General features: G+C 36.1%; 3 protein-coding genes and 1 long non-coding RNA gene across 9 annotated transcripts; 2 read left to right on the top strand and 2 right to left on the bottom strand.

Annotated features, from left to right (window-relative positions):
* Positions 1-45,607: 45,607 nt before the first annotated feature.
* On the top strand, positions 45,608-50,644 carry LOC145129361 (autophagy-related protein 11-like). 4 transcript variants are annotated; one of them, XM_079064058.1, is made up of 6 exons: positions 45,608-45,744; positions 46,306-47,380; positions 47,991-49,425; positions 49,535-49,752; positions 49,840-50,053; positions 50,136-50,644. In XM_079064058.1, exons 2-6 carry the CDS (start codon positions 46,422-46,424, stop codon positions 50,466-50,468), a joined length of 3,159 nt encoding a protein of 1,052 aa, XP_078920184.1. In that variant the 5' UTR covers positions 45,608-45,744; positions 46,306-46,421; the 3' UTR covers positions 50,469-50,644. The 4 variants fall into 4 exon arrangements, with proteins under 4 accessions (XP_078920184.1, XP_078920186.1, XP_078920185.1 ...); XM_079064060.1 differs by lacking the exon at positions 45,608-45,744 and adding an exon at positions 45,831-45,910; XM_079064059.1 differs by lacking the exon at positions 45,608-45,744 and adding an exon at positions 45,917-46,021.
* Positions 50,645-51,000: 356 nt separating this feature from the next.
* LOC145129222 (uncharacterized) lies at positions 51,001-52,943 on the top strand. Of its 2 annotated transcripts, XM_079063938.1 has the most exons (4): positions 51,001-51,125; positions 51,530-51,589; positions 51,885-52,339; positions 52,461-52,943. In XM_079063938.1, exons 3-4 carry the CDS (start codon positions 51,907-51,909, stop codon positions 52,766-52,768), a joined length of 741 nt encoding a protein of 246 aa, XP_078920064.1. In that variant the 5' UTR covers positions 51,001-51,125; positions 51,530-51,589; positions 51,885-51,906; the 3' UTR covers positions 52,769-52,943. The 2 variants fall into 2 exon arrangements, with proteins under 2 accessions (XP_078920064.1, XP_078920063.1); XM_079063937.1 differs by lacking the exon at positions 51,530-51,589.
* A 1,599-nt stretch (positions 52,944-54,542) lies between these two features.
* Positions 54,543-56,570, bottom strand: LOC145134133 (uncharacterized). Of its 2 annotated transcripts, XR_013718939.1 has the most exons (5): positions 56,318-56,570; positions 55,935-56,014; positions 55,580-55,641; positions 54,821-55,211; positions 54,543-54,731 (listed from the first exon to the last, which is right to left on the bottom strand). It is a non-coding gene; the product is annotated as an uncharacterized LOC145134133 (long non-coding RNA). The 2 variants fall into 2 exon arrangements; XR_013718938.1 differs by lacking the exon at positions 55,580-55,641.
* A 1,082-nt stretch (positions 56,571-57,652) lies between these two features.
* Positions 57,653-59,528, bottom strand: LOC145134809 (cytochrome P450 CYP94D108-like). Its single transcript, XM_079069636.1, has one exon. It carries the CDS (start codon positions 59,468-59,470, stop codon positions 57,905-57,907), a length of 1,566 nt encoding a protein of 521 aa, XP_078925762.1. The 5' UTR covers positions 59,471-59,528; the 3' UTR covers positions 57,653-57,904.
* Between the last annotated feature and the right edge of the window lie 12,561 nt (positions 59,529-72,089).

Here is a 72,089-nt window from a genome sequence, read left to right as displayed (position 1 = left end):
CAATCCATCGTCAATCCATTCCGACACATCATTCAGGTATATTCTGTCTTAATTTTATTAATTCCGCCATGTCTTTCGATTTGGTATCAGAGCTAAATAACGTTCTTATTATTCTTATTATTAGTTTGCATATTCAATCTATCGTTAATAAGAATATATGAATATGCAGCATCATAAACATGATAAGCATCATAAAAATGATAATGAATAACCATTGTTTTTAAATATTCATATTTAAAAAAGTTATCAACAATTAAAATATTTATCATAAGAAGATTTAATACCATAAATATGTCTCAAGATATTTTCAATTGTTAAATCACTTTTATTTCTTCATGATAGTATCATTTCGAGTTATTCTAACTATTAATTCTACAAAATTTGAAATTTTTATTAAAATAATACTCGTTCTTAATAATCAAATTAATCAAATTCATGCTTAAAATATATATTTATGTCTAACAAAATTCTGATGAATTGTATTCCTAATAGAAATATTATTTTAAGAATACAGCAAATCCAAGAATCTATAAATAATTCTAAGAAAAATCTCAAGGATTCTTACAAACCTAATAATCAAGGTACGATTTTAAACAATAACCATATTCATGATGTTAGATATTTCATAAGAACTAGTATTAAAATCCGTTACAAACAAATACGTCGTCTAAAAACAAAACTATTTGTATTTTAAAACGTATGTCTTTTAAACATTATTATAATTACCACTACTATTAAATAAATTTTAATCGTAACTTTAAATCCAAAACGAAACTAAACCATTATTATTATAAAGTTATAATCATGAGTTTTTCAAGCCTAGATACAAATAAACAAGAATTAAAAATTTTTCGTAAAACATTGAAACAATCTAAAAAATTCCTTTTAGACTTAAAAAGAGATTCTGACATATCAATGATAAATTGTATATCTAATATTGAAGCAATACATATAATAAATAATAGTATAAATTGGAAACAAGAACAAATAAAAAACCTTGAAGATAAAATAACAAAATTAATTTGTTAAATATGATAGAAAAAGCGTTAATAATAACTACTTCACTAGAAAAAAGAAACTAAAAATTTTATTTTAATACACACAATATATATGGAAACTTTACAAGAAAAAGTAGAAACACTAACTAAATTATTTGCAGCATTAGAAATTCCATCTGAAACTCAAGAAAATAATATAGAAATAGAAAATAATTCAGATGATAATGACGCAGAAGTAATATATGATTTTTCTTCAGATGATGAAAACCCTTATTCAAATCCATATAGAGATTCACAAAACAATTTTGGATTAAACGAAAACAATCATATGTTGAAGATGATTATCAAAGTCAATATATTTATGGACCACCTTCATTAGAAGAAAATTTTTTATATAGACAAGGAATGGTTAAAAATAAACAAAACAAATAGGAAAAAATACCTCCTCAATACATACCTAAATTATTTACCTTTCCAACAAATTCAGATATTCTTTTTATTGATTGTGACCAAAATCCTGAAGCAAAAATTCAAGAATGGAGTAATAAAATGGGAGTACAAATTCAGTTAACCGAAGAATTAAGAAACTTACACCCAAAACATTTTCTTAATTATATCATTCATAAAACACAAGGTAATGCATATCGTTTCCTTTCATCTCTTGATGAAACTGAAACAATGATGATAGCCACCACTGACGCTATGGAAACATTTAAAAATGTATTAAGCCGTCTTATTCAGGAATTCATAGGAAAACAAATTGAAGACAAAGTATCAAAAGAAGCTTTTCAATTAGAATCACTATGACATTTAACTAATTTACGAATTTGTAATATGTGTTATGTAGAACCATTTATATGCGAATATTCCGAACATTATTATAATTTAGATCCCATTAGAAAAAAGGCAGCATTAGATATGTTCTATCAAAAATTCCCATCATTAGTAAGCCAAAGTGTAATAAAAGATTTCCAAGAAGCATTACAACAAAATAAAGTTGCAGACAACTTAGGAGCACGAATAAGCATATTAAAAGCATGGATGCAGAAAAAATGTTTAGAACAAAAAACAGCACAAGATGCAAAAATAGATTTATGTTGTGACATCCTTTCTAACAAAGTAAATCAATATGGTTGTAAAGAAAAACAACAAAGTAAAAAGAAAATTTGGAAAAACCAAACTTATAAACCCAAATATAAAGAATATTATAAACAAGGGGAAATAAAATATTTCCGAAATAGAAAACAATATAAACAAAAATATCAATCCAAAACAAATTATTGCCCATCGAATAAAAAAGACTGTAAATGTTGGATATGTCAAGAAGAAGGACATAAAGCTTATGAATGCCCGAAAAAGACTAAAAAAGAAAAAGAAACAAATATATTAAAAATTGCATACGACCTTGGATACGAACCCATAGAAGATTCAGATATAAATTCAGATATAGATATTTATGCATATACAACTGATTCTGATTCAGATGCAGGTACATAATCCTATGGAAAAAGTATTACTAGAATTAGAACTTGAGGGAAACCTCATATCTAATCTATCTGGAATATACATTGCTAAAGCATACAATGGTATGAAAGTACCATCTGAAGTAAACAATAATAAAGTATACAGTGATATGAATATATCACCAAAAGCATACAGTGATATGAATATATCACCAAAAGCATACAGTGATATGAATATATCACCAAAAGCATACATTGATATGAAAATTTTCATATCATCATTTGAAACAAACAAAAATCAGCAATTATTCAGGTACCCAAGAGACGCAAATATTCAAACCACAGATACATTGAAATGGAAGCAATCATGAAGCAAATCAAACACCAGTTCAAACAAAAAGAAGAGCAAGAAGCATCATTAGTCAGACAACTCGAAGCAGTCAGACGAGAAAAAGAACAACTACGACAAACAATACAAATTCTATCATCCCAATCAGTACCAAAAGAAGAAGCAGCTAGCAGTTCAACAACGAAGCAACCAAAAGAAGACATTCAAGAAATTTCATCCGATGATAGTCAGCCACAAACAATGCTCAAGTCAGAAAAACAACCTATAATACAAAATCCAGAAGAATATCCACCACTTCAAGCAGATCAAAATATAAAGAAATGGTACGTAATTTTCAACGGAGAAAACAAAGGAGTATATGACAATTGGGGAATTGCCACTTCATATATTCTTGGAAGAAATATTATTCACAAAAGTTACAAAACAAAAAATGAAGCAGAAGCCGCATACAACGAAGCATACAAAGCAGTAATAAAAGATAACGTAGAATGTTCAAAAACAGTTCTCCTAACACCACAAAAACCTATGACCAGCTTCACACCACAAAAACCTGTATCCATCCCAAGATCCCTTAACCAATTAAATGCAAAAATCGCCCTTGAATCCATTCTATCAACCAAAGAAAAGGAAGCCATGAAAAAACCATCTGCCAAAAAATTCGCCGAATTATGGGATAGCCTCGTTTCCTACACCGAGGTCCATTCTTTAATGGGCTTTTACCCAGTAGCCAGGCGCCCAGGCCCTAAAGCAGTTTTCCTAGCCGATTTATCAGATCCTATGACTTTATGGGATTATTTTATTCATGGATTCATCGACACCATCTATCTAGAAGGCACCAATCTACACTGCATCAGCGAATTCCCTTCTGCTGTGCAAACTATCATCAGAAATTATAAAATACGCTTTGCAAAACAAGAAAGAGGATTATTCATCAAAATGCATTCTAGCTACCCAATTTTTGATGAAGATTCTCAACTAATTGTCCCAAGTATTACTTTTGCAAACATGGGAATAAGCAACGGCTCAAAACCAACAAAAGATGATCTACTCCGTGAATCACCAACACAAGAGCATCTAATCTTTGCACTTGCCGGTGTTTATTTAGCATCATCACGCATTGGCAACGGTAAAGATCAAAGGTCAAGAATCAGAGTAAATTATGCTAGTAAAACTTTCATTATCTACTCTTTAACAGACAATGAAATCACTCCGGAAGCAATGAAAGCAATTGAAACATTCGAACAAAATTTTTATTAAAATAATACTCGCATCTGCCAAAAAATTCGCCGAATTATGGGATAGCCTCGTTTCCTACACTGAGGTCCATTCTTTAATGGGCTTTTACCCAGTAGCCAGGCGCACAGGCCCTAAAGCAGTTTTCCTAGCCGATTTATCAGATCCTATGACTTTATGGGATTATTTTATTCATGGATTCATCGACACCATCTATCTAGAAGGCACCAATCTACACTGCATCAGCGAATTCCCTTCTGCTGTGCAAACTATCATCAGAAATTATAAAATACGCTTTGCAAAACAAGAAAGAGGATTATTCATCAAAATGCATTCTAGCTACCCAATTTTTGATGAAGATTCTCAACTAATTGTCCAAAGTATTACTTTTGCAAACATGGGAATAAGCAACGGCTCAAAACCAACAAAAGATGATCTACTCCGTGAATCACCAACACAAGAGCATCTAATCTTTGCACTTGCCGGTGTTTATTTAGCATCATCACGCATTGGCAACGGTAAAGATCAAAGGTCAAGAATCAGAGTAAATTATGCTAGTAAAACTTTCATTATCTACTCTTTAACAGACAATGAAATTACTCCGGAAGCAATGAAAGCAATTGAAACATTCGAACAACCTTTCGAAAAATTTTCTCATCAACTGGCTGAATTACCCGATGATATCAAGAAACAACTTTGCAAACATATTATGCATGCTCCAAGACACAATTGCAGTCACTGTTCAGAAAACACAGAAGAAACACCATTCATGGAAGATTAACGTCAGCCATGACAAAAGCAAACATCATTCAAAAACATGTCTTTTCGGAGGCGGGAGGAATGACGTAAGCAATGACATAAGAAACCATTATTAAAGAAGACACATTATTGAAGACACGTGGCCTTTCAATATGGAAAGGAATTGTAATTATTTGTCATTTGTCTTTTATAATTATTATTGTCAAAAAGTAGTGTCTAGGATGTAAAATAAAGTGTATAACCCTCAATAGTCTAAGGGGCTATATTGTAAATATGTATGTCGTATTGCAATCAAACGATTGCAGTTCTATTATTGTACTCGGCTCCTTTGAGCCTATAAAAAGGGTCTTTGCCCATATGGAATAAACAAGCTAAGTTTGAGTGTTTAAGATTTGAGTTGATCTCAATCTTCTTCTGTTGAAATAGCTCGTCTATTTCCGAATAGCAGAACCCTATCCAAACATATCCATATATTCATATAAACATATCTAACCCAGACAATCAATCCATCGTCAATACATTCCGACGCATCATTCAGGTATATTCTATCCTAATCATATTAATTCCGCCATGTTTTTCAATTTGGTATCAGAGCTTGTTTTTAAAAAAATAAATTGGTATCAGAGCTACGCACTTACGTTATCAATTTGGTATCAGAGCTACGCACTTACGTTATCAATTTGGTATCAGAGCTAAGTAACGTTCGTATTATTCTTATTATTAGTTTGCATATTCAATCTATCGTTAATAAGAATATATGCAACATCAATTTGGTATCAGAGCTAAGTAACGTTCTTATTATTCTTATTATTAGTTTGCATATTCAATCTATCGTTAATAAGAATATATGCAACATCATAAACATGATAAGCATCATAAACATGAAAATAAATAATCGTTATTTTTAAGTACCCATATTCAAAAAATCATCATTATTAAAACAATTAAAAATTATCGAAAGAAGATTTAATATCATAAATATGTCTCAAGATATTCTATTCAATTGTTATATTATTTCTCCATGATAATCTCATTCCGAGTTATTCTAACTATTAATTCTACAAAATTTAAAATTTTTATTAAAATAATACTCGTTTTTAATAATCAAATTCATGCTTGAAATATATATTTATGTCTAACAAAATTTTGATGAATTGTATTCCTAATAAAAATATTATTTTAAGAATACAACAAATCCAAGAATCTATAAATAATTCTAAGAAAAATCTCAAGGATTCTTACAAACCTAATAATCAAGGTACGATTTTAAACAATAATCATATTCATGATGTTAGATATTTCATAAGAACTAGTATTAAAATCCGTTACAAGCAAATACGACGTCTAAAAACAAAACTATTTGTATTCTAAAACATATGTCTTTTAAACACTATTATAATTAACACTACTATTAAATAAATTTTTAATCGTAACTTTAAATCTAAAACGAAACTAAACTATTATTATTATAAAATTATAATCATGAGTTTTTCAAGTCTAGATATAAATAAACAAGAATTAAATTTTTTTCGTAAAACATTGAAACAATCTAAAAAATTTCTTTTAGACTTAAAAATAGTTTCTGACATATCAATGATAAATTGTATATCTAATATTGAAACAATACATATAATAAATAATAGTATAAATTGGAAACAAGAACAAATAAAAAACCTTGAAGATAAGATAACAAAATTAATTTGTTAAATATGATAGAAAAAACAACTACTTTACTAGAAAAAAGAAACTAAAAATTTTATATATGGAAACTTTACAAGAAAAAGTAGAAACACTAACTAAATTATTTGCAGCACTAGAAATTCCATCTGAAACCCAAGAAAATAATATAGAAATAGAAAATAATTCAGATGATAATGACGCAGAAGTAATATATGATTTTTCTTCAGATGATGAAAACCCTTATTCAAATCCATATAGAGATTCACAAAACAATTTTGGATTAAAACGAAAACAATCATATGTTGAAGATGATTATCAAAGTCAATATATTTATGGACCACCTTCATTAGAAGAAAATTTTTTATATAGACAAGGAATGGTTAAAAATAAACAAAACAAATGGGAAAAAATACCTCCTCAATACATACCTAAATTATTTACATTTCCAACAAATTCAGATATTCTTTTTATTGATTGTGACCAAAATCCTGAAGCAAAAATTCAAGAATGGAGTAATAAAATGGGAGTACAAATTCAGTTAACCGAAGAATTAAGAAATTTACACCCAAAACACTTTCTTAATTATATCATTCATAAAACACAAGGTAACGCATATCGTTTCCTTTCATCTCTTGATGAAACCGAAACAATGATGATAGCCACCACTGATGCTATGGAAACATTTAAAAATGTATTAAGCCGTCTTATTCAGGAATTCATAGGAAAACAAATTGAAGATAAAATATCAAAAGAAGCTTTTCAATTAGAATCACTATGGCATTTAACTAATTTACGAATTTGTAATATGTGTTATCTAGAACCATTTATATGTGAATATTCTGAACATTATTATAATTTAGACTCCATTAGAAAAAAGGCAGCATTAGATATGTTCTATCAAAAATTACCATCATTAGTAAGCCAAAGTGTAATAAAAGATTTCCAAGAAGCATTACAACAAAATAAAGTTGCAGACACCTTAGGAGCACGAATAAGCATACTAAAAGCATGGATGCAGAAAAAATGTTTAGAACAAAAAACAGCACAAGATGCAAAAATTGATTTATGTTGTGATATCCTTTCTAACAAAGTAAATCAATATGGTTGTAAAGAAAAACAACAAAGTAAAAAGAAAATTTGGAAAAAACAAACTTATAAACCCAAATATAAAGAATATTATAAACAAGGGGAAAGAAAATATTTCCGAAATAGAAAACAATATAAACAAAAATATCAATCCAAAACAAATTATTGTCCATCAAATAAAAAAGACTGTAAATGTTGGATATGTCAAGAAGAAGGACACAAAGCCTATGAATGCCCAAAAAAGACTAAAAAAGAAAAAGAAACAAATATATTAAAAATTGCATACGACCTTGGATACGAACCCATAGAAGATTCAGATATAAATTCAGATATAGATATTTATGCATATACAACTGATTCTGATTCAGATGCAGGTACATAATCCTATGGAAAAAGTATTACTAGAATTAGAACTTGAGGGAAACCTCATATCTAATCTATCTGGAATATACATTGCTAAAGCATACAATGGTATGAAAGTACCATCTGAAATAAACAATAATAAAGTATACAGTGATATGAATATATCACCAAAAGCATACAGTGATATGAATATATCACCAAAAGCATACATTGATATGAAAATTTTCATATCATCATTTGAAACAAACAAAAATCAGCAATTATTCAGGTACCCAAGAGACGCAAATATTCAAACCACAGATACATTGAAATGGAAGCAATCATGAAGCAAATCAAACACCAGTTCAAACAAAAAGAAGAGCAAGAAGCATCATTAGTCAGACAACTCGAAGCAGTCAGACGAGAAAAAGAACAACTACGACAAACAATACAAATTCTATCATCCCAATCAGTACCAAAAGAAGAAGCAGCTAGCAGTTCAACAACGAAGCAACCAAAAGAAGACATTCAAGAAATTTCATCTGATGATAGTCAGCCACAAACAATGCTCAAGTCAGAAAAACAACCTATAATACAAAATCCAGAAGAATATCCACCACTTCAAGCAGATCAAAATATAAAGAAATGGTACGTAATTTTCAACGGAGAAAACAAAGGAGTATATGACAATTGGGGAATTGTCAGTTCATATATTATTGGAAGAAATATTATTCACAAAAGTTACAAAACAAAAAATGAAGCAGAAGCCGCATACAACGAAGCATACAAAGCAGTAATAAAAGATAACGTAGAATGTTCAAAAACAGTTCTCCTAACACCACAAAAACCTATGACTAGCTTCACACCACAAAAACGTGTATCCATCCCAAGATCCCTTAACCAATTAAATGCAAAAATTGCCCTTGAATCCATTCTATCAACCAAAGAAAAGGAAGCCATGAAAAAACCATCTGCCAAAAAATTCGCCGAATTATGGGATAGCCTCGTTTCCTACACTGAGGTCCATTCTTTAATGGGCTTTTACCCAGTAGCCAGGCGCCCAGGCCCTAAAGCAGTTTTCCTAGCCGATTTATCAGATCCTATGACTTTATGGGATTATTTTATTCATGGATTCATCGACACCATCTATCTAGAAGGCACCAATCTACACTGCATCAGCGAATTCCCTTCTGCTGTGCAAACTATCATCAGAAATTATAAAATACGCTTTGCAAAACAAGAAAGAGGATTATTCATCAAAATGCATTCTAGCTACCCAATTTTTGATGAAGATTCTCAACTAATTGTCCAAAGTATTACTTTTGCAAACATGGGAATAAGCAACGGCTCAAAACCAACAAAAGATGATCTACTCTGTGAATCACCAACACAAGAGCATCTAATCTTTGCACTTGCCGGTGTTTATTTAGCATCATCACGCATTGGCAACGGTAAAGATCAAAGGTCAAGAATCAGAGTAAATTATGCTAGTAAAACTTTCATTATCTACTCTTTAACAGACAATGAAATCACTCCGGAAGCAATGAAAGCAATTGAAACATTCGAACAACCTTTCGAAAAATTTTCTCATCAACTGGCTGAATTACCCGATGATATCAAGAAACAACTTTGCAAACATATTATGCATGCTCCAAGACACAATTGCAGTCACTGTTCAGAAAACACAGAAGAAACACCATTCATGGAAGATTAACGTCAGCCATGACAAAAGCAAACATCATTCAAAAACATGTCTTTTCGGAGGCGTTTGGATAGGGTTCTGCTATTCAGAAATAGACGAGCTATTTCAACAGAAGAAGATTGAGATCAACTCAAATCTTAAACACTCAAACTTAGCTTGTTTATTCCATATGGGCAAAGGCCCTATTTATAGGCTCAAAGGAGCTGAGTACAATAATTGAGTCGCAATCGTTTGATTGCAATATGACAAACCTATTTACATTATAGCCCCCTAGACTATTGAGGGTTACACACTTTAAATCATATCCTACAAACTAGACATCATATTCGATAGTGACATATAACCTATCGACATATGACACTTAATCTACTGATAATGACAAATACCAATAAATACAAATAATATACAAATTATAAAATATATCCTTCCACAACGAAAGGACACGTGTCTTCAATAATGTCTTCAATAAATAATGGCTTTATACGTCATTGCTTACACCATTCCTCCCGCCTTCGAAAGGACAGATATTTTTTGAAAATGTTTGCTTATGTCATGGCTGATGTTAATCCTCCATGAATGGTGTTCACAATGTTTCTTTCATGAATGGATTTTTTGAACTGTTGTTGTTCTTGCTTCATGATGGCTTCCATTCTCTTGTCAAAGTGTCTGCTATATGATTGTTTGCGCTTTTGATGTATCTGAGATAAGGATGAAATTGATGTAATTGTAATTGCCAACGAATCAATCGTCCACGGCAATAATCTTCTTGTAATTTATAGCGCCAAAATCCAAGTAGATACTTGGAATCTGTTCGTAACTCGAATCTTGTTTGTAGAAGCTCGACCTTCCATTTCTTCAACGTTCTTAGACAAGCTAGTGTTTCTCGTTCATGTGTGCTATAATTTTGCTCCGTTTGGGAAAATGTTCCCGATATATACTTGCATAATTTTTGCTCATATTTATCTGTTTTTAATACTTCAGATGATACATTTGTATCAATGTATGCTTTTGGTGATATTTTCATATAACTGTATACTTTATCATTGTTTACTTCAGATGGTATTTTCATACCAATGTATGCTTTTGGTGATACTTTCATATCACTGTATACTTTTGATGGGTCAGATATGAGGTTTCCCTCGTTATCTAGTCCCAATAATACTTTTCCATGTATAATTGCTTTTAGGCATCCTGCCCAAGTGTCTTGTGATGCATCTGTTTCTACAATTAAGAAATCATCTATTTTTGCATTATATAAAGTAGGGAGAACTTGAATGTTTTGTTTTATATTTTGTACTAAAATAGTATCTGTATTGGTCCAAGACCAAGGTATTTTTTCTGATATTTTCTTTTGTAAAACTTTTCTTTCTTTTGCTAAATTTTTTAAAAATCCTTGTTCTGCAATATAATTTAAACAACCAAGAAATCGTTGTATTTGTTTTCTATTTTCAAGTTTATTAGGAAACATATTTAATTTTTCTCGTATATTGTCTGTTAATGATAATTGACCATTTTCTCCAATTTTTAAACCGAGATATTCAACTGTAGTTTGAAAAAGTTTTGATTTCTTTTTTTATAAAACTAAACCCTTTTCTTTAATTCTTTGTAAAACCTTGATGACTGCATCAATGTGTGTTTGTTCGTTTCCTTTTGTAAAAACAATTATATCATCAATATATGCAAGACAAATATGATCTAAACCATTTAAGGTTTCATCCATGAATCGCTGATATATTGCTGGTGCCTGTTTTAAACCGAATGGAAGGACATTCCATTCATAATGCTTCTGAGGAGGACATGAGAAAGCGGTTAGTGGTTTCGTATTTTCATGTAAACGTAACTGCCAATATCCAGATTTTGCATCAAATGTACTAAAATGTGTATTTCCTTTTATTTTTTCTAAAATATATTCTTTTCGTGGTAATTTATATGAGTCTCCTATAGTAGCATCATTCATTTTTTTATAATTGATTACCATTCTTCGTTTGCCTCGTTTTATTTCATTATTATTTTCTACATAAAATGCAGGTGCTGAATGAGGACTCTTGCTAGGTCGAATGATTCCTTTTTCTAATAGTTCAATGCATTCCTGTTTGAATTCAGAAACATCTTTTATGCTGTATGGAATTTTATTTGGAACATTAACTTCATCATTAGGGTTTTTTAATAATATTATTATTTCTTGATTATTTTTATTTTTTAAATGATCTAGCGGGTTTTCGCTACATACTTCTTCGAGTTGTTTTTCAGCAATTTCTTTAGCAAATGTTAGTAATATTCGTAATTGAAAGCCAACCTCTTGTTTGATTATTTTAATAAGATCATAATGTTTGATAATTGCAGTTTTTATAATACCTTTTGTTGGATGATTGAGACTTATATCGTCATTTGTTTGTATAAATGGTTGATATAATTTAAGGAAATTATTTCTTATAACTAAATCTATTCCTGAATCATGTTGATATATAGTTGGAGTTTTAAATGGTGCCTTTTCAATTACTATATCTATATCTCTTCCTACGAACCAAATTTTGTGAATTGATTTATCAGCAATTGTTATTTTTAATGGTTTTTCTAATTTTTCCCAATTTTTTAATATCTTTTTTCTTCCAAAACATAAAGTAGCTCCTGTATCTATATATGAAACTAATTCTTTTTCTTGTATTTTGGTTGTAATAAAGGTACTATTTGGGTTAATATTTGTTTTTCTTTTACTCATTTTAGGATTAGTTTATAAATTTCTTTTAAATGTTTTGTGGATTTTTCTAAATCTTTCCATAATTTTTTAAGTAGATCAACTTTATATTTATTATCGTAACTACAATATACTTGAGTTTTATTACTCATAATTTTTATTTTACCATGTGAAAGGTCGTTTAATAGTAAGTGGTTTTTCTTTAAGTAGCTGTTTTTTATTATGTGGTTCTTCTTTAATAGTTTTTATTTTTAAATATTTTTCAAGTATATTTTTCTGTTGAGTTAAATTCTGTAATAATTCAGGAATTTGTTTTAATACAATTAAACTTTCTACTTCTATAATATTATTTAATTTTTGATTAATTATGTTTAATTTTTCTCCTACTGATTTATCTTCTTCAGGATTAAGACCGATGTTATATATTGTTCCTTGTGGTAAATTTTGTGGTATTTCTATAATCATTTCTTTATCTGGTATACATGGTTTTGTATTTTGATATGATCCTTCAAGTGCTTTAAAATATTTTAGAGAATTACTAGATGATTCTGTCATATTCTTAAACTTAATGATCTAATCATTTCGTTAATATCTTCTAACTTTTCATCGTTATTTTCATTAGATGTTGAAGGCTGACATTCTGAAATAGAAGATCTACCTATTATAGTTGAAAATGGATGTTCTATAATTGGACTTCTTTTTATTAACGGAGTAGTTATTATTGGTTGAAAATTAGTTTCATTGAATATTCTATTATTAGTCATATTTGGTGATTCAAGGGATAATAAAGGGGTAAATAATTTATCTATATAAATTCTATCTTCTGTTTTAAATGTAATACTATGATGAGAATTTGTTAATGCATAATTTATTTGATATGTAATAGTAAATGGATGATTACCTTTTATCATAAAATTTTGTCTTAATAATTTATATCGTACAGTAATACTATTACTTAAATTTTTATCTTTAAGACTTAATCCTAATTGAATATTAATATCAAATTTTATTTTTCCTTCAATTAAATTACCTTCTCCTTTTGCAATAATACTTTCTTGGTTATTAATTATACGATCATCTCTGATTTCTAATTCTATTGGTGTATTTAAATTACTTACAGTACTTTTTAAGATTATTTGAATAGTTGATATATGAATATAAGCAATTTTTATTCTATCTGTTTCTTTAATATGAGATAATCTATTTCTAATTTGTTGTTTATTTATTATGGGTATAGTAATATTTCCTTGAGTTAATTCTATAGGTATTGCTTGTTCTCCTATAATTTTTCCATAATATATAATATTTTTTCTAGAAAAGAAATTTTTAAATGTGTTATATCTAAAATTGTGTCTTTCGGATAGTGTGAAATTTGATTATCTTATAGCGTCTTTATTGATGTTTTTTTATTAATTAAAGCATCAAAAGTGTATCCAGATTCATTTTCTTCGTTATTAATAACTATTGGTGAGTTTTCTATTTCTTGAGACATACTTATAGTAATAAATCTTCTTTCGATAAATATTTTAATTGTTGATAACTTTTTTAAATATGAATATTTAAAAACAATGGTTATTCATTATCATGTTTATGATGCTTATCATGTTTATGATGCTTATCATGTTTATCATGTTTATCATGTTTATGATGCTTATCATGTTTATGATGCTGCATATGCATATGTATATATTCTTATTAACGATAGATTGAATATGCAAACTAATAATAAGAATAATAAGAACGTTACTTAGCTCTGATACCAAATCGAAAGACATGGCGGAATTAATAAAATTAAGACAGAATATACCTGAATGATGTGTCAGAATGGATTGACGATGGATTGATTGTCTGGGTTTGATATGTTTATATGAATATATGGATATGTTTGGATAGGGTTCTGCTATTCAGAAATAGACGAGCTATTTCAACAGAAGAAGATTGAGATCAACTCAAATCTTAAACACTCAAACTTAGCTTGTTTATTCCATATGGGCAAAAGCCCTATTTATAGGCTCAAAGGAGCCGAGTACAATAATTGAGTTGCAATCGTTTGATTGCAATATGACAAACCTATTTACATCAAATTTTTTTTAAAAACATGCTCTGATACCAAATTGATAAACATGGCGGAATTAATATGATTAGGATAGAATATACCTGAATGATGCGTCGGAATGTATTGACGATGGATTGATTGTCTGGGTTAGATATGTTTATATGAATATATGGATATGTTTGGATAGGGTTCTGCTATTCAGAAATAGACGAGCTATTTCAACAGAAGAAGATTGAGATCAACTCAAATCTTAAACACTCAAACTTAGCTTGTTTATTCCATATGGGCAAAGGCCCTATTTATAGGCTCAAAGGAGCCGAGTACAAGAATAGAACTGCAATCGTTTGATTGCAATACGACATACATATTTACAATATAGCCCCCTAGACTATTGAGGGTTATACACTTTATTTTACATCCTAGACACTACTTTTTGACAATAATAATTATAAAAGACAAATGACAAATAATTACAATTCCTTTCCATATTGAAAGGCCACGTGTCTTCAATAATGTGTCTTCTTTAATAATGGCTTCTTATGTCATTGCTTACGTCATTCCTCCCGCCTCCGAAAAGACATGTTTTTGAATGATGTTTGCTTTTGTCATGGCTGACGTTAATCTTCCATGAATGGTGTTTCTTCTGTGTTTTCTGAACAGTGACTGCAATTGTGTCTTGGAGCATGCATAATATGTTTGCAAAGTTGTTTCTTGATATCATCGGGTAATTCAGCCAGTTGATGAGAAAATTTTTCGAAAGGTTGTTCGAATGTTTCAATTGCTTTCATTGCTTCCGGAGTGATTTCATTGTCTGTTAAAGAGTAGATAATGAAAGTTTTACTAGCATAATTTACTCTGATTCTTGACCATTGATCTTTACCGTTGCCAATGCGTGATGATGCTAAATAAACACCGGCAAGTGCAAAGATTAGATGCTCTTGTGTTGGTGATTCACGGAGTAGATCATCTTTTGTTGGTTTTGAGCCGTTGCTTATTCCCATGTTTGCAAAAGTAATACTTTGGACAATTAGTTGAGAATCTTCATCAAAAATTGGGTAGCTAGAATGCATTTTGATGAATAATCCTCTTTCTTGTTTTGCAAAGCGTATTTTATAATTTCTGATGATAGTTTGCACAGCAGAAGGGAATTCGCTGATGCAGTGTAGATTGGTGCCTTCTAGATAGATGGTGTCGATGAATCCATGAATAAAATAATCCCATAAAGTCATAGGATCTGATAAATCGGCTAGGAAAACTGCTTTAGGGCCTGGGCGCCTGGCTACTGGGTAAAAGCCCATTAAAGAATGGACCTCAGTGTAGGAAACGAGGCTATCCCATAATTCGGCGAATTTTTTGGCAGATGGTTTTTTCATGGCTTCCTTTTCTTTGGTTGATAGAATGGATTCAAGGGCAATTTTTGCATTTAATTGGTTAAGGGATCTTGGGATGGATACACGTTTTTGTGGTGTGAAGCTAGTCATAGGTTTTTGTGGTGTTAGGAGAACTGTTTTTGAACATTCTACGTTATCTTTTATTACTGCTTTGTATGCTTCGTTGTATGCGACTTCTGCTTCATTTTTTGTTTTGTAACTTTTGTGAATAATATTTCTTCCAATAATATATGAACTGACAATTCCCCAATTGTCATATACTCCTTTGTTTTCTCCGTTGAAAATTACGTACCATTTCTTTATATTTTGATCTGCTTGAAGTGGTGGATATTCTTCTGGATTTTGTATTATAGGTTGTTTTTCTGACTTGAGCATTGTTTGTGGCTGACTATCATCAGATGAAATTTCTTGAATGTCTTCTTTTGGTTGCTTCGTTGTTGAACTGCTAGTTGCTTCTTCTTTTGGTACTGATTGGGATGATAGAATTTGTATTGTTTGTCGTAGTTGTTCTTTTTCTCGTCTGACTGCTTCGAGTTGTCTGACTAATGATGCTTCTTGCTTTTCTTTTTGTTTGAACTGGTGTTTGATTTGCTTCATGATTGCTTCCATTTCAATGTATCTGTGGTTTGAATATTTGCGTCTCTTGGGTACCTGAATAATTGCTGATTTTTGTTTGTTTCAAATGATGATATGAAAATTTTCATATCAATGTATGCTTTTGGTGATATATTCATATCACTGTATGCTTTTGGTGATATATTCATATCACTGTATGCTTTTGGTGATATATTCATATCACTGTATACTTTATTATTGTTTATTTCAGATGGTACTTTCATACCATTGTATGCTTTAGCAATGTATATTCCAGATAGATTAGATATGAGGTTTCCCTCAAGTTCTAATTCTAGTAATACTTTTTCCATAGGATTATGTACCTGCATCTGAATCAGAATCAGTTGTATATGCATAAATATCTATATCTGAATTTATATCTGAATCTTCTATGGGTTCGTATCCAAGGTCGTATGCAATTTTTAATATATTTGTTTCTTTTTCTTTTTTAGTCTTTTTTGGGCATTCATAGGCTTTGTGTCCTTCTTCTTGACATATCCAACATTTACAGTCTTTTTTATTTGATGGACAATAATTTGTTTTGGATTGATATTTTTGTTTATATTGTTTTCTATTTCGGAAATATTTTCTTTCCCCTTGTTTATAATATTCTTTATATTTGGGTTTATAAGTTTGTTTTTTCCAAATTTTCTTTTTACTTTGTTGTTTTTCTTTACAACCATATTGATTTACTTTGTTAGAAAGGATATCACAACATAAATCAATTTTTGCATCTTGTGCTGTTTTTTGTTCTAAACATTTTTTCTGCATCCATGCTTTTAGTATGCTTATTCGTGCTCCTAAGGTGTCTGCAACTTTATTTTGTTGTAATGCTTCTTGGAAATCTTTTATTACACTTTGGCTTACTAATGATGGTAATTTTTGATAGAACATATCTAATGCTGCCTTTTTTCTAATGGAGTCTAAATTATAATAATGTTCAGAATATTCACATATAAATGGTTCTAGATAACACATATTACAAATTCGTAAATTAGTTAAATGTCATAGTGATTCTAATTGAAAAGCTTCTTTTGATATTTTATCTTCAATTTGTTTTCCTATGAATTCCTGAATAAGACGGCTTAATACATTTTTAAATGTTTCCATAGCATCAGTGGTGGCTATCATCATTGTTTCGGTTTCATCAAGAGATGGAAGGAAACGATATGCGTTACCTTGTGTTTTATGAATGATATAATTAAGAAAGTGTTTTGGGTCTCCACACACACAATAATAATAATAATAATAATAATAAATAAATAAATAATTAAATAAAGTATGGATCCACAAGTACACGTGGTGAAAACATGGTCGCATACAAAAATGCCCACATGCTCAAACGTGATTTAATCATCCTTCAAGGGTTACAAACGCCGTATATATGGTAATGGTATTATAATGTGTCAAAATGTTTATTAATGATAAAAAGTGGCCCAACTTTGAGGCTAATCACTATGTGTTACAATCAATGTCTTTCACATGCCCATGTGAGTCTTTTTAATTGCCAACAATGTAGTTGATTGCAACAATTTGATGAGCTAAATGACATGCTTTGCTTTTCCAATTTCAACGCCCACATTCACAAGGTCCCATGCCTCAACTTGCACAAATGGGACAAATATGTACTTAGAACAACATCCTTTCGCTTTTAGTGGATTTAAATACCCCACAAGATACAAGTTTTTATGCATATGGTATATACATATGGTTGCATAAACTTTCGTTTATAAGTTATAACTAAAACGGTGTTTTGATGCCCACTCTACTATTTCGAATAAACGTTGATTTATGAATATTCATCGGTACGGTACGTACATGGGGTACACGTGTTTGCGTGTTCTTTATTAATCAATTTTAAGTTAATAAAATAGAATCAATTTTGTATCTTTTAGACTCAAGAAACTGTTAATGCAACACTTTATAGAAATATATTCAAATTCAAAATTACTTATAGTAATATTAGTAGAATTCGCTAAACCGATGGATCAGGGATTAAAAAAAAACTCATATCCGATAGGGAATCCGAAACTCGCACCCAGTTTGACCGGAGAATCTTCAAATTGACCATTATGAAGAATCCCTAAATAAAAAAGTGGGAATATGGATGGAGATGTGCATACCTCTAATTCCAGTAGACCCGACATCGGCATATATTAATATATAAAAATAAAACAAAACATATGTTTATAGAAAAATTTACAATAACTAAACTTTGATCCAAGTAACCCAATTCATTAATAATTACTTTGTTGAAATTGTATTTTTTTTATGTACATCCTGTGTGATCCGTCCTTCTTTTTAACAAACAGAATCGGCGCTCCTCATGAAGAACTACTTGTCCATCTGCTCTTGTAGTTGATTAGACAACTCTTGCATCTCTGGGGGTGCAAGACGATAAGGTGTCTTGGCTACAGGTGCCACACCTGGAACTAAGTCGATCTTAAATTCTACTTGACGCTCTGGTGGCACACCGGGTAAGTCTTCAGGAAAGACGTCTGGGAAATCGCAAACTATGGGTACTTCCAAAATGGCTTCCTTCTTCTCCTCCCGAGTGTCGATCACATAGGCCAAGTACCCTTCACAACCATGTTGTAGGTATCTCTTGGCCCTTGCAGCGGAACAGAATGTCGAACTGCTCCTCGAGCCCTCACCTCGGATGGTTAGTTCTCCCCCATTTGGGGTTCGAACTGTTCCAGACAGTCCATTCCTACTATTACGCTCATCTCTCGCATAGGCATGGGGATACGATTTATTGGGAAACTAACGTTGTCGATTTCTAAGGAACAACTACGATATACTTTTGATGCGCAAATCGCTCGATCGTCAGCTATTTCTACTTTTAAGGGATTATCTAAATTTCATATGGTAATGTTAAAGCCTTTGCTAAACTTAAGTGATACGAAGGAATGACTTGCTCTGGAATCAAATAATACTAAGGCAGGCATAGAGTTTACTAAAAACGTACTGACTACTACGTCGGGTGTCTCCTTTGCTTCTTCTGTCGTGAGCTGAAAGGCTCGCCCCTTAGTCTTGGGGGCTTCAGCTCTCCCTTGACGTCCATCCGTGATCCTCATGGTTGCAAGCACTGGAGCCTACATTGCTTACGTCTGCTTCAGGAGAGGACATTCAACCTTGAAGTGTGACATCCCCATTTTCATGGCCAAAAAAGACCGATTTTGTTTATGCTTTATAAAAATCAGAGTACATCTTTTAATAAAAATATTGCGTAATTTGTTCCCAGAAAAACATGATAAATACGTTATCAAAGCATTTCCGAAGAAACGTATTTTTATCCATTTAAAAACATTTGGGATGTCATCGTCAATACAGAAACATAAGCATAAACAGATCTTACATTCATTTACACTAGTGATCTACATCTCTTTTAAATCCCTCAGTGTAAAGTAGCTTCATATCGACACCTGTGATACAAATAAGTTTGAGTGGGTCAGGTTGGGAAACCTGGTGAGTACATAGGGTTTTCAACCCACAATAATATAACTATTATGTTAAACATCAAACAATCAACCCAATTACCCATCCCCATTATCTTCTTTACTCTTAAGGATCTACCCTAAGAATTAGCTATTCCTCATTCATTCATTCCTAAGGATCATCCTAATGAATCAACACGAAATCCATCGTTGTCAGGGTTTACTCAACAGGCACTAAGTCCCATAGTCGCCAGGGTTTATACAACAGGGTACATCTGGTGAACACGTAGTTCAAAACATATGGTGAACACTTAGTTCAAAACATATGGTGAACGCTTAGTTCAAAACATATCGTGAACACTTAGTTCAAAAATATCTAGTGAATACGTAGTTCAAAAACACCTACAAGTTACGAGCCTGCTAGTGTTCCACTGGATTGTCTAGAATAGTCCGTGGTCGTCATCTATACTCCGCTAGATGGCTAGATCATCTTAAACATTGAGGCCTCTCATCATTTTATCACACATCAACTATTTCATCTACCCATGTTTTACCCAACATTTTCGTATATAAAATACATATACAGTTTAAATCATTTAAAACATGTATAAATCGTTCATCCCTCATAGATATCAAGAACACAGATAATATGCACACATAGCACGTAACCTCGGACAAAACAACGAGTTTTTTTATTAAAAACCGGGCTTCACTGGAGCAACGTTTCCAAGCCGAAAGCTTTTCTTCTCGGAGCCGTCGGGCGCTCCGGGGCTTCCTTCTCGTGCTAGGGAGGTTCCCTAGACTTGGGAGGGGTTTAGGGAGGCTAGAGAGAAGTTAGAAAGAGAAAGAAAGGCTTATGGTGTGAAGAAAATATGAAGAGTTTATCTCTTATTTATAAGGGTTTTATCGTAGAGTAGCCCCTAAGTTTCGTCAGTATCTTCCGCGTACGAGCTCCATTTTCTACGTTCTTTATATCCACGCGTTGGTATTTACGAGTACTACAACTTTCATTTAGACCCCGTCGGCTAATTCTCATTGTAGCTCAGATTTAAAAAAATTGTATCGAATTTGTCGCGCTTGAAGAGTAGAGACTAAGGTTCGTCCATATCTTTCTCATACGAGCTCTATTCTCGACGTTATTTATATCCATGCATTGGTATTTACAAGTATTACAACTTTCATTTATACCCTGTTGGCTAATTCTCATTCTATCTTAGATTTACAAAACTGTATCGAATTTGCCGTGCTCGAAAAGTAGAGACTAAGCTTTGTCCATATCTTTCGCATACGAGATCTGTTTTCGACGTTCTTTATATCCACGCGTAGGTAAAAATAAGATCTACAACTTTCATTTTGACTCCGTCGTCTAATTCTCGACCGATCTTAAATTTAACAGTAGGAGGCGATTACACTGTTAAATGTTCGCGTAAAATTCATAACTTTTACATACGGACTCCGTTTTCGTCTGTATTTTTGTCGTTAAGTTCCTATTAAAGAGATCTTCAATTCTCATTTAGGTCGCGTTGGCCAAAAACCGCTCGATCTAAAATTCGAGTTTCGGGCTGTGCACTGCTATGTCAAATCTTAGAAAAATCACAACTTCCTCATATGATGTCAGATTTGGGCGTTCTTTTTATGTACGCTCTTGGTTTGACGTATAATTTGACTTTTGTTTATATTTCTAAGACTAAAAAGTCTTCTATCGTAAATTCACTATTTACATCGCGCTGTGTCGTGTCGGTTTTGCCGTAAAACTTCGACGGGCCATAACTTGTTCGTTATAAATTGGATTTCGGCGTTATTTATATGTACGGAACCCTTGTGACATATACTATAACTTGGTTAATATTACTCCTTATAAATAAGCTTCCACCAAAAAGTCATTTTTGACGCTCATTGTCTCTAAATTGACTAGACCGAATCTGCGGGCGTTACATGAAGTGTCCGAGCTGGTTGCAGTTGAAACAGACACACATGTTCTATTTGCAGTCCCTGACATAGTGCCCCTCCTTGACACACTTGTGGCATCCTGATCCTGCTCTACAAGGACCATCATGAAACTTCCCGCAATTGTTGCAAGTGCGTCCCCTCGAACCAGTAGATTTAAACTTCTTGGCTGCCGGTTGTGATGGAGCCGGAGTCTGCCTTTTCTCTCTCGATTGAGTTTCCAACTCAATCTCTCTCCTCCTAGCATGATCTTGCATCTCTGCTAAGGTCTTGTGGTGATTGGTTGCTATAAATTCTCTAATATCATTCCTGAACATACTCAGGTACCTAGACATCTTTACTTGCTCCGAGGATGCATACTCGGGGCAGAACAAGGCTCTCTCTGTGAAATTCTTGGTGATTTCCATTACCGTCTTCGTTGTCTGCTTGAGCGACAAAAACTCTTGAGCCAGTCGCTCCCTCTCCACTAGTGGAACATACTATTATCTGAACTTCTCTAGAAATCGCTCCCAGTTCACCACGTCCTTCTCTGCCGGTGTGAAGTCCTTCGTGACAAAATTCCACTAGTCCTTTGCCCTATGACGGTGGATATTTTACGTCGGGCAAGCGCAAGTGTAGAAGAATCCTTCTACATCAGAGATCCACCTCACCGCAACAACTGGATCCCTTACTCCATCAAACTCTGGGGGCTTGGTGTTATCTAACTCTCGATAAGGCATGTCCTTATCTCCAGATGAGGCTGTAGCAGCAATAATAGCAGTGGCGGCGACAACAGCCATACTAGCAACGACAACATATCGCTCGTCAAACAAAGCGATTAGTTCGGTTTTTATAGTTTCGAACAATTATGGGATCATCTCTCTCACAGCTCCTGCTATTGCAGTCTTGATCCAATCGTATGTCCGCCTTACTTGGTCCCGACCCTTCAGATCCGGAACCAGAGCCACTTTCTCTCGGATCATCACCATGCTGAGGATCGAATCAGAAATGACTTAATACTAATTCGAGTTATCTTAGGGATAACACTCAACCATTTCCAGTTCCTTAGTTACTTTTTCAACTCTTCCTGACTCTGGTATGGATCATGTGCTTCCGGTAGTACGGGCTCATACTACCTTCCACACCTATCCATACTAAATCTAGGAATTGTCTCAAGGTTCTTAAGTCACTACTCTCTTTTATCGGCATGTCTTTTCACAAACCTACTGCTACCAAGACCTGACTACTAACTTTTCCTAGATTTATTCCTTAGGTTTTCTCCTATCCGATCTCTGGTACTATAGGAAGACGTTCCTAATATCAATAATCGCCTCGTGTATGCAAGTCGTACGTAATCCGGGATTAAATAGTGGGTCGAATAGTTAATTCTACCCTAAGCCCACAACCAAACAAGGAACGAGAAGTAAGGCTGAACTAAGCATTCTACGGCTATGGAATCCTAATTAGGTACAACTCTAAATCATACACTAAGTAACTATATGATATCATTATAGGCTTTAAGTAGCAAAAAAGGCAATTCCTAAGGCTACAAGGCATCCTAATAACCAGGCAATCCTAACTAATAATTCCTGAAAGATCCTTAGCCTTACACTAGCATGCTTCTAACATATCATCTATCAACAGGTAAAACAATATGGATATTTTGGGAATTACTTTCCTTTCTGAGCTCCGCTTGACTGTACGTACCACATCATTTCCTTTTTATACCATTACTTTTATAAAAAAATTTGTTTAAAGTAGTTAGATCCTTAGTTTGAGTTTGGAATCACACGAGTGTTTATCCTGTTCGCTCAAATCTGGGCTTTGATACCAACTTGCAAGGTCCCAAATTTTCAAACCAATTTTTTTTTTTTATTTACTTAAAATAAATGTCTTACAAAACATTATATATTGTTATTACAGAATTTGTTATAAAAATGACTCAACGGAAGTCTATAAAACCTTATTGATGCTTTGATGCGAATACAGTCGTGCGTGAGCCTTCCCACGATCAAATGAACAACCTACAAAGCAGTTATTCAACAACTGTAAGACGAAGCCTAGTGAATTCCCTCAAAATATTCCACACTTCAACACATATACAATGCATACACATAGTGGTCTTCAGTGTGACATCCCCAATTTTACGGCCAGAAAAGACCGATTTGTTTATGCTTTGTTTTAAAAATCAGAGTAATCTTTTAAAGAAAACAGTTGCGGAATTTGTTCCCAAAACAAAATATGATAAGAATTTATCAAAGCATTTCTTAAAGAAATGTATTTTCATTATTTAACAAAATCACGGGATGTCTTGTTCCGATACTGACACATAAGCATAAACAGAACTTACATTTATTTACACTAATGATTTACATCTCCTTTAATCTCTTAGTGAAATATGTCTTCGTATCGATACCTGTGATACAAAGAAAACTGAGTGGGTCAGGCTTGGGAGCCTGGTGAGTACATAGGGATTTCAATCCCACAATGTTATAACATATATATATATATATATATATATATATATATATATATATATATATATATATATATAATTTAGAATTCACACAATATAAATTTTTTCTCTATATATATATAACCAACTCTTACCCCACCCTGTCAATCCTCTCAACGAGACTAAAGACTAACCTCTCGACCTGATCCATACTCCCGGATCTAAAACTAACCTCTCGACCTGATCCAAACCTCTCGACCTGATCCATACTCCCGGATCTAAAACTAACCTCTCGACCTGATCCATACTCTCGGATTTAATAACAAATAACTATGTCCTGTCCATACTCCCGGACTAAGGGCAACTAACTATGTCTTAATCCATACTCCCGGATTAATGACAGATTATATGTCTTGCCCATACTTCCGGACTAAGGACAACTGACTATGTCTTAATCCATACTCCCGGATTAATGACAACTAACTAAGTATTAATCCATACTCCCGGATTAATGACAATTAACTAAGTCCAATCCATACTCTCGGACTAGGGACGAATACCTATGTCAAATCAATGCTTCCGAATTAATGACATATTTTAAAGTTCTATTCTCCGTATATATCTCACTCGTACTCATAAAGAGATACTACCACATAACCATTATAACCAATCTTAGGTTTACTCTTTAACCTAAGTTATCATAAACAATCAGGTATGTTCTTTAACACGTAATTCAGACATCATCAAATAACTCACACAAAACATATATTTAATACATTCAAACAATACTTGTATTAACATCATGTTCATGAAAGGGACTATGCACTCACTTGATAAGACGATGCTCGGACAACACTACGGCTCTTAAAGTGATATTCTTCAATGAAACCGGAATGTATTCTCAGAAACCGGACTTCTCACGGGCAGAGTTTCGGCTCGAAAACTCTTTTCTTCTCGGGATCTTTGGAGCTTTGGAACTCTCTTAGGGTCTCGGGATGATACCGGGGCATCGGGGGTACTTCAAGAAGGCTAGAGAGAGTATCGGGAGAGAGGGAGAGAGAGAGAGAGAAAAAAAAGATGGAGCAACCAAATTCGGCTGACCCTCGATTTATATTTATAGGGCCAATATCCAGTACTCACGTCGTGAGTTTCAAATGCTCAAGTCGTGAGCCTAGTAGGTCACTGCGTTCGTCACTCGTCCACTTGCTCTGGAAGACGTCAATCACCTGCTCACGTCGTGAGCACTGTGCTCACGTCGTGAGCACTGACACAGCCTTGGGGTTCGCGCCCCGAAGTTCATAAATTCATATCTTTCGCATACGAGCTCCGTTTTCGACGTTATTTATATCCACACATAGGTGAGATTATGCTCTACAACTCTCGTTTAGACTCCGTCGGCTAATTTTGATTTATTTTTATTATATTATTTTTAGTAGGCCGGGACAGAAAAACTCCGTTATAAATTCATAACTTCTTCATCCGACGTCCGTTTTAGTCAGTCTTTTTACCGTTGAACTACTATCGACGAGATCTTAGATTCTCGTTTAGATTGTTTCAGCTAGAAATCCCTCGACCTCATATTCGAACTTCGGGCTGCATACTGCTAAGCTGAAACTTAGAAAAATCATAACTTCCTCATTCGTAGTCATATTTGAACGTTCTTTTTATGCACGCTCTCGGTTTAACGTATTCTACAACTTTTGTTTAGATTGCTAAGGCCAAATATCGCTCTAACGTAAATTCACTATTTACGTCGCGTTGTGTCGTGCCGGTTCTGTCGCGAAACTTCGACATGTCATAACTTCTTCGTTATAACTCGGATTTCGGCATTCTTTATATTTTCGGAAACCTTGTGACATATACTACAACTTGGTTAAGATTATTCATTCTACATAATATTTTATCAAAAAGTCATTTTTGACGCTTATCGTCTCTAAATTGACTAGCCCTGATCTACGGGCGTTACAATTATCTTCCACTTAGGATGATTACGTCTCGGAATCATCAACGAAATAGGGCTTGCATGATGATTCCACACATTATATTTTCATCCTAGGTAATAACCGTAACTTCTATGTTTCCTCGAAAGAGTATCTAACTCTAGGGCTTCTTGACTGCAGACGATGCTCAATCTTGCATCTGCTTTTCGTACTATGTTGGACTTTCAATCATAACCTTCGAGTTACAAAATAAGTCCTTATTGTGGACTCCTTCTTCTTCTTAGGATAAATACTTTCCTTTATCTATTGTAACATATCGATGGGTCGTGCTCTAATGACCTCTCATCGCCTGATGCAACGCTTAGACTCAAGTCTCTTTGAGTAAAATTCCAGAATGGAATATACCTTCCTTCATATTCTAATGTGATACAATCGCATTTTATCACATAGCATTTCTGGCTACAAGCTTCATTAACAACGAGCACGATGCTATTGATTGCATTGATTTCAATCTTCTGACTTAAGTCAGATGTTACATCGAACTTGGTTCTCTGAACCACGTAACAAACTCATCGTAGTCGGACTCAATTTGATATGACCACTAGGGTTAGAATATCAATCATCTTTTTAGTCATTACCGAAACAATGGTAACGACATATTTGAATAAAAACGAACTCAATTACAAGCTTCTTGGTAACCTTGTGACTTTCCCTGATCCAAGTGTGAGTCCTGTGCTTCCAGTAGTATAGATCTCTATTACTATTCACACCTACTCATACTCGTCCCAAACATTGTCTCGCAGTCAACCAAGTCACCATAAAAAATCACACAATTATTCAACACATCAAATAACAAAACCAGGGTTTATATTAATTCTTGAAACGATTACACAAATGTTCAAGTTCACCCTATACTATGCCTCTAACACTTCCTGATACTAGCTATATCCCGATATGAAGTCTTCATCCTTGATTCTTCGCATTGTCATCTGCTTCGTCAAGGATCATTTGAAATGCTCTTGCCTTTGGCTGTGCCAGCACATTCGGCCTTGTATCCCCTTCTCCTCTTGGGCAGTTTTGCTTGAAGTGTCTTTCTTCACCACACTTAAAGCAGGCTTCTCTTTTAGTTGAGCATTCACTGGCATAATGACCAGTCTTCCCGCATTTGAAGCAGGTCATCTCTTTAGAGCATCTCCCAATATGCTTCCTCTTGCACTTATCACACCATTGTGCTCCTTCTTCGAACTCCTTCGAATCAGACTTCGAGAATTTTCTCTTCTCATCGGACCTTGAGGATCCTTCAAACTTTCTTTTCTCGCCCACATCGGCTGTCACACCCCAAAACCAAGAACGGCGGAAACGTTCAGGGGTGGAGGACGTCATGTAAAGTATCATAACAGTGCAAAGTAGTAAACAAGCAACAACATCATCCATTGCATTAAAAGTAAAGTTTTAATACATGAGTGTTCTTTCATAGTAATAAGACACCAAAATATGTAATCAAAATAAAAGACGAGTCTTGTCTGTGCTCCGTCTTCTTAAAACCTGGTCATCGTACCTGTCTACTGGTGACTTGAGAATACAAGTTATTTTGAAAGCGTAGATCAACATAAAGCTGGTGAATTCATAAGTATTTTAGTGTCATTGATTTGTAAAGCTGTTATGAAAGACTTGTAAATGTTTAATGAAACATTTAGTATAAGTGTGAAAACCCTAGAAAATCCCATATTTCCTACTAGTATAAAAGGTAGTCTGCTACCAAGACCCGAATGCTTTGAAGGTTTGCATCTCTGTATAAATGAAGGTTTTTCCCATGTACAACTATTATTATGAAAATATAGTCTACCTCATCGTTTATGTGAATGTGTCACAAGATAAAAGTAATAGGGAAAATTATATAATCATTGAAATCGTATCCTTTTGTCCTAGGATAATCACGGCGTGGTAACTCGCCGAACAGTACAACCGAGAACATCCGTCGATGAACAGGTCCCGCTGTAGCTAGCAGCCAGGTGTAGGATGGTCAGTCCCGTATATTATATAGTATTTCTCTCTGTATAGTATATAGTATTTCTCTCTGTATAGCATGTAATAGTATCTCTTCATATAGTATTTAGTATATTTGTATAGACTCATGAATGAACTGACTCTTGTGTAATTCCTTGTACTAGGGATAGTAATTTGTATCTCCTAAACTATACCTATTATAGTTTACTGGAATGTAGATTGAATGTCCAAGTAGGTTTATACACCCTTGCTACTCAAGAGTGTTGGAACTAAATAAAGAATGAAAGCTCTCATATCAATACATATATACATGAAACATAAGTGTATATATATGGTTTTTAACAATAAGTTGAAAGAGGTTTTGTAATACATTTAAGAGTTTTGAACAATAAATAATAATGACTTGATGTCAGTTTATAATTTGATTCAAAAGTAGTTTATTGGATAACAAAGTATAAAATAACTGAAAACCATTGTATTTAACACATCTTGAAGTATGTGAAATCAGTTGGTTGAAAACACAGTTATAAATCACATGTGATTGATTCTATAACTTCCTGTTTTCTACTTGTATTCCCCCCCATGAAAGCATTTAAAATCATTTAAAAGGATAGATTAAGGGGTATGAACTCACCTGTAGTGAGTGGTTTGGATGAACGGATGGTATAGGATGCTAAGTGTCAAGTGAAGACTTGAACACACACAAGGATCCTAGTTGTGACATCCCCATTTTCACGGCCAGAAACAACCGATTTTGTTTATGCTTTGTTTAAAAATCAGAGTAACATTTTAAATAAAACTGTTGCGGAATTTGTTCCCAAAATAAAATATGATAAGGATTTATCTAAACATTTTCGTAGAAATGTATTTCATTAAAAGCCTCGGGATGTCATGTTCGATACAGATCAAAAGCATAAACAGTACAATATAACCTTACTACATTTGTTCATAATCTCTCATCCCAAACATCATGTCTATGCTCGTGCGCCACTACCTGTAATACAAGAAACTGAGTGGGTCAGGCTTGGGAGCCTGGTGAGCACATAGGGTTTTCAACCCACAATAAATAAGTTTATTAATTTCATCAACCAACAATAACCCGATTACCCGTTCCCGTTATCCTCACACTACGTCCCTAAAACACCTATCATAAGGGACCTAGCCTAAGGATCAACATCGGGATGGACACTACTGCCAAGGGGTTTCCTCAGCAATAAATGTCCTAAAGGCAACCATGAGGGGGATGGAGTACACCGGTGAACACATCGTTCACAAACACCTACAGGTTGCGAGCCTGCTAGCGTTCCACTGGACTGTCTAGAAGAGTCTGTGGTCGTCATCCATACTCCGCTAGATGACAGAATCAACAACAACAACATCGAGGCCTCTCATCATTTTATCACACATCGTCTTATTACATCTACCCATTTTTTACCCCAACATTTTTTTGTAGATATAAAATACATATACAGTTTAAATTATTTAAAACATGTATAAAAATCTTTCATCAGTATAGGCAGCAAGTATTCAGATAATATGCACACATAGCACGTAATTAATATAAAATACTTCATATCTATGTGTAAGATGAAAGTAACTATGCACTCACCTGATTAGGTGGTGACTCGGTACTCGAACAGCACTCCGTTATCTCAAAACAATTTTTCCTTGATCAAAACCTAGTATTAATACCACTAGCGTTTAGTTTTAACGTTAACCGCGACTAATTAATAGTCTGGCTATTATTATTATTATACAAGCGTTAAATAACACTCAATATATAAATTATAATAGCCCAAATAATTATTTTAAGGACCTAATAACATTACTATAATTATTTAAAAGTTATATTAAAAATTTCGTAGGCGTACCTTACTTACAGCGGGTTTTTTTTCTCAAAACCGGGCTTCGCTGGAGCAGCGTTTCCGAGCCGAAAGGTTCTTTTCTTGGGACTCCGGGAGCCTCGGGACTTCCTTCGGGTGCTAGCGGGTTTACCTAGACTTTAGGGGCTCAAGGGAGCTTAGAGAGAGAGTTTAGAGAGAGAAAGTGGAAGAGGAAAGGTGTAAGAAATGAGAGAACCCAGCACTTCTATTTATAGTGAGTTGGGGCATGTGGTGGCCTTCTGGTGGTGCCACTTGTCCAAATTCTGGTGGTGTCACATGTCCAATTTCTGGTGGTGCCATGTGTCCAATTTCTGGTGGTGCCACATGTCCAATTTCTGGTGGTGCCTTGTCACCCAATATCGCGTATCGGCCTCCCGTCTTAGAAAAATCATAACTCTAGCATACGAGCTCCGTTTTTGACGTTATTTATATCCACGCGAAGGCGGGAACGTAATCTACAACTTTCGTTTAGACTCCGTTGGCTAATTTTGAATTTATATTAAACGTTATATTTTTAACAGGCTGGGACAGGATTGGTCCGTTAAAAATTCATAACTTCTTCATCCGACGTCCGTTTTCGTCTGTCTTTTTATTGTTACGCCACAATTAAAGAGCTCTTCGATTCTCGTTTAGGTCGTGTCGGCTAAAAACTCGCTTTATCATAAATTCACTATTCACGCTTCCCGGTATCGTGCCGGTTCCGTCGTGAAACTTCGTCGGGTCATAACTTCTTCGTTATAACTCGGATTTCGGCGTTCTTTATATCTCCGGAATCCTTGTTTTGACCACTACAACTTTATGTAAAGATATCAGGCTTATCTCATATTTTAATTTTGACGCTTATTTTTATTCTTTATTAATTATACATTTATAATTAAATAATAAGCACATAAATTCACAAAATACTCAAATATTTCATTTTTATTACATCAAAAGAGTTACAATAGTTGACCTAGACTATTACATCGTCTAAAAATGCTTAGCCCCGAAACCTGGGCATTACAATTCTCTCCTCCTTAGGATGATTCCGTCCCGGAATCATGCGTCAGCAAACAGATGCGGATAGCGACTCATCATGTCATCCTCTGTTTCCCAAGTGAGATTCGGCCCATTCGAATGTTTCCATCAGACTAGCACTAAGTCGACCATCTTGCGTCGTAACTTCTTAATCTTACGTTCAACAATTGCCTCGGGCTCTTCGATTAGCCTCTTATTCTCATCCATTCTTAACTCCGAGATCGGAATTATGTCGGGAACTTCTCCCGTGAATTTCCTCAGATAACATACATGGAAGGTGTTATGAATACCATCGAGTTCTTCGGGCAATTCCAGCTTGTAAGCTTGGTTCCCAATCTTCTGAAGAACTTTGAACGGTCCAATAAACCTTGGACTCAGTTTTCCTCGTTTCCCGAATCGTATAAGTCCTTTCCACGGTGAGACTTTAAGAAAAACGGAATCCCCAACTTCGAAGGTCATCGGTCGTCTTTTCTTGTCAGCATAGCTCTTCTGACGATCCTGAGCTGCTAACATCCTTTCCTTTATCACCTTCAGTTTCTCAGCAGTCTCATGGATTATCTCGGGGCCCATAAACTGCTTTTCTCCAGCCTCAAGCCAACAAGAAGGCGTACGACACTTTTGTCCGTACAAAGCTTGATAAGGTGCCATCTTGATGCTCGAGTGGAAACTGTTGTTGTAGGAAAATTCTACCAAAGGTAAGTGCTCATCCCAGTTACCTTGGAACTCGAGGGTACATGCTCTCAACATATCTTCAAGCGTTTGAATCGTTCTTTCACTCTGACCATCAGTCTGCGGATGGTAAGCTGTACTCAGACATAACTTCGTACCCAATTCCTCTTGTAGACTTCTCCAAAACCTTGACGTGAAACGACTATCACGATCCGATACAATTGTTAGAGGAACACCGTGAAGTCTCACAATTTCCTTTACGTAAGCATTTGCAAGCTTATCCATAGACCACCTTTCATTGGCAACTATGAAGTGTGCACTCTTTGTGAAACGATCCACGACCACCCAAATCATGTCGTGACCGTTCTTCGTCCTGGGTAGTTTAGTCACAAAATCCATGGTGATGTCTTCCCATTTACCCATGGGTACAGGTAAGGGTTCTAAACTCCCATATGGTTTCTGATGTTGTGCCTTAACTCTTGCACAAGTTACACACTCGGCCACATATTTCGCAACGTCGAGCTTCATCGTCGGCCACCAGTAGTAGGGTTTTAGGTCCCTATACATTTTAGTGCTACCGGGATGAATCGAGTGCATGGTCTTGTGAGCTTCTTCCATCAGAAGATCTCTTATTCCTCCAGTCTTAGGTACCCAAATCCGATCTTGGAATACCTTTAGTCCTTGAGTGTTTGTACCGAACACCAATGTTTTTCCCAAACGTTCTTCTTTTCGGTCACTCTTCTCTGAAGCTTCTTCTTGAGCTTCCCTGATACTTTCCACAATGGTCGAGACAACTTCTATTCTCAATGCTCTTGGCCTTTTTCTTTCAAGGTTGACTTTTCGACTGAGAGCATCAACGACAACGTTTGCTTTACGGGGGTGGTAAAGTATCTCATAGTCATAGTCTTTGAGTAATTCTAGCCAGCGTCGTTGCCTCATGTTCAATTCTTTCTGATTAAAGAGATATTGGAGACTCTTATGATCGGTGAAAAGTTTGCACTTCGTGCCATAGAGGTAATGCCTCCATATTTTTAGATAGAAAACTACCGCCGCCAACTCCAAGTCATGAGTCGGGTAGTTCTTTTCATGTTCCTTCAACTGTCGAGACACATATGCGATCACCTTTTCTCGTTGGGTCAAAACACAACCCAACCCAACACCAGACGCATCGCTATAAACAGCGAAGTCTTCAACTCCATTGGGTAGAGAAAGTATCGGTGCCTCGCATAGTTTCTTCTTTAGCTTCTCGAATGCTTCTTTATGCTTATCACTCCAAGCATAGGTAACTCCTTTGTGGGTTAACGCTGTTAATGGACTAGCGATTGAAGAAAATCCTTGGATAAACCTTCGGTAATATCCGGCTAATCCCAAAAAGCTTCGGATCTCCGTGGGACTTTTTGGTTGCTCCCACTTCATTACCGCTTCAATCTTTGCTGGATCGACCATTATCCCTTCTTGGTTGACCACGTGACCCAAGAATTGGACTTCTCGAATCCAAAAATCACATTTGGAGAATTTAGCATACAGCTTCTCCTTCTTCAAGACTTCTAACACTTCCCGCAAGTGTCTACCATGCTCTTCTTGGCTTTTTGAGTAAATCAGAATGTCATCTATGAGCACTATCACATATTTATCAAGAAACGGATTACAAACCCTGTTCATTAAATCCATGAATGCTGCTGGAGCATTGGTTAGTCCAAACGACATAACCAAAAACTCGTAGTGTCCATATCGTGTTCTGAATGCAGTCTTCTCTATATCTTGCTCTCTTACCTTCAGCTGATGATATCCTGACCGTAGGTCGATCTTTGAAAAATAACTTGAACCTTGCAGTTGATCGAACAGGTCATCAATCCTTGGCAACGGATATCTATTCTTTTTTGTTGTCTTGTTCAGCTCTCTGTAATCAATACACATTCTCATACTTCCATCTTTCTTTTTCACGAATAACACCGGAGCTCCCCAGGGTGATGAACTAGGTCTAATGAAACCTTTGTCCAATAACTCCTGAAGTTGCATCATCAGCTCCTTCATCTCCGTCGGTGCTAATCGGTAAGGTGCTTTTGCTATTGGTGTCGTTCCTGGTAACAAGTCAATACGGAATTCTACTTGTCGATCAGGCGGTAATCCGGGAAGATCTTCGGGAAATACTTCCGGATAATCACACACGACAGGAATGCTCTGTATCACCTTCTTTTCCTTCTTACCATCGATCACGAATGCTAAATATGATGTACATCCCTTGGTCAAACATTTTCTGGCTTTCATTAGAGAAATGATTCCAGAATTTACCCTGCGTTTGTCCCCATACACCATAAACGACTCTTTCCCAGGCGGGTTTACTTTTACGATCTTCTTTTTGCACAGTATTTCCGCATCATTGGTGCTAAGCCAATCCATTCCCAACACGATGTCGAAACCGTTAAGTTCGATAGGCAATAATTCCTCGTGAAACTTATTCCCGTTCAAATCGATTAAGATGTTTTTCATACGATGGCTAACAGGTACAAACTTGCCACTAGCAACTTCGACTAATAAGGCATTATCTAGTCTATCGACAGGTAAAGCTAGCTTTCTACCAAATTCATGCGAAATAAAGGAGTAGTTGGCTCCAGAATCAAATAAAATTTGGGCATGCAATTTGTTTACGAGAAAGGTACCTGAAGCGACATCAGCTTCTTCCTTAGCAGCTTCCAGTGTCATCTGGAAGGCTCTAGCCTTCGGCTTTGGTGGAATGTTGGGTCTTCCTGCTTCCTTCTTCTTCGGGCAGTCCCTCAAAATGTGCCCCTCCTCGTTGCACTCATAACAGACCTTCTTAGTGAATGTGCATTCATTGGCATAGTGCCCAGGCTTCCCACATTTGAAACAAGTGACCCCTCCGTCGCACTTCCCAGAGTGCTTCTTCTTGCACTTGTCACACCACTTCACTTCGCCTCCTCCACCTCCTTTCGAACTAGACTTTGAGAATTTACCCTTTTTGCTGGACCCCGAGGGTCCGTCAAACTTCCTCTTCTCACCAACCTATGACCTTTCCAGACCTTTCTCCCTGATCTGGGTCTCAACATTTCTGGCAGCCCAGATGGCGGCTTTCAACGTGGTTGCTTGCTTAACCATTGGACCATAGTCCGCTGGTAGTCCAAGGGCAAACTTATTGACCTTTGAGAGTTCTGTTGGAACTAGGTATGGGATAAGCTTCATTTTCTCCGTGAAACTTGCAGCGTATTCAGCAACGCTCATCTTTCCCTTCTTCAAATTCTAAAACTCGTTATTGATTTCCAGTAGGTCCTGCTCTGAGCAGTATTGCAGTTTCAGTTGTTCCACAAAATCTTCCCAAGACATTTTACTCGCTTCTCCCTTGGGTATAGAATCAGCTAACAGCTTCCACCAACTCAACATGCCAGATTTCAACAACGGGATCGCAAGAGCGGTCTTCTGCCTGTTGCTGCATTCGCAACTTTCAAACATTGTCTCCATTTCGGAGATCCAATCCATAATTTGCACCGGCGTCGGGCTTCCGGATAGACACAGTGGCTTAGACGCCATAAAATCCTTGTATTTACATCCTCTTCCATCATTTCCTCCATTACGATTGCCTTGTCTAACAATTTGTGGGTTGTCTTGACCAACGGTACCACTGAAGTTTCCACCTTCCGATGGCCCTCCATTCACTTCGGGCTCTTCAACTTGGATTGAAAGTTCTTCACGATTTTGTCGAAGCAGACGTCTAGTTTCTTCCATCTGATTATCCAACATCGCCTGAATCATCAATTGTACACCAGCCATCGTTACTGGCTCAGGTGCTGCAGCTACAATAGGTATTTGCTCAATTACAGGTGGTCGATTCCTGTTTTCGTTTGCGTTTCCAGCTCCACTGCGGGTTCTTGCCATTTTGATCTATACACCGAATAAGGTGAATTTAGATCTTTATTCAGGATAGACGTTTAAATCATCCTTATCTCTCCGAAACGTTTACATGTTAGTTCTAATATCGTAGTCGTACGTTTAGAATCCTAAACACATAAGGTTTCCAGATCCGGTCGGCAACAGACCATAGATCCGAACAAATAACAGCATATAAGGCATAAATCATTTAGCACATAAAAGTATTTTAGGCACAATTCCTAAAATAAGCTAGTGCTCACACCTCACAATCATTGCTTAGCATTCTAAGTTTAAGTCTAGAAATCCTATAAATTCCTAGTTTGCTTAAACTAATGCTCTGATACCAACTGTGACATCCCCATTTTCACGGCCAGAAAAGACCGATTTTGTTTATGCTTTGTTTAAAAATCAGAGTAACATTTTAAATAAAAGTGTTGCGGAATTTGTTCCCAAAATAAAATATGATAAGGATTTATCTAAACATTTTCGTAGAAATGTATTTCATTAAAAGCCTCGGGATGTCATGTTCGATACAGATCAAAAGCATAAACAGTATAATATAACCTTACTACATTTGTTCATAATCTCTCATCCCAAACATCATGTCTATGCTCGTGCGCCACTACCTGTAATACAAGAAACTGAGTGGGTCAGGCTTGGGAGCCTGGTGAGCACATAGGGTTTTCAACCCACAATAAATAAGTTTATTAATTTCATCAACCAACAATAACCCGATTACCCGTTCCCGTTATCCTCACACTACGTCCCTAAAACACCTATCATAAGGGACCTAGCCTAAGGATCAACATCGGGATGGACACTACTGCCAAGGGGTTTCCTCAGCATAAATTTCCTAAAGGCAACCATGAGTGGGATGGAGTACACCAGTGAACACATCGTTCACAAACACCTACAGGTTGCGAGCCTGCTAGCGTTCCACTGGACTGTCTAGAAGAGTCCGTGGTCGTCATCCATACTCCGCTAGATGACAGAATCAACAACAACAACATCGAGGCCTCTCATCATTTTATCACACATCGTCTTATTACATCTACCCATTTTTTACCCCAACATTTTTTTTGTAGATATAAAATACATATACAGTTTAAATTATTTAAAACATGTATAAAAATCTTTCATCAGTATAGGCAGCAAGTATTCAGATAATATGCACACATAGCACGTAATTAATATAAAATACTTCATATCTATGTGTAAGATGAAAGTAACTATGCACTCACCTGATTAGGTGGTGACTCGGTACTCGAACAGCACTCCGTTATCTCAAAACAATTTTTCCTTGATCAAAACCTAGTATTAATACCACTAGCGTTTAGTTTTAACGTTAACCGCGACTAATTAATAGTCTGGCTATTATTATTATTATACAAGCGTTAAATAACACTCAATATATAAATTATAATAGCCCAAATAATTATTTTAAGGACCTAATAACATTACTATAATTATTTAAAAGTTATATTAAAAATTTCGTAGGCGTACCTTACTTACAGCGGGTTTTTTTTTCTCAAAACCGGGCTTCGCTGGAGCAGCGTTTCCGAGCCGAAAGGTTCTTTTCTCGGGACTCCGGGAGCCTCGGGACTTCCTTCGGGTGCTAGCGGGTTTACCTAGACTTTAGGGGCTCAAGGGAGCTTAGAGAGAGAGTTTAGAGAGAGAAAGTGGAAGAGGAAAGGTGTAAGAAATGAGAGAACCCAGCACTTCTATTTATAGTGAGTTGGGGCATGTGGTGGCCTTCTGGTGGTGCCACTTGTCCAAATTCTGGTGGTGTCACATGTCCAATTTCTGGTGGTGCCATGTGTCCAATTTCTGGTGGTGCCACATGTCCAATTTCTGGTGGTGCCTTGTCACCCAATATCGCGTATCGGCCTCCCGTCTTAGAAAAATCATAACTCTAGCATACGAGCTCCGTTTTTGACGTTATTTATATCCACGCGAAGGCGGGAACGTAATCTACAACTTTCGTTTAGACTCCGTTGGCTAATTTTGAATTTATATTAAACGTTATATTTTTAACAGGCTGGGACAGGATTGGTCCGTTAAAAATTCATAACTTCTTCATCCGACGTCCGTTTTCGTCTGTCTTTTTATTGTTACGCCACAATTAAAGAGCTCTTCGATTCTCGTTTAGGTCGTGTCGGCTAAAAACTCGCTTTATCATAAATTCACTATTCACGCTTCCCGGTATCGTGCCGGTTCCGTCGTGAAACTTCGTCGGGTCATAACTTCTTCGTTATAACTCGGATTTCGGCGTTCTTTATATCTCCGGAATCCTTGTTTTGACCACTACAACTTTATGTAAAGATATCGGGCTTATCTCATATTTTAATTTTGACGCTTATTTTTATTCTTTATTAATTATACATTTATAATTAAATAGTAAGCACATAAATTCACAAAATACTCAAATATTTCATTTTTATTACATCAAAAGAGTTACAATAGTTGACCTAGACTATTACATCGTCTAAAAATGCTTAGCTCCGAAACCCGGGCGTTACACTAGTTAACATATAATAACACATATATGTATCCAATTAGTCATTTAACAACTAATTAACCAAGTTAAGACACCCTAGGACATGAAAAACACCTTGATTCAAGTGTTATAAGTACTAAGGAATGCATCTAAGGGTTGTAGGGCTTTGCATTTGAGTTTAAGGTCCAAGGGTAAACTCTTTTGGAGTTTACGATTTTGGGACCAACTCCCTTGGAGTTTACGGTCGTAAACCCATGAGTTTACGGCCGTAAACCCATGGTACTTCTACCATTTCATGTTTTGAAGTCCTAGAAGTCATAATGAAGCATCCTTACTTCAAGTCTAAGCCTTAGGAAGTGATTGTGGCAACATTTCACCCCTTTGTAGAGTTTACGGCCCATGGACCATTTCTCCATGAGTTTACGGCCGTAAACTCTAATGGTCCTTGATGTTTTCGATGTTTAAGGTCCAATACACCTCAAGGATGTGATCTAGACTAGTATCCAAGGCTTGGTAAGGGACTAGGGCACACATTGGCCCATTCATTAGGGTTTACGGTCCAAGAACATGTTGGACCGTAAACACCTTTGATCTTGTGTTCCTTTATGTTTTTTAGTTGATTAAGAAGTGTAAAATGTCTTATAACACACTAGGGTAAGAGTACTTACAATAGATAAGCTTGAAAGGGTGTTAAAAGTCCAAGAACACTAGTGCGTGTTCTTGGTGAAACTAAGAACACTTGAAGATCTACACAAATGGAATGATTTCACGGATGGAATCATGTAAGATCACTAGATTAAGTAAGATATCAACTAATTAGGGTAAGAAATACTTACAAAGCTGAAGATCAAGAAGGAAAATTGGATGATACTTGAGAGGATTTGAGTTTTAGACTTGAAAATGGTGAAAAAGTGGTAAAAATGACTAAGTGTCATATTTATACCCTCTTAGGGTTTATGGCCGTAAACACCTTGTTTAGGCCGTAAACTCCAAACTCTTGGAGTTTTGGAACCTTATTGATGCACAATAAACCCTAGGGCATCCTCTCTCCAGTTATCTCTTGAAGTACTAACTTTAAAACACTCTAACTGATTCCAAAAAGCTTGAAAGTGAGCAGAAACAGTTCTGACTTCTATTGAAGTGAGTGGTTGTACAGAATAGAAATTCCGGGTTGTCACATCGGCCCTCTCCAGATTCTTTTCCCTTATCTGGGTCTCGACGTTCTTAGCAACCCAAATGGCAGTTTTCAAAGTGGTTGCTTGCTTGACCATCGGACCAAAGTCCGCTGGTAATCCACGGGCAAACTTGTTAACCTTGGAGAGTTCAGTTGGAACCAGGTAAGGAACAAGCTTCATCTTCTCCGTAAAACTAATAACGTACTTGATGACGCTTAACCTTCCCTTCTTTAGATTCTAGAACTCATTGTTGATTTCCAGAAGATCCTGCTCAGAGCAGTATTGCATTTTCAGTTGCACCACAAAATCTTCCCAAGACATCTTGCTAGCTTCTCCCTTAGGCATCGAACCAGCTAGTAGCTTCCACCAGCTCAGTACTCCAGACTTTAACAGAGGAATTGCGAGAGCGGTCTTCTGTCTGTTGCTACACTCACAACTCTCGAACATTGTCTCCATCTCGGAGATCCAGTCCATAACTTCCACTGGTGTCGGGCTTCCAGATAGACACGGTGGCTTGGATGCCATAAAATCCTTATATTTGCATCCCCGTCCATCATTTCCTCCATCCTGGTTGTTTTGCCTAACTATCGGTGGATTGGCTTGACCAACAGTCCCACTGAAGTTTCCTCCATCCGACGACCCTCCATTCACTTCGGGCTCTTCAACTTGTATTGAAAGTTCATCACGATTTTGCTGAAGCAGACGTTTAGTTTCCTCCATTTGACGATCCAACATTGTTTGAATCATCAATTGTACTCCAGCCATTGTTATCGGCTCAGGTGCTACTGCTGCAACAACTACTTGCTCAATCATAGGTGGTTGATTCCTGTTTTCGTTCACGTTTCCAGCTCCACTTCCGGTTCTTGCCATTTTTTTATCTATACACCGAATAAGGTGATTTTAGATCCTCATTCACGGTAGATATTCAAATCATCTTTATCACTCCGAAACGTTTACATGCTAGTTCTAATATCGTAGTCGTACGCTTAGAATCCTAAACACATAAGGTTTCCAGATCCGGTCGGCAACAGACCATAGATCCGAACAAACAATATCATATATAGCAAACATATAACATTTAGCACATAAAAGCATTTTAGGCATCTTTCCTAAAATATACGAGTGCTCGTGTCTAAAATATGGTAGACACTCATCTCACAATCATCACTTAGCATTCTAAGTTTAAGTCTACAAATCCTACAAATTCCTAGTTCGCTTAAACTAATGCTCTGATACCAACTGTGACATCCCCAATTTTACGGCCAGAAAAGACCGATTTGTTTATGCTTTGTTTTAAAATTAGAGTAATCTTTCAAAGAAAACAGTTGCGGAATTTGTTCCCAAAACAAAATATGATAAGAATTTATCAAAGCATTTCTTAAAGAAATGTATTTTCATCATTTAACAAAATCACGGGATGTCATGTTCCGATACAAACACATAAGCATAAACAGAACTTACATTTATTTACACTAATGATTTGCATCTCCTTTAATCTCTTAGTGAAATATGTCTTCGTATCGATACCTGTGATACAAAGAAAACTGAGTGGGTCAGGCTTGGGAGCCTGGTGAGTACATTGTGGGATTTCAATCAACTATAGCTGAATTAAAAGTGACTAACCTCTCGACCTGATCCATACTCCCGGATCTAAAACTAACCTCTCGACCTAATCCATACTCCCGGATCTAAAACTAACCTCTCGACCTGATCCATACTCCCGGATCTAAAACTAACCTCTCAACCTGATCCATACTCCCGGATTTAATAACAAATAACTATGTCCTGTCTATACTCCCGGACTAAGGACAACTAACTATGTCTTAATCCATACTCCCGGATTAATGACATATTATATGTCTTGTCCATACTTCAGGACTAAGGATAACTGACTATGTCTTAATCCATACTCCCGGATTAATGACAACTAACTAAGTCTTAATCCATACTCCCGGATTAATGACAATTAACTAAGTCCAATCCATACTCTTGGACTAGGGACGAATAACTATGTCAAATCAATGCTTCCGAATTAATGACATATTTTAAAGTTCTATTCTCCGTATATATCTCACTCGTACTCATAAAGAGATACTACCCCATAACCATTATAACCAATCTTAGGTTTACTCTTTAACCTAAGTTATCATAAACAATCAGGTATGTTCTTTAACACTTAATTCAGACATCATCAAATAACTCACACAAAACATATATTTAATACATTCAAACAATACTTGTATTAAAATCATGTTCATGAAAGGGACTATGCACTCACTTGATAAGACGATGCTCGGACAACACTACGGCTCTTAAAGTGATATTCTTCAATGAAACCGAAATGTTTTCTCAGAAACCGGACTTCTCGCGGGCAAAGTTTCGGCTCGAAAACTCTTTTCTTCTCGGGATCCTTGGAGCTTCGGAACTCGCCTAGGGTCTCGGGATGATACCGGGGCATCGGGGGTACTTCAAGAAGGCTAGAGAGAGTATCGGGAGAGAGAGAGAGAGAAAAGATGGAGCAACCAAATTCGACTGACCCTCGATTTATATTTATAGGGCCAATATTCAGTACTCACGTCGTGAGTTTCCAATGCTCAAGTCATGAGCCTAGTAGGTCACTGCGTTCGTCACTCGTCCACTTGCTCTGGAAGACGTCAATCACCTGCTCACGCCGTGAGCACTGTGCTTAACTTACCGAGATTTAATGATTGATCTTATTTATAGGTCCATAACAACGACGTATGACTACAAATATAAGTTACACTGAAAATGGGAGAGTGTAGCTTAACTTATCGAGATTTAAGTGAAAACCGGGAGAGTAAGCGGACCGAACTCCGAGACCGAAAGTTCTACATTCTGAACACCTCGAACCCTCAAAACTTTACTAAACACTCTGAAGAAAATCCCAAAAGCCGGGCTCAATGAATGCTAGAGAGAGATTGGATGAATGTGTGAGTAAATGAAATGAAAATGAGGGATATATATATATATATATATATATATATATATATATATATATATATATATATATATATATATATATATATATATATATATATACTGCAGCAGGATGCGCGCTGCGCACTAGGGCTGTGTTGGCTCCTGCGCTTGCCGGCCACGTGTAGCTCACCGGTTCTCTCACCTCACACCCTTCTAGAATGTGACACGTGTCACACTCTCGTGGTGCCACGTGTCATGCCCATATTATGCCACGTCATCGCGCCTCTTGGCGGAAAGGAAGAGTCGGCTTGCCATGTGGTGCCCTCTGGTGCCGCCACGTCATTACCGCGCGTTGCGCATTGCTCGAGCCCGATGTTCCAGATTTGTTTAAAATGACGTAACTTCTTCATACGAGCTTCGTTTTCGACGTTATTTATTGCCGGAAATCTCTTGACGAGATCTTCAACTTTCCGCTAGACCTCAACATCTAATTCTCACTCTATCAAAAATTTATATTTTTGATAGGCTTAGCCTGTTAGAGATCACTGCAGAAAACATAACTCCTATATACAGACTTCATTCTCGATGTTCTTTACATCGACGAACTCCTACGAACGAGATTTTCGATTCTCGTTTAGATTACTTTGCCTAATAATCTACCTTTCTAAAAGTCGATATCTGTGCGCACACTATTGTGCTGAAACTTAGAAAATCATAACTTCTTCTCTTGAAGTCAGATTTGGACATTCTATATACGCACGAATTCGCTTTAACGAGAACTACGACTTTTGTTTATATTACTAAGGCTAACGAGTTATATATCTAAAATTCGAATTTCTAATTTCTATTAATCGTTAATATTTACCGAAACGATAAAATGGGGTGTTATATATATATATATATATATATATATATATATATATATATATATATATATATATATATATATATATATATGATTATGTAACTATACTGGTATTTATAGTGTATGTTATCATATTTGAGTAGGATATGACTTAGGGTTGTGATCATACACATTTTATGTTTGTGTAGGATATTGCGTAGGGTTGATTCATACATATTTCACCATTTTGAAATGCATAAATATGTTCAAAATACATATGAAATGGTTATAGATGTACGTAAACGCCATACTAGTAAAAGTTTAAAACAAATTAACGATAGTTTTTATGAATTTTATGGTTTTATAATATAGTTTTGTTATTTATATTTTGTAGATTAAGATTAAATTGCACAAAAAATCACTATATTTTTTTTATAACACAAAAGTCGTTAAATTTTAGTTTTTTTCCTTCTATTTTGACACTCAATATTACATCATCAAGGAGTTTTACGTATGCATGTCGCTTCAACACCACACCGTCATGTCATATTAGAGAGCCACTTCATTAATAAGTGACATGTCAGCTGATAATTAGTAATCAAGTAATTGGTCTAATTGGACAAAATTGAAAAACAATTACAATAGTGTTAAAATTAAAAAAATAAATAAAAATTTAATGTCTCTTGTCATATTTACCTAAATGTTAAATATACAAAATGTGACTATTAAAAATCTAAACATCAAATAATTAGTTATTAAAAATCTAAATATAAGATAGTTAATTGTTAAGTGATAAACCCTTTATGCATCTGTAGATATTTATTAGGTTTGTCATTTGTGTATCACGCTATTCTATCATGTGTCATTTGCAACGATGTGTCACTATTCTTAAAACTAACAAAAAATTGTACAATAAATATCTTTGTTAATGTACAAAAATGTCCCTAAACTAATGAGCAGTTCAATCTCCCTAACTAATAAACGAAAGTAAATTGTCACGTGTCCCTTCAAAAACACTAATTTCATCAAATGTTAAATACCGTTTTTGCCCCTTTTTGATTTCATCTTCTATAATGTCCAGGTCAAAATAAATCAGCATTTAATATCCAATTTAATTTTATGGTATTTATGGTATATGATATCTATTTAAATTTCAAAATAAATCAGCATTTAATATCCGATTTTTATGGTATTTATGGTATATGATCTCTATTTAAATTTAATTTAATACGTTTGAAATAGATACCCGATTCAGTCCTCCAATTTTAAATAATCAATACAAAAAGTTTTAAACAAACTTAACTCTTATTAATAATATAAATGTTTTATAAATTCTTTACCCATGGTTCCCACGGGTTGTAACCTAGTAACTGCATTATAATAATATAGTTTGACCAAAATATATTCCTTTCAAACAATTGATTCTATCAAAGATTTTGCTAAACTCATTACGTGCTAAAACGTAGCCATATTTAGGGAGACAAGATAGTCATTTTATCCTCATAATCTTTCTCTTTTCTTGTTACTCTTTAATTTAAAAAACAAACATAAATAAGTTGTATAATGCTGCTTTAAACATTATATTTCAGGAGTCAAATACATAGAGTTGGTTTCTGCTGAAGCATTTATTGCAATCGACAAAAGTTTGCACAAAAGAAAACATTAAAAAACCATAAAAAGTTCTTAATGCTTTTGACTATTGTTAACATATATATTTCCTTTTTTTTTTGAACCAGCAAAATCTAAACATCAGATAATTAGTTATTAAAAATCTAATTTTCTTTTTAATCACATAATTAGTTATTAAAAATCTAATTTTCTTTTTAATTAGTCACGTGTGTAAACACACATGGCTGCATAAGTAATGCCAAATTTATAAATAATCATCACCAAAGTTCCTTAATAGGCTGTAAACATGTTATTGATTTAGGGGCTGTTTCATATGTCTTTATTAGATTTAGAAGTTGTGGTTCACTAAGTCATATTTGGACCGTTTGATACCATAATTAGCGGGGTCTAATTCTTTCCTATGACCTCTGATATGCCTTTTATTAGGTTTGATAAAAAGTTATGTCTAAGTCAATCAGACATTAAATTAATAAGATTTGACTTAATGAATAATTATCAACTTTAATCTTAACGGTAGTTAAGCTGTAAACTTGTGTTTTTCCATCTCTTAATATCATTTTGTTCCATTGTAACTTTATCAATCAATAGTTCCATACCACAAAGTATTTTATTTTCATTATCTTATATTTGTAAACTATAAAAATATTAAAATTAACTCTGTAATTTACAAATTGTAAAACAAAACTGAAAATGAAAGTTTCAAGGGACCTCAACGACATATATTCAGAAAGACAAGGCATCAATTTTCAAATCCAAACAAAATTTTAACAACCATGATTGAAAAAGGATGATCATCAACCAAAACCCATCGCAATAGGAAACGACGAAATAGTTACAAGAAAACCACAAAGGGTAAAAGTAAAAATAGTCGAATTTATGACATTTACACACACATATGACACATACACATACATATGCATATAAACCATCAAGGCTGCTTGATTAAATCTTCTGTTCTTCCAAGACTTTATTGTGGGTGTGGAGGAAGAACAGAAAAGATAAAGATACAGAAAGGATCAAACTTTTTTCTTTCTTTTCTATGTGCTGTGCCTTGTGGGTTACTCTTCTCAGAAGGTTCTTATCTATCTGACTGATTGACGCCCTTGCGTATTTAATAATAATATTCTTCCCAAGAAAAAGAACGATCACACAATTTCATTATTTTATTCATACAATTTTAAGATATTATTAAAGAGAAAGTGTTTCGTGATAGACTTGTTTTTTCTTGGCCAAATTCGAAGTAATTCCTTTTGTTCTGTTTTCTTCCTTGGCTTCACGTTATCGATTGCATTCCCTCTATTTATCGCACTGCTATTTCATTAAATTCATCGTTGGAATCTAGTGTATATAAGTATAGCTCATTCAATTTCTTCCTTTTCTGTTTCTGGGTATTCGTTTATTTTACTAAATCAGTCCGATTTCTTTACAATTTGGAAGGTTTGAGTTTTAATTTCCATAAAGTTAGGGTTCTTTTGACAGAATCTTTCTGGTTGGTGAGTATTAGGGTTTTTATTTTTCACAATAACTTCGTTGGATTTTTTCTCTTTTTGGAGTTTACATTACTTTTCTGGATTTTATCGGTGGGTGTTGATTTTTTAGGGTTTAATTAAGATTTGAACTTAAATCGCCTTGCAGATTTCATTCATGGTAAAACAATAGCTGGATGTTATCCAACTCGGTGAGGGCATATTCGTCTTTTTCAACTCCCTAATTCATGATTTCTGATTGAGTTTGGAAATCATTCGGAGAAGATGAGTTCAAGTGGCGGTGGTTTGGAAGGGGTTATACAAAGGGGAAAGCTTATAGTCCATATTGCCGAAAATGGCCATTCATTTGATCTCAATTGTGACGAATATACCCTTGTTGAAGCTGTTCAAAGGTACCTCGAATCACTTTCAGGGATACCCTTAAACGACCAACTCCTTTTATATCTAGACATGAAATTAGAACCCCAACAACCACTTTCTGCATACAAACTCCCTTCAGATGATGGAGAAGTGTTCTTGTTTAATAGAGCCAAAATGCGTACAAATTCAAACCCACCACAACCAGTGCACCTCGAAGCACCTGATCATATCCACCCAAACCCAGCAAAACCATCATCATCATCCCATGAACCTCACCCATTAGATGAAGCTTCAGATCCTGCCCTAAAAGCATTACCTTCATATGAAATACAATTCAGGTACCATTATCAGCTAGGAGATGCAATTTACCGACGTACCCTTTTGAAATATGAAACCTGTGAGCGGCTTTCAAGGGAGCAAAGGGTACAAGAAAAGGCATTGGAAATTGCCAGGGGTAATTTGGACCATATTTATAAGATGATCCTCCATAACTACAATGATTTTGTGAAACGTTATTCGCATCAGCAAAGGTCACATTCGAATCTTTTGGTGAACTTTTGGAGGGATTTGGAGAGATTAAGGAATGTCAAACTTCTTCCTGCTTTACAGAGTGATAATCGCAGGTGTTTATCGGATTTTGTTAAGGAAGAAAGTTTGAGAAAAATGGTGGAGGATTGTGGTAATTCTCACAGGCAGTTTGAGATTAAAGTTGGTGACTTTAAGCAAGAATTTAGAGAGCTAAAGGGTAGTACTGAACTTTTGTTCTCTAGTGAAGCTTCTATTATTAATAGAGATCTTGAAAGAACTATCAAGGAGCATAGACAATATATAAATGAGCAGAAAAGCATAATGCAAGGTTTAAGGTCAGTAATTTCTACCATGGAACTTGTTACATGTAGATATATATTTAGTTTGGCAAAGTTTTGAGATATCTACGTGTTAGTTTTTTTGTACAAAGTTTTGGTGTTAGGTAGATTGTATGATCAGTATATATTTGTTTGCTACATTGCATATTAGTTAAATGCCTAAACTACCCTTCAATGATAACAACATAGGGGTATTTGGTGAACTTAGTTAATGGCATTATGAGAACTCGCAAATACGTAAATTCAACATGAAATTTTTCCCAAAGGTAAATGTTGCAATTTTTATTGGAAATCTTAAAGTGGATTTTGTTGCGTTGTTTGTAATTATACCATGAATATTAGAAACAAAACTTTTGTTACATGGAATAGTAATAACAAAAGGGACACCATGGCAATTTGCACACCAAATAGAATAAATATATTTCCTTTTTCCTCAAAAAGTTATCAACTTTTCTTTATAAAGATTCATCCTCAAAAGGACCCAATTTTTAGTTTTGAAAACTGTCCCTCAAAAAAGTCCACTTTTGGTTTTAAAGATTCAATTTCTTGTTTTCACTCCATTTTACAATTAAAACATTCTCATGTTTTTGGATGCAAATTAATGCAGCAAAGATGTCGCCATGGTAAAGAAGCTCGTAGATGAATGTTTGACCAGTCAACTCTCCAGTTCCCTCCGACCCCACGATGCTGTGTCAGCATTGGGCCCCATGTATGAGGGCCATGAAAAAAACCATCTTCCAAAAATGCATTCATGTGAGCGTGCTATTTCAAACCTATTTACATTCTGCAAGGAAAAAAAATCAGAAATGAATACTTTCGTACACGAATACATGCAAAAAATTGCATACATTCAGTACACAATAAGAGATGTTAGGTACAAATTTTCGGTTTTCAATGAAGCAATAAATCGTCAAAATGTTCAATTTGAACAATTAAAAATTGTTCGTGGGATAGGGCCCGCATATCGCGCGTGTCTTGCTGAAATTGTAAGAAGAAAGGCATCAATGAAACTTTATATGGGAATGGCTGGACAGCTGGCAGAAAGGCTTGCAAATAAAAGGGATTCTGAAGTTAGGAGACGTGAAGAATTTATTAAAATTCATAGTTTATATATCCCGAGAGATGTTTTAGCATTAATGGGGTTGTATGATATGCCAAGTACATGTGATGTGAATGTAGCCCCATTTGATGGGAATTTACTAGATCTTGATATTTCGGATTTGGACCGTTTTGCCCCTGGGGAGTTAGGTGGGATTTCTTTTAAAAGTTCTGTGGATGGAAATGAAGAGTGTGATGAATCTGAGGACTTTATTGGGATTTCCGGGACAAGTAAAATGGAAGTTGAAAATGCAAAGTTGAAAGCTGAACTTGCTTCTTGTATAGCCATGCTTTGTTTTTACCCCATGGATGTAGAAGCTGAATGTTGGGACGAGGGTAAAATGGACATTTTACTTAAAGATGGGGCGGAAAAGACGGCTGAGGCGTTACGTTTGAAAGATGAATACGGGAAACAGTTGGAAGCAATTTTAAAAGAGAAACACATTCAGTTTGAGTTGTATGAAAAACGGATAAAGGAATTGGAAGGAAGGTTATCTGATGAGTATTTATTAGAAGAAAATAAACTCGATAAAAATGATTCCTTTTCAATTGGGAAATCTGAGATTTCAGGTGATGGGGAAGCTCATATGGATGAGGGTTCATATGGTTATAATTCATCGGGAATCTTGAATCCTCATTTGGATTCGTCCATGCGGGACCCACATCGGGATGTGAATGAAAAAGACGAGAAAGAGGAACAGGCGCCAGATGTCGGGATGCCATTGGTTGGAAGTTCTACAGCTGACAACATGGTACAACTTCCAAAAAATGAGGGAGGTGAACATGGGAAGATTGGGGATCGTGTGATGGAATTGCAGAATCTTCTAGAAGAAAAGTCAAATGAGTTGACTGAAGTCGAAGCTAAACTTCAGGCTGCAATAGAGGAGGTAGGAACGCTTGGTCGGGATTTGGAAATTAGCCGGAAGCTTCTAGATGAATCTCAGGTAATGTCTGTATAACCTAATTCCAAATTTTGTGTCCTTTTTTTAAGGTTTGAGAATTTATAAATCAATTTTTTTTTTTTTTTTTTTTTTGAAATTGGTAATTTTACAGATGAATTGTGCACATTTAGAGAATTGTCTTCATGAAGCACGAGAAGAGGCTCAAACTCATCTTTGTGCAGCCGATAGAAGAGCATCCGAGTATAACGCATTGCGTGGGTCCACCTTAAAAGTTCGCAGCCTTTTCGAACGTCTTAAAACATGTGTCTCAGCAGGTGGCATAGCTGGTTTTGCTGACTCACTCAATTCTTTAGCTCAATCTCTTGCCACGTAAGTCAAAATTTCACATTTATCTAAACCGTTTGGCTTAAATATAACCCTATTTTTTTTTTTTTTTTTATTTAATATAATTCTCAGTTCTGCAAACGAAAATGGGGATGATGGTACTACTGAATTCCGCGAATGTGTTCACGTGCTCGCTAAAAAAGTCGGTATTTTAACACGACATCGAGCCGAGCTTATTGACCGATACACAAAAGCCGAGGCATCTCACGAACAGCTTACAAAGGAGTTGGAAGAAAAGAAAGAACTGGTCAACACTTTATACATTAAACACCAATCCGAAAAACAGGTTATTTTTTAAATTTTTTGTTCATATTTGACTTATAATAATAAACTCGAATAATAAAACTTTGGTTTACTTTTTGAACCAGGCTAACAAGGAAAAGATATCTTTTGGGCGTTTAGAGCTCCATGAAATTGCTGCATTTGTGCTCGATAAATCCGGCTACTACACAGCAATAAACAGGAACTGTAATCATTACTATCTTTCTCAAGAATCAGCCGCCTTGTATGCCGACAACAGCCGCCAGCAGCCCCCCTACATTGTGGGACAGATTGTGCATATTGAGAGACAAATTGTGAAGGAGGTTAATAGTGGTGATGGAAACCCGTATGGTTTAGCAGTTGGGTGTGAGTTTTTTGTTGTCACGGTGGCGATGTTGCCGGAAACCGCCGTTCCCCCGCCACCTGCCGCTGCTTCCTGATCTAAAATGTCCGGTGGAGATATGATGGAAGAAATGTGAAAGATGCGGGAGGAAGTGTATATATATATATATATATATACTACTTGACTTGTTGATGGAAATTTTATGTTTGATCGCTTTCTCCCACTTATTTGTATATAAATTCTCTCTTTATATAAAAAACTTTGTATATATTATCTTTTGATGTCTATTGTTTCGTAACATAATGTTATATATCTGTTAAAAGGCCAAAAGTAACGCTAAATATTAATGTGAATATAACTGTTTTTTATGTATGGTTTCATTAAAAATATTAAATAGATAATTAAAATATACCCTTTGTTGGAAATAGAAAAAATCTAAACAACATCATAAAAAAAGTTACGTCATTACAAGAATAAATGTTTTCTTTTTAAAGACAAGAAAATTAAAATCTTTTCAAGTAGTTGGGCCCAATGATTGTTGTTTGAAAATGAATAAATTATATCGGGCCGGGCCTACAGGATGGAAAACTATAAATAGCATCTAAGCCCTAGAAACCTCTTCATTTCTCTCAGTCTTGAAATTTCTCGTCCAATTTCTTCCCCAAATTTACGAAAATCCATCTGTTGATTCGCCGATGTTTTCTTTCCTGACCCTTCTACATCGATATTTGGTTTTGATTCTCTAATTTATCCGGTGAGTTGTTATTCATTATCTTCGGATTTTTAAATCGAATTAGGATCGGAAAATTAGGGTTTGTTTGTGATTTGTCGATGGTTCTCTTCGTGTTTTCGGGTTTTGAATTGCTTGTACGATAAACGATCAATTGTAACTTACTATAAAGAGAGTGACGTATTCTGTTCTGTCTGTACCGCGTAACACGAGAATTCCAGCTAGGGTTTGCAGCAATTTTTAGCGTCTTTTATTGCACATTTCATCTTTCATTTTACAGAAGTAGAACAAACGAATCTTTATTGCACATTTGGATACACGTTCTCCTTACTTCAATCGATTATAAACCTAAAAATATGTCTAATTGTGCTGAGCGCATGGGAGTTTGAATTAGCTTACACTTCGGATTTGCCATATAATTTGTGCAGGATACCATGTATCTGTGCTCACATTGCTATATCAAGTGTGTCTTCGTTACCCAATTTAAGGTCAAATTCTTGTCACTCTGCGACATTTTGTTTTTAGGTCGTTTTTACTTTTTTTTTTTTGAAAGAGTTAGGTCCTTTTTACTTGATATGAAATGAATGAAAATGTTAATAATGGGTTCCACCTGCTGAAATGAGGATGAAGAATGGTGAAAAATGATAAAAATGAACCATAGCTAGCTATAGTTGCTGATTAATATGACAGTATATTTCTAGTTTATTTATTTCAATGGGCTGCTATAAGTATCTGATATGTGTCTATAAGTTCATTTGTAACATCTATAGCACATCCATGCAGTGCTTTCTTCAGGACTACAACCATGGTGAAATTGGGAGAAGGGTCTTGTGGAGATAAGCATGGTGGCAAGGATGACTCAAAGACAAATAAAAAGAGATCTGTTTACAATTTGAGGAGTAAAGATCCAAAACCTGAAGGCTCTATGGGTCCTCCAACTTATAATCTGAGGAATAAAGTTCAGAAAACTGAAGGCAAAAATACTTCTAAAGTTACCCAAAATAAGAAAACCCCAAAAAAGAGTGGCTCTAAAGATTCTTCACCTGCTACACAGAGGAGGGTAGTTTCGGAAACTGAACTCAAAAGAACTTATCCAAAAATTCCTCCATTCCCAAGTACAGATATTGGAAGTAAAAAACCTTTAACTACATCCATGGCTGACCATGACAAGAATCAACCTTCTTCTAGTCAATTGGAACCATTCTTCCATGATCCAGTTTATCATATCAGATGGGAAGGTATGTCCAAAAGATTTCCTTTTTTTTTTTTTTTTTTTAATTTTTTTATTTTATCATATTACTTGTTTTATGTGGGTTTAGGGTTTAGTTGATTGACTGAAACTATGCTCTCAAATCATAGGTTATGAACTGGGAAGTGGGCATTGTGGACAGATCTGTGTATTATGCAATAAGGATCTTTCTTCTTCAATAGAATCTGATTCTGATGATGATGAAGAATCTGAGTATAATGAAGATTCCTTATATGGTGATGATGATGATGATGGTGGTGGTGATTATGGTTATTTTGATGAACGTGCACCTCCTCTTCTTCCAATTGTTGATATTTTGGCATGTGGGCATGCATTCCATACTGAATGCTTGAAGAATGGTGCACATGATGAAGAATCAGGTGATCCCATTTGTGTTTTGTGTTCAAGGATGGCTTGAAGAAGAAGTTAGTCATTTTCTTCTTGGTGAAGGGATCCAATTGTTTTTAGTGTAGGTGATAGAGAGTATATAAACACTGCAAGTGGCATGTTTGATTGATAATGTGCCATTTTTTTCACGTATAGATTTGTTTGTAGATTTTGAAGACTTAAATGTGGTTTTGGATGTTTTATTTTGTTTTGGCCTTTTGGTGGTGTTTGATTTATTTTGTTATACATGCGATGTGTGAATATTTATGGCTAGGGTACATGCAAGATTTTGTACCATATATAGAAGATTAAAATGTATGGAGATATGAAGTTTAGGGTATAAATATGGAAATATAATGTATGGAAATATGGAAATATGAAACCTAGGACTACTTAATTGTCACTCGAGTATGAAGGCATTAAAAACTATTTTTTCGTGACTTAGACACTCATTACCATGATCTTTATATTTTTGTATTGGGATTTTCTAACATGTGCCTAAGGTTAGGGCACATATAAGAAACATTAATTATAACAAATATTACTATAATTAAATATGAAATACATTAATTATAAAGATTATTACCATAATTAAATGTGAGATACATTAATAATTTCCATAATAAATGCATTTCATATTTAATTATGATAATATTTTTCATAATTAATGTTTCTTATATGTGCCCTTAGGGCACATATTAGAAAATACCTTTTGTATTACATATAATCAAACTTGTAAGGATGTTAAACAAGGATGCGTGTGAAGGAGTTGTGTTTTTTTGGGTTTATTTATTCAAAAGTTTTCCTACAACGTTTGTTCTGCAACAAATTTTGTATGCTAAAGCTCTAAGATTTTCTAATATGTAATTATTGTTAGACCTTGAATTTATTGTATTTAATCCCTCCTTACCGTTAATATTATTATCAGTCGTTACATTTAATGGGGACCAACAAAAAGTTGTATAGTATTTATTGTCGTATTAAAGTACTTAAAATGACACGTTTAGGGTGTTAGGCAACAAATGGGTCTACAAATTGAAGATTGGAGAGAGCATGTTTTGAGCACAAAGCTAGATTGACGGTCAAAAGAGTTTAGTCAAAGAAAGAGTATTGATTTTGATAAGATTTTTTCTCCAACCATAAAGTTATGTGTGATTCTTGGTTTAGCTGCTAGTCTTGATTTTGTGGTTGAGCAAATGAATGTTAAAGACTTTTCCTTTATGGTGACTCAAATCATGATATATACATGGAGCAACCTAAAGGCTTTCATGTTAAGGCCAAGGATAATTTGTGTGTAGACTTTCGAAATTCTCTGCAAGTTAAAGCAATCACCAAGATAGTGGTATAAGAAATTTGAGCCAGGGAGAAAGGCTACCAAAAGACTACTTTAAATCACTATTGTTTTTTAGAGGGTTGGTGATAATGAATTGATCATTTTATTGATATATGTTAATAACATGTTAATTTTTGGCAAGAATGCATAGATAAATATCATACCGCAAAGAAAATTAAGCAAATCTTTTGTTACGAACGAGTTAGGGTTAGCAAAACGTATTCTTGGCATTCATAACACTCAATATACAGCTTCCAAAAAGTTGCACATGTCACAAAATCAATACATTGAGAAGTTGTTTTACGAATTCAATATGGATAAAGCTACATCGGTTAGTTCACCTTTTACTAGATATAGATTTATCCTCTTCTAAGAAGGATATTAAATAGATGTATCGAGTTCCTATGTCTAAACTGTTGGAAGTTTGTTGTATTTTATGTTGTGCACAAGTCCTAATATTGCCCATGTAGTAGGTGTTGTGTAACATCCCAAAAATCATAGAAATTTAAATTTTTTAAAAACAACCCATTAACCATAAAGTGTTTACAAAAGCCATTGTTTCAAAAGTAAATCATAATCAAAGTATCCCAAGATCCAATATCATAAAAACAAAAAGATGTGCACGATCACGCCTTCGCTTTCCCATGATCCTATGAAGTACCTAAAATCGTAAGCCAAAACTTAGTGAGTTCCCCCAAAGTACCATCACACAACATAACAAACAATAGCATTCAAATATGAGCCTTCAACCTGACTGGACCGCCTCGCAGGGCCTACAGCCTATCTGGACCGCTCTACGGGCCTTCGGCCTGACTGGACAGCCTCGTAGGGCCTACGGCCTATCCGGACCGCCTCGGGTATCTTGGCCTTCAACACAAAGCAAGACCGCCTCAACCCATCCACAATATGTCGACATATACAACAGATAAACGTAAACACATATCCAACAAATACAACTAATCATACAAATTTACTAATCTATCATATAACTAGCATAACATCATCCTATATACCATGATACATATCCTAGTGAGCCGGCATTAGTGCCTTCGACCCACACGTACAGTGAGGAAAACTCACCTCTCAGTCCGAACAAATTGTTGAATAGGTATCTGCTCTGAAGATCAGCTCTACCCGTCACCTATTCATCAAATAGTGACCAATCTCAAATACAACTCAAAATACCCTTATGTCAAACTTGGTCAAAGTCAAGGTCAACTATAACAGGTCGCCACACCGTGGCCATCCTTGGCCACGCCGTGGCCAATAAATGATAAAACAGGTGAGTCTTAGCCCAGCCGCCACGCCGTAGAAACCTAGGCCACGCCGTGGGCACTGGGCTCCCAACAGCTTAACCGATTAAATCGATTTCCTTGATATTAAGGACTCCACAGCCCAGATCTGGTCCACTCTAAGATCCAAGTGAATAAAGTTTCCAACTTTATCCTTTTAGACTCTCTAAGGGATAGAGATCCCATTTCTAGATCTAAATAGGGAAAAAAACATAACCTGGCTTAGCCCATTAACCACTTTCTCTTGAAGACTACTAGATCCCCATTTCCAGAATGTTTCTAGCGTGAAATAACAACATAAAAATCCTTACTTTCTAAACATGCATGTCTAATGCATGTATTGGACTATATTAGGTCAAAATGAGAGTTTTTGGCCAAATCTTCCATGCATGATGCTAAAACTCAATATTACTCCAGATCCAAAGCATTAAAGGCCCAAAATGACATGGAGATTCATAAAGTTGCAAACTTTATGAGATCTCACCACTCGATGACCAAGGACATGAAGATTAAGGCATAGAAACCTAGATCTATACACAACAAACCAAAAAGCTTGGAACTTGGGGACTTACAAGAGTCCAGAAGATGCACAATAAGATAGTGAGAAGAGTTGCTTGCTGAATCCAAGACTAGAAGTTACCTCCTTCTTCTTCTAATCCCCAAAAATCAAAACAAGAAGCTTAGAGAGCAAAAATGGAGATTAGGGTTTGGTTGGAGGATGAGTGAGTGTGATGGAGGCTAAGGGTGAGCAACCCTAGCCATCACATTCCCTTAAATAGGGTGCAAACCCCGAATATTAGGGTTTCTCATTAAACAGCTGTCACGCCGTGGCCATAAGCTGTCATGCCATGGCAGTTGTATAAAACTCGCGATACATTGACCATCACCACGTCGTGGGATGCCTTCACCACGACGTGGTACCGCCCAAAATCCAAAATACATTAGTTTTAAATACCTCAAAGAATCCGGATGTTATGGAAACCAATGCTTGTTGGGTTGCTACATCAAACATACAACCCATGTTTGTCACCAAAACTTGAAGTTAGAGAACAAAAAATGGGTTAACCCTTATAATAATCAAAGGTCTTCACTGAATGGAGTTTGAGAATATGGTGAAGGTTGGTGGTTTGTATAATGTAACAAATGGGACGATGTGGATGGATAACGGAGAAACCAAAGATTAAGCCAAAGATTAGACAAAGACACTCTCCTAAAGAGGATGGGGAGAAGATAAGGTTGTCCGCATATGATGAAGGTGAATGGGTGGGTTTATAATAATAATAATAATTAATCTTAAAAATTATAAAATAAAGGTAAAATGTTAACCTCATAGTGTCCTAACTAGAAGCTAACAAACTTGAGGGACCAAATTTTAAAAGAAATCCCATAATAAAAACCACTTTTAAGAAAACATTCATTTACATATCAATCAATGTTGAAGGTTCAGTAAGAAAAAATGTAAATTTAAAAGTAGGATTAGAAAATTTTGTACGTTAGCAGTTCAAAAAGGGGGGAAAAAAGATAACGTAGTGAGATTCACCAAGTCGCACCAGTTTTTTTATTTTTTCGAAATGGCCATTTATTGATATGCGCAAGGAGCAAGGGGAGAAAAAGAACAAGATCAAACAGAGTTTACAAATCAACAATTACATATCAAGAAGAACCATTATAGAAAAAAGGAGAGCTATTCCACTCATCCCAGCTAAGTTGTTTTCATCAAAATTGCAAGACAAAAGCAAGTGATATATTGACTCTGCCTTGATTCAACAAATAACACATGAACTGGATCCAATGAGCTTGTATGCATGTGATTTGGTCATTGATAATTGGAATTTATTTGTCGGGACAATAATAAACGAATATGGTTGTCACTTGTCACCTCATGTCACTTTGAAATATTAAAAAACTAATGATTTATATTCAATATAGCTTTGAACATATCAATCTTGTTCAATCTTGTTCAGTATACTTGATATTTTTTTTTTGGAAAGTAACATTTTTTATTTATATATAGAAAATTATATTTTAAAAGATTATATAATACTACTACAAAAAAACATATCATTATTTTGTAGAAATCAACAAGTGTCGTGTATAAATCGCTTTCTCTTCTCTCCTCAAAACAAACAAAAAAACAATACAAAATGAAAACCAACTAGTTCAAATAGGTATCAAGACGATATTTAATTTGTCATTATGATTACTTCAAACATGTAGCTCGTCATAAATATCTTTTTCTTGAAGCCTTTAAATATCTAACACATTCTCCTATTGTCGTATTTATGATATGTGCCATTCAATCATTTTCTATTAATAAACTTCTTGTATTAAATTACAGTATACGTGTATGTATGTAAATAACCTAGAAATGGTAGTTGCACTTACACATATTAGTGAATTACGAAGAGAAACTTAACTATTAGTGACAGATATAGAGAGTAATTTATACATTTATACATAATGTATAAAGTTAACCATTTGTATACCACAATAGCATATTATCATCCACTCAACACCCACTCGTATTACCCATTTACCCCCTTCATCTTTTCTTGATTCTCACCTTTAACCCATCTTTCATCCTCATCGTCAACGACAATACATGCTCCGGCGGATTCTTCTCCTCCACCACTTCCACCACCTCCACCTGAAACCTCTCAATGATCGTCGCAGCCACCAACTTCATTTGAGTATATGCCATTTCTTTCCCTAAACAGATTCTCGGTCCGGCATGAAACACAGGAAATTTAAACGGATTTTCAGGTCTATACACCATTATTCCTCTGCCGTTCTCCTCCTCCTCCAGCCACCGCTCCGGCCTAAACTCACAGCAATCCTCCCCCCAAACACTCTTCATCCTTCCCATAGCGTATGTGTGATATGTAACGAACCATCCTTCTGCGACAAACGTCCCATCTGGCATGATATCGTTTTTCAGGGAAGACTTTGTGTCCACAGGCACCGGCGGGAACAGCCGTAATCCCTCAGAGATTGTCGCATGAAGGTAATGCATCTGCCGGAGATCGTCGAAAATGTAAAAATCCTGGCGACTTTTGCCTGAGCTAAGCCGGATAGCTTTCAGTTCGTCGAGTATTTTTTGCTCTACTTCGGGATGTGAAGATAAAATCCAAAAGAGCCATGTGAGAGCTGACGACGTCGTATCACGACCTGCTAATATGAAGCTTATGACAATGTCCCGGAGAAACTCCGGTGAGTATTCCGAGTTACCCATGAATCGTGACAACAAATCCTCGTCGGTTTCTTCCGTCCTTTCCTCCATTCTCGACCTTATGATATCGTCGGCGAACTTATGAACGGTGGCTATGGATTTTTGCAACTTAAATTCCGAACCAAAATTGAACAGTTTCTTGATTTTGTATAAACCTGGAAGAATATACATGAATCTCCCGGAACTAAGCGTCGCAGCTTCTTCAAAAGCTTTCATGAATTCACTACCGGAAGTTCCATCGCCGGCGAGACAACCGGGGTCCACGTTGAATGCCACCTTACATATGTTATCGAAAGAGTACCTCTCAAGAAGGTCTTGAAGATCAATAACTTTGTTTACATCCGCAGCTCGTTCAAGAACCGGTACGAATCGGGTATGTAACTCAACGGCGGCTGTTTCCATCACGAAATTCCGAAGGGAGCGGGTGTTGAACTCGTAACTGGCGGTTTTACGCTGTGCCCTCCACGCTTCGCCGTCGGAGTTGAAGATACCGCGGCCGAGAAAGTCTTCAAGGAGTGACATGAACTTGGTTCCTTTTGGGTAGTTGTCAAAGTTGGTTTTGAGCATGTGTTCGACATTTGCAGGGTTGGCTGTTAGCACGCCATTGATTTTTCCAGGACGGCTGAAGACGGCGGTGTTGGTTGGACACTGGGAGAGGACTTGGGTGCTCCATTCAAGAAAACGGTGGCGATTTACGAAAAATTCCGGGAGGGTTCCTAGTATTGGGTAATTTTTGAAGCCGATTTGAGTGGTGGATTTGGATTTTGTTGGGTGAAGAACGAAGAAATAGTAGATGAACAAAAATATCGGGAAGACTAGAATCAGGGATTGGGGGGAGATAATATCCATGTTTACGATTGGAGTATGAAGGAGCTCCATTCGTTCTATACTTTTTACTTTTGAAGCCGATCTGAGTGGCGGATTTAACTTTAGATTTTTGAATGTGTATTAGATTTATATTAGGGCATTGTGCATTGAATTGTTTAATGGATTGCTATATATTTTTTTATTTCATATAATCTTATTAATTTTTTGTAAAATGTATTAGAACTTTATAAAGTTCAATAAAAAATTACAAAAGTACATTAAATTTTTTTTTTTTCGTATTGAAATTTAAATTTATTGAATGTCAATATGACGTCTCATTATGATAGAGTTTAATCTATTGAATGAAAAATAGACTTTGTCATTTTATTCAACTCTCCCATTGAACTCATCATTATGGATGCTCTTAGAGTTAATAACTTATAAGTGGTCCATATACATAGCTCACACATAGCGGTAGGGATGAGCAAAAGGACCGAACAGGCCCGAACCGGACCCGACCCGGGAACCGGCTTCGGCCAAAATCAAGAACCGAACCAGCCCGGCGGTTCTACCGGTTCTTGTCGTGTCTTCAAATGTTGGAACCGGTCCTCGAAAAATAGCATCATACGGTTCCGGTTTTTGCCGGTTCTACCGGTTCCGGTTATATCGGTTCCGGTTCCTACCGGTTTCCGGTTCCAAAAATCCATAAAAATAACGTCCCGGTCCCGGCCCGACCAGTTCCATCGGGTTCCGGTTCCGGTTCCGGCCGGTTCCCCGGTCCATATGCTCATCCCTACATAGCGGGTTGATGACCTGGATTTAAAACAGATCATGGAACACCATACTCTGCATGCAGTTTAGGTTAGGGGTTTCCCCGCGTTAGGTAGCCTCTCGTATTCTCTCTTATTCTTTGATTCACTAAGGCTAGAAAATGTTTTTTTTTCAATTTTTATAATATATAATTAAATTGTATATATTAAAAATTATAAATAATATATTAAAATTTATAGTTTTTAATTCTATATAAAAAGAGTATAATATTTGTATAAAATATATTTTTAAAAAAAAATTAAAAAGTGAGATAAAGTGAAATGTGATCAATTCGTGAGTTTTAAACTGTGAAAGGATAGTAAGAGAAAAATGAAATGACACTAAGGTGGCACATAAAAAATGAAATGTGAAAGATGGGTACATCCTACGGTCTTAGATATATTAACTCATAATTGCTTTTCAATAAGATTCAAGGAACATATCTGAAATGACTGTTGGTCCTTAGGAAAGTAAAGTACAAATGATTCAAGAAACCACTCCAGTGATTAAGTTAATACTTTGAGTGTATGATAAATATGAGTAATAAGAAGATAGGAGTGACATATCTTACCATGATTATTGTCTCTCCTTATATAGAGTGGATTAATTACCTAACCCTCAAATGAATGTTGGTCCTTAGGAAAGTAAAGTACAAATGATTAGACTTATAGGGTGACTGATTAGTTTGACCTAGACGCCTCGTCTGTAGTGCTTCACTTCGACTAATAATGCCCGTATTTGAACCTAAGGCGGGAGCTCGTCCTAAGTGTGTAATGGGCTCTGTTTGGTATTTATTTAGATTTCGGACCCCCGCCTTACTCTGATCCCGGAGTCCGTTTGCCTTCCCTAAATCCGAGTGGAACAACATAAGTGTGTTTGTATGTTTTTCGTGTTCATACCCTTCTGGGTTTATGTGTGTGTAAAAATGTGTTTGATTTGTGTGTTCTATAAACATGTCAAAATGATTTGTGGGTCCAAATAGGTTTTGGATAACGGATTGTGTTTATCGTGTTCATTCCCTTCTTGGTTTGTTCTTCAAAATCATGAACATATGCATAAACAACCTCGCATGCAAACATTAACAATAAATCAGATATGCAAATGTAACGTCCCAAATCTCAAACCAAAATTTTCATTTTAAAAAAAATATTTATTCAAATTACAACTTCAAAGATCTGGATAAACCATTTGATTCAAAAACATTTATCAGAGTAACGTCCAAACTTATTATGTGCAGAAATCTCCAACGGATGCAATGCAATCGATTCGTACCCTTCCTTTAATATAAGAAAATTTGAAAAAAAATTTAAACCACAAATCGTAAGCACAAAGCTTAGTGAGTTCCCCATAATATCAGATACAACACAACATAAAATAAACAACTATGGGTTATCAGCAACCCTAGGGATTATAAGCAATTCCAATGGGCTAACAGCACGCCCGATGGGTTATCAGCAACCCTGGAGACTATCAGCAGTCTTAGCAGGCTAACAACACACCTGGTGGGTTATTAGCAACCCTAGAGACTATCAGCAGTCTCAATGTGCTAACAGCACACCCGAGAGTCACCAACAACTCCAGATAGCACATAACAACAAATATCAAGTAAGACCCAGCTGGTCAGCATGCATACATACTACCACAAAGGGAAGTATAGTGAGAGGACTCACCTCAATCAGTTCACGAATAGATCTCACACACGAGTTGTAGGGCTAAAGTCCCCTCACTAAACATATCCACAAACCAAACCCTAATTAGCAATTAAGGTAAATACCCCAACTCAGCAAGTCCAAATACCAAGATAAATCCTCACTTGGGCAAAAGGCCATTTTGCCCTACTAAGTCCTCAACCCCTAACAGTTGACCAAAAGTCATACTGGTCAAAAATTCAACAGTCAACCTTTCGCTGAATTACGCACGACATACACCTAGCTCTACGTAGGACGTAGAGCCATATACATAAAACATGTGAAAATCAGGTTACACTGGGCGTAGCCCTGATTACACCCTGCATACAGCGTCTATTGCCAAACTTTATTTTAAGCACTTAATACATTAAGACCTTTCACTCAAAGCTCAGATATGGTCCTAATATCATCATAATGGATAAAGTTTCCAACTTTATCCATTTAGATGGTCCAAACAAACAAGATCTAGCCTTTAAGTCTCAAAGGGATCAAACAATGCATCTTTCTTAACTTAATCCATTAAGTCTAACTCTCCAACATTCAAATCTTAATCAATATGATGTTTAGATGGATAAAGTTTCCAACTTTATCCATAACAAGGTCACAAACTTTCAATATCTAAACTTTATGCACTAAAATGACCAAAAATGCTAACACAATTTGCATGGCTTAAAGAACAAGCACCAAAGCACAACTTTCCAAGTCCAATAAGTCCCAAGAGTGTTCCATATAGCTCAAAAGGTGCTGGAGTTCTTACAAGTCCCAAACCACAAGATCAAGGTACCAAAAAGTGGCAAATATGCCAAATAACTAGATTTATGAAACCAATGAGAAAGTTAGAAGCTTTTTACTCACAATGGTCTAGGAATGAAGTAACCTTATTGGATCTATACTTGAACCCTTCTTCTATACACTTTGCCACCACCTGGCTCTTCAAGATTCAACCTTCCAATGGAGAAATAAGCTCATAAATGATGTTAAGGCTCAAAAACAAGTAAGAGGAGGCTAGGGTTTCTCAAGGAATGATCCTAGGTGATGGAGGATGGTCATAAGAGGGTTTCCCATAAGTTAGAGCCCTTAAATAGGGCTCAAAACCGAAGAATTAGGGTCTTGATTTGTCGCGATTACGTCGTGCGTAATGTAACCTACGTCATGCATAATTATTAAACCAGCGTCCATAATTCATCAAGTTACACCCTGCGTAATTTTTAATTACGCAATGCGTAGCAGCTACGCCTTGTGTAACATTATAACGCACCGTTCCTGGTACGTATTAATTTATTAAAAGTCTTTTATAAAGAGCTACTCGACGAGTAGTAGTCCTAACTCGTCGAGTAGATGCCAGGTTTGGACGCGGGTTTTAAGTGTTCTACTCGGTGAGTCCGCGCCTGGACTCGACGAGTAGGCCAGTCTGGATGAAACCCTAATCCTTAGGGTTTGTACCCTATTTAAACGTCCTTATAGCCCCCATCCCAGCCTCCAGCACCCCTAGAGCGTTCCCCCTCAAAACCCTAGCCTCCATAGGTGAGTTTGAGTGATTCCTTCTTGATTTTTGAGTGTTTTGGTGTATTCTTGGAAGTGTAAAAGAGAAGGAAAGGGAGAAGGTGCAAAGGATAAGAAGGAGATCCAGAAGCTAGCTTCCATTTGCTACTTCATCTGGTAATAAAGTCTCTACCTTGTCCATTTTCCTAATAGATCTTCATATATGCTTGTTTTGACACTTTTGGGACATTTCAAGGTCCAAACTCGAGATTGGAGCCCCCTTAAGGTAGTGAACTATAGATCTGGACATCATTGAGCTCCAGGAGCTCAAAGTAGCTACCTTTATGCAAATATAGCCTTGTCCCAAACCCTAAGTGCTTAGTGTTGGATGATTTTGGTGTTTTAGCCCCATTCTCGTGTGCATGCACGTAAAGTTGGAAACTTTACGTGCAAAACCAGCCCTAGAAGCCCAGATCTATGAATTGGATGCACTGAAATCGACTAGAATCGACTGTATAGTAATGGCATACAGGAGACTCGGCGAGTCCACGCCGTGACTCGACGAGTCCAAGGCAATCTTCTTGCCTCAAGAACAGACTCGACGAGTTGTTCATACAACTCGGCGAGTCACAGTCAGGACATGTTCTTACGATGAAGGAGAACTCGACGAGTTGTTCATACAACTCGGCGAGTCGGATGAAGTTGGACTCGATGTTAGTATCGAAGAAGAACTCGTCGAGTCTTTGCCAAACTCGACGAGTAGAAGCGGGTAGAGGATTAGAAAGAATGATAAGGACTCGGCGAGTTGGCGGCCCAACTCGGCGAGTCCGGTCAACTGAAAGTTGACTTTGACCAGGAAGTTGACTTTGACCAGGGGTAAAATAGTCATTTTACCCTGAGATTAGTTATCAGTATTTGATTTAGTGTTTATGGGATTTGTAGCCGGGGAGTTCCGGAGCAGCAGTCAGACAGTCTCAGATTTAGCACCTCAGCAGCCAGCATTACGAGGTGAGTTTCCTTCCAGTAGGAACGGGTCTACGGCCACAATGCCGGCCCGTTTAGTTAGCAGTAGTTCCAGACTTCGGTCCGATGCAGTAGTTCAGTGTACTTGATGTCTTTGTGATTCAAACATGTCTTTGTGTTATGTGTTCTGGACTTCGGCCTGATGCAGTATGCAGTATATGTGTTATTGCTAGTAGTTATGATTATGTTATGCTATGTTCAGTCAGTTTCCGGACTTCGGTCCGATGCAGAGGGCAAGGCCCTGGTTAGTTCTGGACTTCGGTCCGATGTAGTTTCCGGACTTCGGTCCGATGCAGAGGGCAAGGCCCTGGTTAGTTCCGGACTTCGGTCCGATGCAGAGGGCAAGGCCCTGGTTAGTTCCAGACTTCGGTCCGGTGCAGCTTCCGGACTTCGGTCCGATGCAGTGGGCAAGGCCCAGTAGTTGCTTTATATGTTATTGTATGGTATGTGTAGTTTGGGGGAGCTCACTAAGCTTCGTGCTTACAGTTTCAGTTTTGGTTTCAGGTACTTCAGCTAGCAAAGGGAAGGGCTCGGGATGATGGCATGGCACATACCACAGTTTTAGCCTGGGAGTTAGACTCTGATATTTTGATATGATCTTGACACTAGTTTCGATTTGATAAATTTATTATGACATTTTGAGATACATGATTCATGGATTTATCTTTTAATATTTGATATTATGGTTTAGTAAAGTTTTCAAACAAAAAATTTTTGGGTTGTATTTTCGGAGCATTACAAACATCTTGATATTGAGGTATTTCCATTTTTAAACCCTAAGTATGAGATTTAACTGCATTCTAGCCCTTGATATGAGAATTGTTGCAAATTGGACGAAAAAAGGTATTTTTATAATTTTGGGCGTCACCACGTATGTTGGGCGTAACCCTAGGCACTTTGGGCGTACGTGCCAAAATCCCAAACCCTAATATTTAGGGTTTGGACCCTATTTAAGCATCCTTAAGTCCCAAGTCCTATTTCTTTCATCAACCTCCAGCCCCAACTTCAACATTTGCAAACCCTAATTCGTTTTTGCGTATTCTTGAGCCATTTGTGTGTGTTTTGGTGTTTATATAGGAAGAAGAAGAAAGAGAGAATAACTCAGAAGCTTGGAACAACCTTGGATCTGTAAGTTTTGCACCCTCCTACATCTCTAAAGGTATAAAGTTCATATCTTGAGGCTTATTTGATTAGATCTAGTCTGTATGATGTTATTATGAGCTTTTGTCCCCAATCTATGATGTTCTATAGTATGGCATGCTCTTGACCCAAATGGATTGTCCTTCCAGACGTTTTGGAGTGTCGAAGGTCATAAAAATGCAATCTTGGTTGATTAGTTTCCTTCCATGCATGAGTTTCAATGTCTTAATGATTTAAGAAGATATGGTTTTGTTATTGGGCACTTAATAGCCATCCAAGACCATAAAGTTGGAGAATTTATGGTTAAGGACGTTAGTTTAGGACTAGATCTAGAATTTATACAAAAGAGTTTAAGGATTAAGCTCTTAATAAGAAAGGAAAGGAACCTATCGCGTACGATCGGCGTAACCCAGGTACGCTGGGCGTACGTAGGTCAACCAGCCTGTTTTTCTGGTCAAGCTTGTATATGCTAAGCGTACAAGCTGAGTACGTTGGGCGTACTCAGCTGTGTTGACCAGGTTTGACTTCTTGACTTTGACCAATATTTGACCAAGTTTGACCTAAGGGTATTTTGTGTATTTTGATTATAAGTTGATTTGGTCTTGTTCCGATGATTAAGTGATCGGTAGAGCTGATATTCAGAGTTGTGTCCTGTTCAACATTCTTTTTAGACTGAGAGGTGTGTTTTCCTCACTGCACTTATGGGTCAAAGCCACCAAGGCCGACCCATTGGATTTGATATCCTGTTTTAATGTTTGTTGTTATGCTGAGATATGTATTCACTGGTTATGTGAATAGACTGGTAGATCTGTAGGACTACCTGTGCTTGTCGATTATTGATTAATATTGTATATGTCGACATGTTATGGTTTGATGGGTTAAGGCGGACCAACTGGTGCTGAAGACCAAGACACCTAGGGCGGCCCGGATAGAATGAAGGCATGCGAGGCAGTCTAGTTAGGCCAAAGTCCCCGAGAGCGGTCCAGATAGTCTGTAGGCCTGCGAGGCTGTCCAGTCATGATGAAGGCTCATGTATGCATGTTGTTGTTTGTTATGTTGTGGTGGTACTTGGGGGAACTCACTAAGCTTTGGCTTACAGTTTCAGTTTGTTGTTTCAGGTACTTCAGAGGATCAGGGGAAATCAAAGGTGTGATCGTGCACATTCCTTCGTATTTTATGTTATTGGATTTTGGGATACTCTGATTTATGACTTATACTTTTGAAATAATATTTTGTAAACAATTATGGTGTTTGGGTTGTTTCTGAAAAAGGAAAATTTTACTATGATTTTTGGGATGTTACAAGTTGGTATCAGAGCCTTGGTTTGAGAGAATTGGATGAACATTCTGTTGGGTTTTAAGTACTATAACACTCCTATGGTGCACATACAACCCTAGATGCTTTGGATCTAAGTTTTCTCTAATTATACATGCAATTTCATTTTCCAAAGCATACACCCTAGCTAGCATGCAATTGCAGATATGCAACATAAAAACTTGTTAGATGAATACCTCTTAGTGTAGCTTGTAGTTCTTGGCCTTTAAAAGCTTTAGCACCTCAAATGTGATGCCTCTAATGTGTTACAAACACCAAATGCAAGAGGAGGCTTATAAGAGAGAGGCTAGGTAGCACCAAATCGGTTATGGTTCTCCTTTTGGATGCATTAGCCGACTATAGGGGTTAAGGGGTTACTTTTATAGTGTGGAAATCCTAGGGTTTCTTCCATGCAAACCCTAATTCACCATGACCCTTCATATTTCTTAGGCCCTTTGGGTTAAACCTTCATGGACTCTCATATAGGTTTAGCCCATCCCTAATCAACATGGATCATTAGCCCAAACTATAAGTAAACCTGATTTACTTAATCAGTTCCCGTAAATTTAATCAGTCTCTTTTGATCACTAAATTAATTCCAAATTAATTCTTGATTAATACTAATTAAATAATATGATTTCTCAATTAATATATTATTCATATAATATATTAATAAATCACAAACAACCTCTTTCTCAAAAGTCCATCCTATCAAATTGCTCTGGTGAAGGCAACCCAAAAGGACCATGCTACTATCGGGTCAAGTACATACCAATTATAGTTATGGGCTTAGACACCTAATCCAACAGTCTCCCACTTGGATAAGTCTAATAACTATAACTACCAATGCACTTTCAAAATCCGATTAGCAATCGTAGCTCTTAAAAGCCGCTGTCGAACTCTGACCTAGTCAGTGACGCGTCCTTTAGATAAGGGATCATATAATCCTCTGTTCTTCAAGATATCGTGTGGACAAAGACATGGAATAAAGTCATACTCATTGTACAACAGTTTGTTTCCCGATTTCTGATTCGTTTGACATAGAACTTAATTGAACACATCAATTGAGTCCTGACCGGGCCCGACACATAAGTCAAAACAAAATCATCGAGGGGCCCAAGATATAGCTTTTGATCCTCTTAGGATAAAAGTAACAGATAAAATTCGACTTATATGCTTGTACTAACTACTTGTTAAATCATACACAACAATACGTTTTATAACATCAAGTTACTGATGCGGTTTCATACTATCAATGCACAACCAACTCGTAGTTTGACTACTCGTATATCTTGGTTTGAAGACTATATGATATTATCATCTCACAATCACTTGTGATAAATTCCATGAAGTGATTCATGTGAGCGTGAGTTTAATCCAATACTCAAATCTTATTTCAAGAGCATTCATGAATGTTGTAGCAAACTTTTGCTATGTCTAGACACCTTAGACAATCTACAAGCCAATTCATGACAGTCTAATCTCATAGCCTACTTCCAAAGTATGATAGACTGTGGATAGTTTGAATAATCTTATTATTTTTGGAAGTCAAAACATACAAAAATGAAACAATAGTAAACAATTAACACAAGATAGTAACTTTACTCATAAATAAAACTCCTTTTATTTAATCATCAAATGTCAATTACATTTTTATCTATTACAAGTTTCTAAACAACTATCTAATCACTAAAACTAATATCGTCCTTCAGCCCGATACTCATAGCATGCTGCAAGTGGTTAACCCTACTCAGTCCCTTCGTAAGGGGATCTTTTGGGTTATCCTCTGACGATACCCTCTTAACTATGAGGAGTCCTTCTTCTACTCGATGTCTTATGAAGTGGTATTTTATATCGATATGCCTGGATCTTCCATGATCCCTCGGTTCCTTGGTTAAGGCGACCGCTCCTTCGTTATCACAGAAAATATCCATAGGCTCCTTTATGGATGGTACAACTCCAAGGTCTCCGATGAAGTTTTTCAACCATATCACCTCCTTTGATTCTTCGCTCGCTGCTATGTACTCTGATCCGCACGTTGAATCAGCTACAGTCTCCTGCTTGGAACTTTTCTAAGTTACTGCTCCTCCATTTAGGGTGAATAACCAACCCGACTAAGAGCGGAAATTATCTCTGTCGGTCTGAAAGCTGGCGTCACTATACCCTGTTACTCTCAAGCCATCACTCCCACCAAGGGTAAGGACCCAATCCTTAGTCCTCCACAGGTACTTAAGAATGTTCTTTACTGCAGTCCAATGAGCTCTACCAGGGTTCCTTTGATATCGGCTGACCATGCTCAAAGCAAAATCCACATCAGGGCGAGTACACATCATAACGTACATGATTGAGCCAACGGCGGAGGCATATGGAACTTGACTCATATCCGCTATCTTTTTATCAGTTCTCGGACTCTGAGCCTTGCTCAGTTTGGTATTGCTGTGGATGGGAAATTCACCTTTCTTGGAATTCTCCATGTTGAAACGTTTCAACACCTTATCCAAGTAGGTACTTTGACTAAGTCCTATTAGCCTTTCACTCCTATTTCTCAATATCCTTATCCCTAGAATGTAAGTAGCTTCCCCAAGGTCCTTCATAGCGAAACACTTCCTAATCTAGGACTTAACCTCCTGCAAGGTTGGGATGTTATTTCCTATGAGCAGTATGTCATCCACATACAATACCAGAAAGCTAACTATACTGCCACTAGCTTTGACATATACGCAGGACTCATCCTCGCTTCTCGAAAATCCAAACTCTTTGACTTTCTCATCAAAATAAAGATTCCATCTGCGAGATGCTTGTTTCAATCCATAAATGGATTTCTCAAGCTTACACACTCTATTAGGATATCTTACATTAACAAAACCCTCTGGCTGACTCATGTAAACATCCTCAACCAACTTCCCATTAAGGAAAGTAGTTTTGACATCCATTTGCCATATTTCATAATCATGAAATGTAGATCGTCATAGTCAACTCCAGGAGTTTGAGTAAAGCCCTTCGCAACCAATCACGCCTTATAAGTGTGCACTTTTCCATCCATTTCGGTCTTCTTGCTGAAGATCCATTTGCATCCGACCGTTTAACGACCTGATACATTGTCAACCAAGTTCCAAACTTGATTGTCATACATGGACTGAATCTCGCTGTCCGTAGCCTCTTTCCATTTCGCAGACTCGGGGCTTGCCATGGCTTCCTTGTAGTTGTTAGGTTCATCCAAATTTACCAGTGTACTATCACTGATAAACGTATCACCTTCAGTAATAATATGGAAACCATAAAACTCAGGTGTCGTTCTAAATCTACTGGAACGCCTCAGAGGTAAGGACTCGTCAATTGGTTCAACAGGAGTTTCCTCCTCAGGTTGAGTGCTAGTGTTTGAGGTTCCTTCATCACTTAACTCTTGAAGCTCTTCAAGGTCAATTTGCCTCCCACTGTCCTCTTAACATATGAGTTCTCTTTCACAGAAAAACCCTTTCCTCGCAACGAAGACAACATTATCACTCAGTCTATAGAAGAGATACCCAAAGGACTTATGCGGGTAACCGATGAAAATACATCGCTCACTACAAGGTTCGAGCTTATCGTGAGTCTCTCGTCTTACGAAAGCCTCACAACCCCAAACCTTGATATGTGCTAATGAGGGAACCTTCCCTATCCACATTTCGTGAGGTGTTTTGGCAACCTTCTTAGTTGGGACTAGATTAAGGATATGGGCGGCAGTCTCTAAGGCATTCCCCCCAGAATGAGATAGGTAACGAAGCTCGATTCATCATGGAACGAACCATGTCCAACAAGGTTTGATTGCACCTCTCAGCCACACCATTCAACTACGGTGTCCTAGGTGGCATCAATTGTGAAACAATTCCACATTCCTTAGGATAGTCGTGGAACTCATTACTAAGGTACTCACCACCTCGATCAGATCGGAACATCTTTATCTTCCTGCCCAATTGATTCTCCACTTCTTGCTTAAACTCTTTGAACTTTTCAAAGGTTTCTGACTTATGCTTGATTAGGTAGATATACACATATCTGCTATAATCATCGGTAAAAGTCACATAGAAGCGGTTAGCATCCCTTGTGGGGATCTGAAGGGTCCACACACATCGGTGTGTATGAGATCCAACAAACTCTCACCCCTTGCACAAGACCCAGTGAAGGGTGACTTGGTCATCTTTCCAAGAAAACAAGATTCACATGTGTCATCCGACTTTAAGTCAAATGACTCCAACACTCCATCCTTTTGGAGTTGGGCTATGCGCTTCTTGCTGACATGTCCATGACTACAATGCCACAAGCATGCTTTGTCCAAACTATTGGACGAATTGATATGCAACACATTATTTCCTAAGTTATCTAAAATCATCACAGTTTCATATACACCATTACAAGGCAATGCTTCAAAATAAAAAATACCATTATAAAAAGCATTTATAGAACCAATTTCATTGTTAAATGAAAATCTAAAACCTTGTTTATACAAACCATGAAAGGAAATTATGTTTCTCGCCATATCAGACGAGTAGCAACAATTATTCAACTCTAAATTTAACCCACTACTAAGCAATAAAGAATAAAATCCAATCTTGGTGACAGGTGACACTTTTCTATTCCCCATGATCAAGTTCATCTTCCCGTGCTCCACATCCCTACTTCCTTTTAGACCCTGTAAATCAGAACAAATGTGAAAACCACATCCTGTATCAAGGACCCAAGAATTAGCATGTGATGAGTTATTAGATAGAATAGTGTAAATACCTACGAAGGTGGGCTTTATCTTCCCATCCTTAATGTCCTGTAAGTATTTGGGGCAGCTTCGTTTCCATTGCCCTTTTTCATGACAATGGAAGCACTCTGCTTCCTTTGGATTGGAAGAGGGTTTAGCAGAACCACCTTTGGTCCCACTAGAAGAGGATCCATCATGGGACTTTCCCTTTTGGCTCTTAGATAGAGCCTTCCTCTTCTTTCCTTTCCCATGTCCAATTGCCAGAACAGGGGCAGCAGCAGTAGGAGTGGGTACAACAGACTTGCCTTTCAAATTACTTTCAACAGTTCTTAGTAGGCCTTGAAGCATGCTCAGAGTGAATTTCTCTTTGTTCATATGATAATTCATTTTGAACTGATCATAAAAATAAGGCAAAGAGTGTAGGATAATGTCAACAGCCAACTCTTCATCGAAGTTGACATTCAACTTCAGCAAGCGGTCCACAAACCTTTGCATCTTTTGCAAG

This window comes from Lactuca virosa, chromosome 8 (assembly GCF_052849685.1).
Source record: "Lactuca virosa cultivar CGN04683 chromosome 8, Lactuca_virosa_CGN04683_v6, whole genome shotgun sequence".
Classification (NCBI taxonomy): domain Eukaryota; kingdom Viridiplantae; phylum Streptophyta; class Magnoliopsida; order Asterales; family Asteraceae; genus Lactuca; species Lactuca virosa.
Note: the sequence above shows the minus strand (reverse complement) of the source record. Positions and strands in the feature narration are given on the sequence as shown.

What these genes read in the sequence shown, in the direction of transcription:
- LOC145129361 (XM_079064058.1), top strand. Translation starts at nt 46,422, where the DNA reads ATGAGTTCAAGTGGCGGTGGTTTGGAAGGGGTTATACAAAGGGGAAAG. An exon ending in AGCTTCTAGATGAATCTCAG is followed by an intron (nt 49,426 to 49,534) that starts GTAATGTCTGTA and finishes GTAATTTTACAG; the next exon opens with ATGAATTGTGCACATTTAGA. An exon ending in AACACCAATCCGAAAAACAG is followed by an intron (nt 50,054 to 50,135) that starts GTTATTTTTTAA and finishes TTTTTGAACCAG; the next exon opens with GCTAACAAGGAAAAGATATC.
- LOC145134809 (XM_079069636.1), bottom strand. Translation starts at nt 59,470, where the DNA reads ATGGAGCTCCTTCATACTCCAATCGTAAACATGGATATTATCTCCCCC.
- LOC145129222 (XM_079063937.1), top strand. Translation starts at nt 51,907, where the DNA reads ATGGTGAAATTGGGAGAAGGGTCTTGTGGAGATAAGCATGGTGGCAAG. An exon ending in TTATCATATCAGATGGGAAG is followed by an intron (nt 52,340 to 52,460) that starts GTATGTCCAAAA and finishes CTCAAATCATAG; the next exon opens with GTTATGAACTGGGAAGTGGG.